This window comes from Acinonyx jubatus, chromosome A1 (assembly GCF_027475565.1).
Source record: "Acinonyx jubatus isolate Ajub_Pintada_27869175 chromosome A1, VMU_Ajub_asm_v1.0, whole genome shotgun sequence".
Taxonomy (NCBI): Eukaryota; Metazoa; Chordata; class Mammalia; order Carnivora; family Felidae; genus Acinonyx; species Acinonyx jubatus.
In genome coordinates this window covers 191,611,134-191,683,222 of record NC_069380.1, presented here as the reverse complement: position 1 = coordinate 191,683,222, position 72,089 = coordinate 191,611,134, and positions in this window count along the sequence as shown.

Below are 72,089 nucleotides of genomic sequence, written 5' to 3'. Positions count from 1 at the left end.
GTGTGTGTATATATGTGTGTGTATATATGTGTGTGTATATATATGTGTGGAGAGAGAGAGAGAGAGAGAGAGAGAGAGAGAGAGATTGAATGTTTTCAAATATTTTCTTCTGATATAATGATATATATCTCTAATTCTTTTAAAAATGTGATTTTTGGGGCGCCTGCGTGGCGCAGTCGGTTAAGCGTCCGATTTCAGCCAGGTCACGATCTCGCGGTCCGTGAGTTCGAGCCCCGCGTCCGGCTCTGGGCTGATGGCTCAGAGCCTGGAGACTGTTTCCGATTCTGTGTCTCCCTCTCTCTCTGCTCCTCCCCCGTTCATGCTCTGTCTCTCTCTGTCCCAAAAATAAATAAATGTTGAAAAAAAAAAATAAAAATAAAAATGTGATTTTCAATGGTTTTCAAAAGTTAAATCTTTAATTCTTGGAACATACCTATTGTATTACCAGCTATATTATCCTTTATCTTTATTGCTGGATTCAAATTTCTAGTGTTTTATTTAGGAAATTTTATGCCTATGTTCATAGGCATGGTTGGTCTATAATTTTCCATTTTTGTAATGGTCTCTTCTAGTACTGATATCAAGGTTGCTCTGGTCTTTTAAAATAAATAAGAAGTATTTCCTTTTCTTTGGATAAGTATATATATATATTGGTCTTGCTTCTCTATATTATTTAGATGTATTCACCAGTGAGTCCATTTGAGAGAGAAATATTCCTTGGAGAAGGCTTTTAATAATAGTTTCAATGTTTAATAGCATTAGAATGGTCTAGTTACTCCATTCTGATATCAGTTTTGATAAATCATGTTTTACTGGGAATTTGTCTATTTAACTTGAATTTTCTAATTCGTGTCCATAAAATATTTTAAAATTCTGTGGGATTAGTATTTACATTCCATTATTTATTTCTGATTTTGGTAATGTGTACTTTTCTTTTTCCTTGATCAGTATTGCTAGGTTGTTATTTATTTATTTATTTTTTCCATTAACCAACTTTTGGTTTATGTAAGTTTCCCCCTACATTTATTTTCTACTTGACCTCTTTCACTCTCAGTTTTGTTATTTCTTTGCTTCTACATGTTTTGGGGGGATTGAGTTGCTGCTCTTTTTTTGTCTAATTTATTATAAAGGATACTTTGCTGATTTTTCAGCCCTTCTTTTTCATTTTTGAGCAACATAAAATCTACCATTTTATATTCTGTAATTCAGTGGTTTTTGTTCATTATGCTGTGTAATCATCCTATCTAAATCCAGAACACTTCTGTAACAGACCTAATAGCAATTACTTCCCATTCCCACCTCCATGTCATTGCCTGGCAACCAGGAATCAACTTTCTGTCTATGGGTTTGCCTTTTCTGGGTATTTCAAACAAATGCAGTCATACAATATGTAGCTTTTTGTGTCTGGCTTCTATCACTTTAGCAATATTTTTTTTGTGTTTATTTAATTTTGAGAGAGAGAGAGACAAAGTGTGAGTGGGGGAGGGGCAGAGAGCTAGGGAGATACAGAATCTGAAGCAGGCTCCAGGCTCTGAGCTGTCAGCATAGAGCCCGACCAGGGGCTTGAACCCAAAGACCGCGAGATCATGACCTGAGCTGAAGTCGGACACTTAGCTGACTGAGACACCCAGTGGTAATAATGTTTTCAAAAGCTCTTCCATGTTGTGCCATGCAACAGGACTTGATTCCCTTTTATACCTGGATAATGTTCCATTATATCCCAAATTTGTTGATCCATTCATCAGCTGATGGGAATGTAGGTGGTTTCTACTTTTTGTCTCTTATGAACAATGCTGCTATGAACATTTATGCACAAGTTCTTGTGTGACTACATTTTTACCTGCCTTGGGTTTGTAGCTAGGAGTGGAATTTCTGGGTCATATGGTAATTCTACATACAACTTTTTGAGTAACTGCCAACTTATTTATAACAGTCATGGCATCACCATTTTATATTCCCATTAGCTACCCATGTATGAGAACTCCAATTTTTCCCATGTCCTCATCAACACTGTTATCATCTGTCTTGTTGGTGATAGTCTTCCCACTGGGTGTGAAGTGATATTTCATTGTGGTTTTGATTTGCATTTTGCTGATGACTCATACCGGTGAAAATACTTTGTGTGCGAATTGACCATTTGTATATCTTCACTGGAGAAATGGCTCTTCAAATTCTTTGCCCACTTTTTAACTAGGCTATTGGTATTTTTATTATTGACCTGGAAGAGTTCTTTATATATTTTAAATGAGAGACCTAAATGTGAGACAGGAAACCTTCAAAACCATAGAGGGGAACATAGGCAGTAACTCTTTGGACTCACTGTAGCAATTTCTTACTAGACACATCTCTGGAGGCAAGAGAAACAAAAGCAAAAATGCACTATTGGGACTTCATCAAAATAAAAAGGTTCTGCACAACAAAGGAAACAATCAGCAAAACTAAAAGGCAACTGATGGAATGGGAGAAGATATTTGCCAATGACATATCAGATAAAGGGCTAGTATCCAAAATCTATAAAGAGCTTATAAAACTCAACACCGAAAAAATAAATAATCCAGTTAAGAAATGGACAGAAGGCATGAACAGACATTTTTCTAAAGATGACATCCAGATGGCCAACCGACACATGAAAAAGGATGCTCAACATCATTCCTCATCAGGGAAATACAAATCAAAACCATAGTGAGATACCATCTCACACCTGTCAGAATGGCTAAAACTAACAACACAGGAAATAACAGATGATGGAGAGGATGCAGAGAACGGAGAACCCTCTTGCCCTGTTGGTGGGAATGTAAAATGGTGCAGCAACTGTGGAAAGCAGTATGGAGTATCCTCAAAAAGTTAAAAATAGAACTACCCTATGATCCAACAATTGCACTACTAGGTGTTTACTCAAAGGATAGAAAAATGCTGTGTTGACGGGGTACATGTACCCTAATGTTTAGAGCAGCAATATCAACTATAGCCAAATTATGGAAATAGCTTAAATGTCCACTAACTGATGAATGGATACAGAAGATGTGGTACACACACACACACACACACACACACACACACACACACACTGGGAATATTACTCAGTAATCAAAAATAATGAAATCTTGCCATTTTGCAATGACATGGATAGAACTGCACTGTATTAAACTAAGCAAAATAAGTCAGAGAAAGATGAATACAATATGATTTCACTCACATGTGGAATTTAAGAAACAAAACCGATGGACATAGGGGAAGGGGCAATAAAAGAGAGGGAAGCAAACCATAAGTGACTCTTAACTACAGAGAACTGAGGATTGATGGAGGGGAGGTAGGTGGGGGAATGGCTAAATGGGTGATGGGCATTAAAGAGGGCACTTGTGATGAGCACTGGGTGTTATATGTAAGTGATGAATCACTGAATTCTACTCCTGAAACTAATATTACACTGTATGTTAACTATAATTTAATTAAATTTAAATAAAACTTGAAATAAAAAGTTTCTGATCAGATGCATAATTTCCAAGTATATTTTCCCATTCTGTATGTTGTATTTACTCTTTCCCTTGACAATGGCCTTTCATGTCCCCATGTTTTTAATTTTGATGAAGTTCCTTGTATCTATTTTATATGCGGTTGTTAATGCTCTTGGGGGTATACCTAAGAAACTGTTGCCTAATGCACAGTCCTATAGATTTACATCTGTACTTCCCTCTAAGACTTTCATAGTTATAGCTCTTAATTTAGATCTTTGAGCCATTTGGAGCTATTTTTTAAAATTATTTTTTAATGTTTATTTATTTTTGACAGAGAGAGACAGAGCATTATGGGGGAGGGGCAGAGAGAGAGGGAGACACAGAATCTGAAGCAGGCTCCAAGCTCGGAGCTGTCAGCGCAGAGCCCGATGCGGGGCTCAAACTCACAGATCACGAGATCATGACCTGAGCTGAAGTCAGACACTCAACTGACTGAGCCACCCATGCACACCTGTTTTGAGCTATTTTTTAATGGTGTGAGGTAGTGGTCCAAATTCCTTCTTTTGCACATGGATATCCAGTTGTTCTCGCACCATTAGGTGAAAAGACTATTCTTTCTTTGCTGAATAGTCTTGGCACCTTTATCAAAAGTCAGTGGAGCATGGATGTTTATTTCTGGATTCTCAATTCTAAAGCAGAAGTCTACATGCCTATCCCCTTGTCAATACCACACTATCTTGATACTGTAACTTTGTTGTAAGTTTTGAAATTAGTAAGTTTAAGTTCACCAATTTTGTTCTTCTTTCTCAGTATTAGTTTGGTTGTTCAGGGGCCTTGCATTGCCAAATAAAGTTTAGGATGAGCTTATTTATTTATTTAAAAAAAAAGGCACTTAGAAATTTGATAGGAATTACATTGAGTCTGAAGATCAATTTGCAGATGATTGCTATCTAAACAATCTTCACTCCTCCAATGATCATGGAGTATTTTCCATTTATTTAGATCTGCCTCAGTTTCCTTTAACAATAGGTTTCAGTGTACAAGTATTACACTTACTTGTAAAATACTATTTCTCAAGTAATTTATCCTAAATGGAATTATTCTCTTAATTTCCTTTTCAGTTTATTAGTGCATAGAAATACAACTGATTTCTTATCTTGTATCGTGCATTTTTGCTTAATCATTTATTAACATTAATATTTTTTGTGGGTTCTCCAGGATTTTCTATATATAAGATCATGTTATCTCCAAATAAAAAAGACTTTTACTTCTACCTTTCCAATTTGAATCACTTTTTCTTTTTCTTGCTAATTGACCTACCTAGGACCTCTAGTACAATGTTTAATAGAAATAAAATAAATACATGACCTGTTCCTGATCTGAAAAGGAAAGCTTTAGTCTTTCACCATTAAGTCTGATGAGAGCATTGGGCCTTTCACAGATGTTCATCTTCAGGTTTAGGAAATTCCATTTTCCTAATATTTTGATGTTGTTATCATGAAAGCATTTTTTGTAAAATGCTTTTTCTTAATTTATTGAGATGGTTATGTAGGATTTTTTCCTTTATTTTTTTAATATGGTATATTGCACTGATTAATTTTCATATGTTGAACCAATCCTGCATTCCAGGTATAAATCTCAATGGATCATTATGTAAGGTTTTTTTGTTTTTGTTTTCTTTTTTAATGTTAATCCTTCCTTTACTAATTTATGAATTTAAGGCTGTTATTTTCCTGTTAAGGAGTCTTTTAACCGCATCCCACAAGATTTGACAAGTACTGTCATCATCAAGTATTTTCAACAATTTCATAATTTTTATTTTTATTTCTTCTCAGAAATTTGGCTTATTCAGATGTCTGACAATTTTTAAACTTTTAAGGAGTTTTCTTTTTAATTATATGTTGTCCAGTTCCTCCATACTTAAAAAAACAACTACAAACTCAAACTTGAAATTGGTTGAAATTGATTAAATGGCCTCACAATTGTTAAATATTGGTAAATATTCCATATGTAGAGTTAAAATTTTTTTCAGTTGTCTGTTGAATATATATATGTATAATTTTCTTAACTGTGTTATGAAAACCTTTCATATCATTACTGACTTTTTGTTCTATCCATTGCTGAGATATTAAAAATATCTTAACAATGATTATTGATTTGGCTAATTCTTTTTTTTTTTTCCTGTATGCCAGATTCGTTTGTATGTTCTATAGTTTGAGGCTATGTTTACTTTGAGTGGGAATGTGTAGGGCTTGCCATTTATCACAATGAAATGCTCCACTTAATCTCTAGTAACTCTTCTTTTAAATTTTACATTAGCATAATTATACTAGTTCTCATTTGGTTAGGGTTTGCATAGTACATTTTCTTTCATGCTTTTAATTTTGTTTTTTCTGTGTTTCTATTATTTAAAGTGTGTTTCTTGTAAGCAGCATATAGTGTTTTTAAATCTGGTTTCACAAACTTAATCTTTTAATAGGATATTTAGCCCATTAAGATGCAATGTAACCATTCAAATATTTGGTCTTAAATGTATCATTTTACTGGTTTCTGTCTTATCCTGCCATCTTAAAATTAATCTAGGATTGCTTTGTTCTCTGATTTTTCCATTTTCCTTTTTATTCTATCCCTTGTTACACATTTGAAATTTCTCTAGGCATGCTAATATGCATTATTATCATAAATGTGTGCTTTTTCCATTTTCTGAACAATTAAAGTACATACATCATTTAGCTGCCTCATGGCTTTGTGATGTTGCTATCATATATTTAAATTATATATTTAAAACCCCAGAATACATTATCATTGTGGTTTGTCAATATTTATTGAGTGTTGTCTATTTATTTACTTTTTCCTGTGTTCTTCACTCTTCCTGTATTTCCATACTTCTGAGATTATTTTTGTTCTGCCCAAAGATATCCCTTTTATTGAATGCCAGCATTCCATATTAAAAGTTTCAGATGGGGCACCTGGGTGACTCAGTCAGTTAAGCGTTTGACTTCGGCTCAGATCATGATCTCACAATACGTGGGTTTGAGCCCCGTGTCAGGCTCTGTGCTGACAGCTCAGAGCTTGGAGCCTCTTCGGATTCTGTGTTTCCCTCTCTCTCTCTCTCTCTCTTTCTGCGCCTCCCCCACTTGTGTTCTCTCTCTCTCAAAAATAAATAAATGTTAAAAAAAAAGTTTCAGAGATTCAGGATGATAGTGTGCTTTTCCAGAGATGACTTAGTTCTCTTACTGACAGGCAGTTAGACAAAGGACAGGGACACAAGTACCTGGATTGAGCTAGGAATGGCAACTTGTCATGGCTGTTTTAGCCTTTGTAGGTCCTGGTCTATTTTGTTTCGACTACTCATATGGCTTAGTTCTTCCATGCCCTCACCTGAAAGCCAGGGTATTTACACCACCTCTTTGGGAAAACTCAACTCGAATTACTAGGCTGACAGCTCTGCCTCTCTTCCCAGTTTCTCCTTTGTGCTTGGTTTATCATACTGTTGTTCTGTACAGTTTTGGAAGAGGCAAATTCATTGAGGGGACATATCCTGTACAGTGACTGCATTGTAGTTTTACTTTCTCTGAAAACCAGACATCTGAGGTCCTAGATGCATTGGTTGATCTTTGATGCCTTCAAATGCCTTTTTTAATTCTATTCAATGTCTATAACTGTCCTCAGCATAAAGGCTGTGAAGCTGCTCTATCATAATCAAAAGTGGAATTCTTTCTTTCATTATTTAGTAAAATATCCTACAACATGTTTATTATTACTACCATTTGACAGATGAAGAAATTAGGTCTAAATAATGTGATATATCTTACTTAATGTTTTATTTTAACATAAATAAAGGAGGTGAAGCTATTCTTATTTTTCTTATTCTAATATTTGTGCTATGTACAAAGCAATATTATGAGATGAGATATAAAGAGATTTTGGAGCAGAGTGAGAATGTGATAAACCTTCAGAACAAAAAGAAAATGGTAGAGAAACTCAATGTCCCTGAGCCACCTGGTATATGTGCTGCCAAAGTGAGAATGAGCCACTTAGTAATTGAAACTCTGGGGCCACCATGATTTGGTGGCAATGTTAGTAGGGAGAGACAGCTTCTTTGTTTTTTAATTTTTTTGAAAAATTATTTTAGAGAGAGGGCAGAGAAAGAAACAGAGAGAGAACCTTAAGCAGGCTCCATGCCCAGCACAGAGCCCAGTATGGGGCTCAATCCCACAATGGTGAGATCATGACTACAGCCTAAATCAAGAGTTGGACACTCAATGGACGGAAAAACCCAGGAAACGCAGGGAGAGACACCTTCTAAGCATTCATCACAAGATGCTTCCAAATCAGATAATCACAATTTAGGCAATGCTTATATGACTTATTCACTTAGATACATTGTAAATTTTTTTTCAAATGCAAATTATTTTCTCTATCTGTCAGTGTCACTGCTAATTGGGCCAAACACAGCATCGTGTGAGTGCAAATAATTATTGAATGACAATATATGTAACTGAACTATAATGATAGCCTTGCCCCTAGGCATTCTTCACTTTAAAACCTAAGTTTATACTGGCAATTACTATTTCTAATCATGCATGTTGTGTGTAAATACAATATCATAATGCCAGGCACAGAAAGACTCCTAATGTTTTTGTTTGTTTGTTTGTTTACAGAAAATGCAAGTAAATTTTCTGGACTTTAAATTCTATGATAGCAATAGCTCAATGTCACCTTACTTTACCTACCCACAGTGAACTTCAAGTGTCATTGGCTTATTGACAGTTGATGGCCACACAACAATCTCATGTATATACAACTGTTAGAGGAAGAAGAGATACAGCCTTGAGTAAGGATGGAGTGCCCACGAAGTGGTGAGACATCAGTGACTCTTGAAAGAAGTGATCCTGTTCCTCCAAATATCTCCTATTTGCCAAGTTTTACTAAGTAAATCATCATCAAAGAAGACAAAATTCTTCCTCTTCAAAAGTTGTCATAGTTCCTCAAAAAGTTAATATCTTATTGGTTAAATGCATTTTGCCAAGAGTGGGCTTATGAGCTCATGCATGCATTTAATATATACTTATTTAGTAATTATACCATGAAATGAGTAGAGTTTATAAGTTGAGTATAATATAGTTCCTGCCTTCATGAAGCTTGCAGCTCATGATTAGGTACAATAGAAACAGTTGCATCACATTAAAAAAAAGAGTTTAAGCTTTAGTAATAAGATGTTTTTAAACTTCTTTTAATGTTTATTTATTTTTGACAGAGAGTGAGCAAGCAAGGGAGGGGCAGAAAGAGGGAGATACAGAATCCGAAGCAGGCTCCAGGCTCTGAGCTGTCAGCATACAACCTGACGTGGGGCTCGAACTCACAAACTGTGAGATCATGACCTGAGCTGAAGTCGGATGCTCAAATGACTGAGCCACCCAGGAGCCCCCACAATAAAATAGTTTGGAATAAAATTCTAGTTTCATTCCTCGATAGTAGTTTGAGTTTCGCTAATTCCATGAACTTCTTTAAACTTAAGTTTCCTTTTCTGATAATTATTTTGTCACTTGGGGTTGCTTTCAGATTTTATTTTGAGATAAAGTATTTAGCACTCTACCTAACAGCTGACACTATATCTATATGTCTATATATAGCACTTAAAAATTATTTGAATTAAAACTTAAACATTTTAAAAATAATTAAATTTGCTATTTATATATATAAGAAAATAATTTCAATGCTATTGGTAATATGAGATATATAGTAATTTAAATTTCCATCCATACAAGATAATTAAATTTTGAAGTTGAATTAAAAATTTAGATACAATAAAAATTAAAAAATAGGTAAAATAAAAAATGGCACAGTTCAAAGGAGAGCAACCAACTTGGAGAAAAAACAAGACCCAAGTGTATGCTACCTAAAATAGACTCACTTTAGCTTTAAGGACAGACATAGGCTCAAAGTGAAGGGCTGGAGAAAGATACTCCATGCAAATGGAAATTAAAAGGCAGCAGGGATAGCTGTACTTACATCAGACAAAATAAGCTTCAAATCAAAAACTCTAACAAGAAACAAAGAAGGTCATTTTATAATGATAAAGGGGTCAACTCATCAAGAATAGAAAACAATTAAAAATATATATATATGATCTAAATATATTATGCAAATACTAACAGAGCTGAAGGGAGTAATAGACACTATTACAGTAATAGGAGAGGATTTCAATATCTCATTTTTAACAATGAATACAACATTTACACAGAAAATCAATAAGGAACCATTGGTCTTAAATTATACTTTAGATGAAATGGACCTAACAAACATATACAGAATATTCTATCCAATAGGAGCAGAATGCATGTTCTTCTCAAGTGCACATGAAGCATTCTCCAGGATAGAACATATGTTAGCTATCAAAACAAGTCTAAATATATTTCAAAAGGTTGAAATCATATTATCTTTGTGACCACAATGGCATGAGAGTAGAAATCATCAACAAGAAAAAAACTTGAAAATTCAAAAACTGGAAAATTCAAATGTGGAAGTTAAACAACATACACCAGATTAACCACTGTGTCAAAGCCAAAGCCAAAAGGGAAACAAAAAATATCTTGCAACAAATGAAAATGGAAACACAACATACCAAAATTTATGAAATGCAGCAAAAGTAGTGCTATGAGGGAAGTTTATATTGATAAATGCCTCAATTAGAAAAAAAAAGTGGGGGATGGCACCTGGGTGGCTCAGTCGGTTAAGGGTCTGACTTCAGCCAGGTTATGATCTCCCGGTTCGTGAGTTAGAGCCCCACGTCAGATTCTGTGCTGACAGCTCAGAGCCTGGAGCCTGCTTCAAATTCAGTGTCTCCCTCTCTTTCTTCCCCTCCCCCACTCACACTCTGTCTCTCTCTGTCTCTCAAAAATGAATAAATGTTAAAAAAATAATAAATAAATAAAAAGAAGATTCTCAGACAACCTAACTATACCTCAAGGACCTACTAAAAGAACAAAATGTGCCCAAAGTTAGGATAAGAAAGGAGATAGCAAAGATCAGAGCACAAATAAATTAGATAATAGAAAAACAGTAGAAAAGATCAGTGAAACTAAGAGTTGGATTTTGAATAAACAAAACAAAAAACTTGAGTTAGATTTACAAAGAAAAAAAGCCCAAATAAAATTATAAGTGAAAGTTGAGACATTACAACTGGTACCACAGAAATCATGAAAACCGCATGAAGAATTTTAACAAATTGTACAACCTAGAAGAAATGGATAAATTCTTAGAAAAATATGCCCAAAGAAGTCTAAATCAGGAAGAAATAGATAATCTGAACAAACCAGTAACAAGGATACTGAATCAGTGATCAGAAACCTCTCAATAAATAACACAAGACCATATGGTTTCACAGGTGAAATACACCAAAAATTTGAAAAAATTAATGCCAATTTTTCTCAAACTCTTCCAAAAAACTGAAGTGGAGGGAGCACTCCCAAATTCATTTTACAAGACCAGCATTACCCTGATACGAAAGCCAGACAATACTGCAAAAAAAGACAGCTGTAGGTCATAACCCTGATGAATATAGATGTAGAAATTCTTAAAAAATGATAGTAAACCAAATTCAACAACATATTAAAAGTATTATAGACCATAATCAAATAGAATTTATCCCCAGGAAAGAAGGATAATTCAACATAAGTAAATCAATAACTGTGATACATACACATTAATAGCATTAAAGACAAAAGTTTTCTGATCATTTCAACAGATGCAAAAAAAAAAAGCATTTGACAAAAGTCAACATCCATTCACTGTAAAAACTCCCAATGAAGTGGGTTTAGAGGGAACATACCTTAACATAATCAAGTTCATATATGACAAACCCATTGCTAACATTACACTCAACAGTGAAAGGTTGAAAGCTTTCCCTCTAAGATTAGGATCAAGACAGGGCTGCTAAATCCCACTGCTTCTATTCCACATAGTACTGGAAATCCTAGCTAGAGCAATTAGGCAAGAAAAAAGGGGGCATCCAAAGTGGAAAGAAACAAACAAAACTGGTACTATTTTTAGGTGACATGATTTTATATAAAGAAAATCCTAAAGACTCCACGGGGTAAGGGGAAACTGTTAGAACTAATTAATAAATTCAATAAAGTTGTAGGATAAAAAAATCAATATACAGAAATCAGTCACATTTATGTATACTAATAATGAACTATCCAAGAGAGAGATGAAGAAAATAATCCCATTTACAATTTCATCAAAAAGAATAAAGTAGAGGGGTGCTTGGGTGGCTCAGTTGGTTAAGCAGCCGACTTCGGCTCAGGTCATGATCTCACAGTTCATGGGTTTGAGCCCCTCATCAGGCTCTGTGCTGACAGCTCAGAGCCTGGAGCCTGCTTCGGATTCTGTGTCTCCCTCTCTGTCTCTGCTCCTCCCTTACTCCTGCTCTGTCTTTTGCTCTCTCTCTCTCAAAAAGTTAAATAAACATTTAGAAAAAAATAAAATAGAAGCAAATTTAACCAAGGAAGTGAAAGATCTGTACACTGAAAACTCTAAGACATTAATGAAAGACATTGAAGATGACACAATAAATGAGAAAAAAAATCCCATATATTCATGGATCAGAAGAGTTAACATTGTCATAATGTAGATACTACCCAAGGACATCTACAGATTGAATGCAATTCCTATCAATATTCCAATGGCATTTTTCACAGAAATAGAACAAAAAAAGCTATCCCAAAATACATACGGAACCACAAAATACTCCAAATATCCAAAGGGATCCTGAGAAAGAACAAAGCTCAAGGAATCACACTCTCTGATTTCAAACTCTATTACAAAGATATGGTAATTAAAACAGTATGTAATTAACATAAATATAGATGCACAGACCAATGGAACAGAATCAAGAGCTCACATGTAAGATCAACCGATATTTGATAAAGAGTTAAAAATACTGACCAGGGAATAGTTTGGTAGTAGATGGTATTAGGAAAATTGAATACATGCAAAAGGATGAAATTGGACTCTTACATTACCTCATAAAAATGAACTCAAAATGAATTAAAGACTTAAACATAAAAAAAAAAAAGAAGAAAAGTTTTTCCCTAGCTTCTTGGCACTGGTCTTGACAATGATTTTTTTTTTTTTGTAATGTGATACCAATAACACAAACAGCAAAAGCAAAGGAAAGTGGGATTATATCAAACTAAAAATTATTTGCAGAGCAAAAGAAGCAATAAACAAAATGAAAAGGCAGGCGATGAAATAGGAGAGAATCATTTCAAATGGATATATCTGATAAGTGATTAAGAGCCAAAATACATAAATGATTCATACAACCAATACGCAAAATAAACAATCCAATAAAAAAATGGGCAGAGGACTTGAGTCGACATTTTTCCAAAAAAGCTATAGAAATGGAAAACAAGTACATCAAAAGATGCTCCACATTACTAGTCATCAGGGAAACGCAAATTAAAATCACAAGAGATATTACCTCACGCCTGTCAATATGGCTATTATCAAAAAGACAATAATTATGTGTTGATGAGGATGTGGAGAAATGGGAACCCTGTGCGTTATTAACGGGAATGTGAGTTGGTACTTCCACTATGGAAAACAATATGGAGTTTTCTCAAAAATTAAAAATAGAGCTACCGTATGATCCAGGGATCCTACTTCTGGGTGTATATCTAAAATAAATGAAATTAGGATCACAAAGAGACATCTATACTCTCAAATTTATTGCAGCATTATTCATTATCACAAATATGTGGAAACTAAGTTTCAGTCTGTGGATGAATATATAGAGACATGTGGGATATATATACACTCACTTACATATACACACCATATATATATATATATATATATATATCACATATATGTATACACACCATATATATATATCACATATAAGTATACCACATATATAGTGTATATACATACCATGGTATATACATACCATATATATCAGATTTATATATATAACATTCATTTATACCAGATATATATCAGATTTATATACATACACACACACATACACATACCATACACAGTGGAATATTATTCAGCCATGAGAAAGAAGGAAGTCCTGCCACTTGGGACAGAATTGAGGGAGCTTGAGGGCATTATGCTAAGTGGAAAAAAATACTCTATGATATCATATACATGTGGAATCTAACAACATCAAACACAGAAACAGTAAAGTGGTAGTTGCGAGGAGCTGAAGGAGAAATAGGAAGATGTAGGTCAAAAGGTACAAAGTTTCAGTTATATGATAAATAAGTTCAGGGGGTTTAAGGTACAGTGTGGTATCTGTAGTTAACAGTACTGTATTGTATACTTGAATGTTGCTATGAGAGATCTTTAATTTTCTCATTATAACAACAACAAAATGGTAATTATAGGAGGCGAAGGATGTGTTAACTAACATTATTGTGGTAAACATTTTTCAATACATACATATATCAAATCATTGTATTGTATACGTTAAATGTACACAATGTGATATGTCAACTTTATCTCAAGAGAGTTGGGAAAACAAGGTAAGCTGGAGAAAAAAATATAACATTGTACATACATTCACGGGACTTACTGTGTAAATAAAAAGCTGCTGATGCTTAAGTGAGATAAGACTAGGAATATATAAATGCGATCCTCACCAGAGCTGTTTTAGTGTTAAAATGGGAGTAAACATCTCACTGAAGAGGTTTCAAAAAATAGTCATGGAGTAGGCACAGTAAATTTTGTTGTAAGGTTATCAGAGAAGTGGGGTAATATCTATTAGAATATCTAGGAGAATTTTTTGTTTTATTTATTAAATATATTCCTATGTTTCAAAATCAAAATAATATTAAAGGTATATATTGTGAAGTATTTCTGCTTGATTTTTTTCTTGCTATTCTTTATAAATACTCAAAAAGTTGTTTTGTATTCTTCAATTTCTATTCAAATGTAAATATAAAATTTCAGTTTTCCTACCCCCTTTTCATACTCATAAGTAATGTAAATGGTTTTTTTTTATTTAACAGTATATAAAGAAAATAATGTGATATCAGTGTTTGAAAGCCTTTCTCATTTTTTACAACTACATAGTGTCCCATGTACCATATCCTCCTCCTTGAAGCATGTACTTGCTTACTTCCAGGAAACTCTAGTTCCCAAGATTAACCTTCTGGTTTTTTTTTTTTTTTAGATTCTTTATTCTCTCTTTATGATCTCTTCTCATATCCCTGGATTTACATATCATCTACATGCCAGTGGCTTTTAAATATGTATCTAAGGTCTGGATGTATGTGCAGAACTTCAAATTACTGCATCCATCTGTCTACTCACTATCTTTACTTACATAACTAACATGCACTTTGATTTGGATCATTTAAAAACAAAATTCCTAATCTCTATCATACTTCTGCCCAAATTGCTCCTCCTACAGAATTACCTATTGTGATTATTAAATTTTCATGAGTCAACTTGACAGGGCCAAGGAATGCCCAGCTAGCTGATAGAACATGATTTTTAAATATGTCTGTGAAGGTGTTTCTGAAAGAAATGAGCATTTGAATCAGTAGACTGAGTAAAGATTTGCCCTCACAATGCGATCAGGCATCATCCAATCCATTGAGGGCTGGAAAAGACAAAACGGTGAAGAGCAAATTCCCTTTTTGGCCTGGACGTCCAATTTTCTTGCCTTTGGACACACAGCTCCTGGTTCTTGGGCCTTTGGATTTTGAAAATTATACCAGTAATCCCCTGGTACTCAGGCTTTGGGATTTGGACTGATTATACTACTGGCTTTCCAGGTTCCTTAGCTTGAAGATGGCAGATTGTACGACTTCTCAGCCTTCATAAACCAATTTCTATTATCTCTCTCTCTGTTGCTATCAGTGTATCGAGAGAGATGATAGATAGATAGATAGATAGATAGATAGATAGATAGATAGAAGGAAGGAAGGAAGGAAGGAAGGAAGGAAGGAAGGAAGGAAGGAGGGAAATTTTCCGTCTCTCTGGAGAACCCATCTCATTTAACTACAACTCCATCTTTTCCATTGTTCAGGTCACACACCTTGCTGGTATCACTCTAATTGCTCTTTTTCACCCATACTCTAAATCCAATTCCTCAGCAAATCATGTGACCTCTACTTTAAAATACATCAAGGATAAAAAAAAAAAAAATTAGAATCCTCTCCTTACTTTCTCTTTGATGGTCTATTCTTAAAACATTTAACAGAGTGATTCTTTTGGAGGACAGGGCAAATCATACCCCTTCTCTGCCCAAAACTCTCCAAGCATCCCAATCCCAATCCCTGAAAGTAAATGCTGACGTCATTATGACGTCATTATGACCCCTTGGATCCCTCTCCAAGTACTCTCAGCTGCCCACTACTGTCCCTCCAGTCATTCAGGTAGAGTTCTTTTTCTGTTTGGTGTAGATCTCACCTTTTCAGTTATTCTCTGTTTAAAATGGCCATTTTAAACCTTTATTCCCTGCTTTGTTTTTTTAACAGTGTTTATCACCTATAGAACCCATTATATATGTTAGTTACTTACTTGCTTCCATCTCTATACAGGCAAGAGGTTTTTTTGGTCTGTTTTTGTTTGTTGTTATATTTCCACTGCCTAGAACATAGAGGGGACTGAATAAATATTTGGTGACTAAGTGATTGGTAGACAACTTAGGCCTTTGTAAATTTTGGTGATTTTTCTTGTGTTAGTTCATGTAAAGAAGAAATGAACCATTTCAACACAAAGTCGCTGGTGAGCAGAGAGTGGTCCATTTTTACCTCATCTGCAATGATAAAGAAGGAAGCAAATATATTTGAGAGTGATACACAGCTACCTTCCACAAGAAAGCTCTTTGAGTAATGGGAACAGCCTTCAAGGGCTCTCCACCAGACGTTTCCTCACTCTCCATTGAAGACAAACCGTTTCATAACACTCCTCCTACCTGAGCTGATGCAGACTGTGTTAGTGTTGTTCATGAGATTTAGGAACATTTTGTTCCTAAATGCACATTACAGTGGATATTTATGGATCTCTGGGCACCTAGGAACAACAAGGTTGAGAAAAATACATCACAATTTATTTTAATCCATGTGGCCATATGTTAAACATAGAAAACAAATTTAATATTTTAAATTAAAAAATAAATATTTTTTGCATCTAATTTGGACCTTTAATCTGTCATATGAGCATGTTAATTTTTTTTCAATATATGAAGTTTATTGTCAAATTGGTTTCCATACAACACCCACACTTCTCTAAAAAAATAAATATTAAGACTAAAAGCAAATCAAAGAAATTGGGAGGAAAGCTTTTTTTTTATTTTAACCAAATCTCTGATTTGCTTAGAATAATAAAAATATATTGGACTGATACTTCTGCTCTATGTAATACTTTGTTTTAACTTGCTCATTCTACTCCAAACATATGGCAATAATTCATGAAATAGTTATGAACAAAGATATAGCAGGGTTCCCAAACCAAGATAAAAAGAAATGGATTAGAAACAGAAACCAAGAGAAGAAGGAGAGTCATGGTCTGCTCTGGACCTGCCATACCCAGTGGTCTCTGGATTTCAGCTCTTGTATAAAAATAACAGGGACTAAAATGTCTCCATGCAAGAAGGGACACATGAAATTAATCTTATGGAATGATCTGAAATCAACTTTAAAATATATATCAGTGTATATTTATGATACTAAAAATGTATGTATGTCTATGTGTATACACACACACACACACACACACACACATGGAATTTTTATTAATATATTATAGTAAATAATTAACCCTAGACTGAAAAAAATTAAACAAGAAGAGGTAGGTATTGAGGGGAGCAAAATTTGCCACCCCAAAGTGGTTGGTTCTCTTTGGCACATAGATTATTTTAGGCTGAGTATTTTTAAGAAACAAAATACTGAAGAAGTTCTTTTTTGGTCTCCTGTCTAACTGCCTAAAGGAATTTAGATAGAAGATCTGTTCCAGGAAGGGAGCTATCACCATAGAAAACTATGGTATAATATGAACTATGTATGGTAGACAAGGAGGAACCTAGCAAGGCCTGTTGGATCAAAGTCCTTTCTGTGCCCCATTGTTTCTGGATGGCCCAGCAAACACTTTTGCTTTCTATCTATCAATCAATCAATCAATCAATCAACCACCATTTACTCTTTCTGTTCCCTCTTATGAATTGCCCTCCTTCCTTTTGAAGCCCCAGACTTCTACCCTGTTCTCTTTAATCCAGAATGACTTATATATCTCATTTTGCCTGTCTTTTGAACCTGTCATGTTTATGTGGATTCCCTGCATGTATATAATTAAATTTGATTTTCTCCTGTTAATCTGTCTCATGTCAATTTAACTTTTACAGCAACCACAAGAATCCTAAAGGAAGGAGGAAAATGTTTCCTCCCTAACAGTATAAAAGAGAAGCAATCAGAAGCTATGATGAGTTTATGATGAAAGTAGTCCCCTTCCTCTGTGGACCAGACTCAGAATAGGCTGAAGGCACAGATTCTCTGGGTCAGGAAGTAAAGCGGGTAGTGGAAAAAGGGAAGACAACTCCTTGAGGTTAGTGGCTTGGAGGAAGTCTCAGAGCTTATAGTCAGAGCCTGGTATAAGTCACCTCTAATCCTAAAAGGGAGCCTCATTCCAATAAAGGTGGTCAGTCTTTAATCTTTACCTTCATCACAGCTATGGGCCCAGGGAAGCAGGGCACAAAGATATAGACTCATTCTCAGAAGCTGTGCCATTCTATCCACTAGCACTGCTCGGATCTGACATAGCCCTCATGTGATGACAGAGACAGTGATTCCAAACTACAATTGTGAATCTAATAGGTGTGGTGACCTCTTGCAAGATGTAAGCTTAAACATCTCCAAGTTGGAGTTCAGAATGGAGCTGGCCCACCTGAACTCTGCATGGAAGGAAATAAAAACAAACATTTGTTTTGTTATGTCACTGAGGTTTTAGAACTCATTTTTCTGTTTCAACAAGTGGTGTTAATAATCTAATTAATGCTAAGTATTTTTGTTTGGTAAAATAATAGATGCAATGCACAGTTAAATTAGGCCAAAAGTCCTTTCTTGGTCTGGAAAAGGATAGAAATTCTGAACAGCTACAGAATTTTTACATAATAAACTATTAACTTTTCTATCAAAGCAACAAAATACAGAGGAGAGGAAAAGAAATACAGAAAAAAAAAAGATGGTAATCATGGTAGAAATAAGTCTAATTATATCAATACTAAGTGTAATCATATTGAACTCACTGGTTAAAAGATAGCTATTATCAGGTTAGGTTAAAAAAATGGTAATCTGCATATAAGAAATACTGTTAAAACACTCCTGAAATGACACTGAAATAATGAGCTAGGTAGCAATATTTTTTTAAATTTGTATTTAAGTTCCTGTTAGTTAACATATGGTATAATATTAGTTTCAGGTGTAAAATACAGTGATTTCAATAATTCCATATATCACCCAGTGCTTAGAGAATCTGTTTCTTGGTTTGCCTCTTTTTTTCCCCCTTTTCTTGTTTGTTTCTTAAATTCCACATATGAGTGAAATCATATGATATTTTTCTTTCTCTGTCTGACTCATTTCACTTAGCATAATACACTAGCTCCATCTACGTTATTGCAAATGGCAAGATTTCATTCTTTTTTATGGCTGAATAATATTCCATTGTATATATATATATATATATATATATATATATATATATATACACACCACATCTTCTTTATTCATCAATCAATGGACACTTGGGCTGTTTCCATAGTTTGGCCATTGTAGATAATGTTGCTATAAACATTGGAGTGCATGTATCCCTGCAAATTAGTGTTTTTGTATCCTTTGGGTTAATACCAAGTAGTGCAATTACTGGATTATAGGGTAGTTCTGTTTGCAACATTTTGAGAAATTGCCACCTGTTTTCCACAGTGGCTGCAACCAGTTTGCATTCCCACCAACAGTGCGAGAGGGCTCCCATTTCTCCACATGCTCATCAACACTTGTTATTTCTTGTGTTGTTGATTCTAGCCATTCTGACAGGTGTAAGGTAATATCTCATCATAGTTTTGACTTGTATTTCCCTGATGACGAATTATGTTAAGCAACTTTTTATGTGTCTGTTGGCTATACGGATGTCTTCTTTGGAAAAGTATCTATTCATGTCTTTGCTCATTTTTTAAAAAAATATTTTTAATTTTTATTTATTTTTGAGAGACAGAGAGAGACAGAGCATGAGCCAGGGAGGGGCAGAGAGAGAGATACAGAATCCAAAGCAAGCTCCAAGGCTCTGAGCTGTCAGCACAGAGCCAGACGTGGGGCTTGAACTCACAGACTGCGAGATCATGACCTGAGCTGAAGTCTGACACTCAACTGACTAAGTCACCCAGGTGCCCCTATCTTTGCTCATTTTTAAGTTGGATATTTTGAGGGTGTTGAATTTTATATATTTAATTTTCTTGATTGTTTCCTTATCTGTGCAGAAGCTTTTTATTCTGATGAAGTCCCAATAATTTATTTTTGCTTCTGTTTTCCTTGTCTCAGGAGACATTATCTAGTAAGAAGTTGCTATGGCTGATGTCAAAAAGATTACTGTCTGTGTTCTCCTGTAGGATTTTAATGGTTTCAAATAGCCAAAACAACCTTAAGAAAGCAAAGCAAAGCTGGAAGCATCAAAATTCTGGACTTCAAGTTATATTACAAAGCTGTAGTGATCAAAACAGTATGGTACTGGCACAAAAACAGATAACTAGATCAATAGAACAGAAGAGAAGACCCATAAATTAACCCACAACTCTATGGTCAATTAGACTTTGACAAAGCAGGAAAGAATATGAAAGGGGAAAAAGAGAGTTTTTCAGTAAATGGTAACAGGAAAACTGGACAGCAATAAGCACTATTAAAAAGGGAAACAACTTAGATTATACAGCAAATCCCTTTAAACAGGAATAGAGAGGAATATTACATTGTAATAAAAAGGATAATTCATCAAAAAGACATAAAACCCACGAATTTGATGTTTATGCCATACTAAGTATTAAAGTATGTGAAGTAAAAACTGAAAAGCGTGAAAACAAATAGGCAAACCTACAATCGTACTGGGAGATTTAAAAACATCTCTATGAGAAAGCAATGAATAAAACAGACTAGAAAAAATTACTAGGGCTATAAGATATTAGGCAAACAAAAAATACTCATTTAATATGTTTGTACATATTTATCTCTATATCTGATAAGGTAAAAGTCTAAGATAGTCTGTTAAGATTACAAGAATTCATCCTTTAAAAGAAATTCCATTTAATGTTCTAGTTCATCTTACTGAGATGAATTTGAATTTTGAGTATCTTCTGAGTGGCACCAAATGAGAACTACCATACAATCACCTTTGCATTTGTATTACTGGTTTGTTAGTTGGTAGCAGTGATAACACAATGTATCATTTGAATTGTTTTCATTGCCTTTAGTGTTTCTTTTTTCATTAAAGTTCAATTATACAAACAATGAATAGCATGTTTGCTTTGCTAATTCTAAGTGATAATTATTTAAAAATTAAAAGAATGCTAAATGGCAGATTATGAAAGACAGACATATAATGGAGTAGTTTACTTGAAGATACTGTTCTATAGCTTTTTGATAATTACATTTAATTCTTTAACAAATTGTGTTTATTGAAATGTGCATGAATGGTTGTTTGGTATTTAGGTATGCATGAGCCACTGAACACAAACGCACAAAAATTTGGCTTCAGATTTCAAAGAAACCATATCATGTATGACCTCCATGCGAATTAGGAACCATTCATGAAAAGGAAGCCCCTATCTCTCAAGAAGCAAACACATTTGAGACACCTGAGGTGAAACATACTATAAATTACTAAATGCGTATAATTGAAGTAGAGTACCAAATGAAAATGTGTGTCATGCAGCTAAAACATTACTTAAAAATGTATACCTTTAAATGCCTTGTTACTAAAACAAGAGTGAAAATACATGCTTTTGGATCAGTTGAAGTTTAAAAGAAAACCTTAAGGACACAAAATAAAAGTTATCTTTAAGATAGCTGAAAATGATAAGAAAGAAATTATCTTAAAGTAGTCTAATAAAATTAATTATCTTAAAGTAGTCAAATAAAATATAAAAACTTTTAATGGAAATGATTTGCAAATGAGACAGGAAGAGGAAGGGAAAGTCACAAAATCAGAAAGGAGAATAGGAAAAGTTTAGCTGGCAGGTATGTTGGAGCTGTGCATAGCAGAGAGCCGATTATGTGCCAGTTTCCTGTTCATTTATGCCATACTGATAGCTTGAAATCTATCATGGTACTTACACCAAAAATTGGTAAAAGCTACAAGCTGGTATTAATTTTAGAGATGTAGTTTACCATCATACTACTAGCTAAAGCAGAATCTTTAAAAAATTGCTAATAACTTTTTCAATAATTTTGAAAAAAAGTTATCAAAGAAATTGAAAACCTAGATTGTTTTCTAGAAAACTAGATAACCAAAGCCTATATGAACAAGTAAGCAAATAGAAACTGAGTGTGTATAGTCATGTCCTTCCACAGCAGATCACAAACCTGCACAGATGTCCTGTCAACTCTTACTAACATTTCAGGAATAGAATAAAGTAAGCTACCCAACTGATTTTATGTGACTTATATAACCTTGATGCCAAACAAGAAAAGAACAGTATAGTAAAAGAACATTAATGATCAATATCTTCTAGGAACCCAGGTCACAAAAGCTAAAGAAATAATAACAAATTGAATTTAGCAGCATTTAAATATATATATGTATATATACCATACTCATATATATGTATATATACCATTCTCTCTCTCTCTCTCTCTCTATATATATATATATATATATATACATATATATATATGTATATATATATATATATATACACACACACATATATGCATACATAATATATCCCTACATAAATAGGGATTATCTCAGGAATGGAAAGATTGTTAAAAATCAGAAAGTCTACTAAGACACATACCACTTTAAAAGATAAGGAGAACAAGGCATGTGATCATTTCAATAGATGCAGAATAAGCATTCAATAGAGTCTAACATATTTTATGAAGAAAATTAACATTTAAATATAGATGGTAATTTTTTTAACCTGACAAAGGATATCTATGAGAAAACTAGGACATATATTTAATGACTATTCTTTGGAAACATTCCATAAAAGTTAATAAAAAGACAAGGATGGCCTCTATTTCTACTTCTCAACATTGCACTAAATCATTCAGCCAAAGAAAATAAAGAAAACAAAAAGAATCAGCACAAGAATTATACAAAAAGAGCTTTTTGAACTTAGACTAAAATTTATTTATCATAAAGTGGTCTCTAAGACCCTGTGTGACCTGACCCTACTTACCTCTCCAAGTGCCTTCCCTAATGCTCTCCATCCTCCTCTGCCTTCTGGCTACATTTGCTTATTATTAGGTTTTTATTTAAGGTCTTTAAACTGGCTGTTTTTTTCCCCTTGTTTCCTAGAATATTTTCCCCCAGCTCTATTCATGACTGGCTCCTTAAGCCTTTAGTCCCACCTTAATTGCATCTTTTATAGCCCTGTTTATTTCCCTCTTTGCACTTGTCATATTCTGTAATTAATGGTTTAGTTGTACATTGATTTATTGATTGCCTCTCCTATTAAGTTGTCAGCTTGGTAAAGATATAAAAAAGTTTTTTTTTATTGTTTATTGCCATGTCTTAAGAGCTCAGCACAGTGCATGGCACAAAACATACTGTCCTATCAGTATTTGCTAAGGGAATGAATGAATAAATCAACAAATACCTTTATATCCATACCGCATGGTCCTCATAGTATACATCATCTTATTTTCTGGGTATTTTTGAGACACATTATCAAATTTTTCTGCTTGCCACTTTTATAGAAATGCAGATTAATCTTGTTTGGGACAGCTCATTTGTTTTTCAGATTGAGTATGGTGTCATTATTTGGACATAATTTCTCTTCATTACAATCAGAGTCATAATACCGTTACAGCACATTGAAAGGATGAAGTTAAACCTAGGGCACCTAGGCTGCATCTGGGATACTCAGAGATCATCATTTCTTATTAATTGAGAAACATCTTTAGAAGCCAACTTCCTGTTAGCTCCATGTACTGACTACATCCTAGTGAAAAGAATGGAGAGGAAACATAAGTACCATATGTATGGATATATATGATTTAGACTTGGTTACTCTATGTTCTGTATTAGTTAAACTAGGATGTATCTTATCACTTATCTATCTCTGACTGATATATACACATTATCTAGAAAACTAATATTCAATATATAAAATGTATAATATACTTTAGCTATATAAAATATAAACATTGTAGAGGGAGAGAGCCAAAGCATAAGAGACTCTTAAAAACTGAGAACAAACTGAGGGTTGATGGGGAATGGGAGGGAAGGGGGTGGGTGATGGGTATTGAGGAGGGCACCTTTTGGGATGAGCACTGGGTGTTGTATGGAAGACAATTTGACAATAAATGTCATATTACAAAAATAAAGTATAAACATTGCAATGTATTATATAATATGTAAGTAATATTACATGTAATATGTAATATAATTATTACACATATTATATATTAATATGATTACATTATAATTATAATATTGCATATTATTTTTATAAGTCATACATATAATACTCCCTTTTCAAGCAAAATAGTTCTTGACTAGTTATTAAAATAATAGTTCCTTAGGGGCGCTTGGGTGGCTCAGTTGGTTAAGCATTGGATTTCAGCTCAGGTCGTGATCTCATGATTTGTGGGTTCGTGGGTTCGAGCCCTGTGTTGGGCTCTGTGCTGGCAGCTCAGAGCCTGGAACCTGCTTCAGATTCTGTGTCTCCCTGTCTCTGCTCCTCCCCGACTTGTGCTCTGTCTCTCTCAAAATAAATAAGCAATAAAAAAAAATATTTCCTAGATAACAGTTCCTTAAAATTAAGAAGATAAAGTAACTAAGCTGGAGTTAAATATTCATGCAATAAACTGGCCACTAGGATCTGTAGGACTTAGATATCCTCAAGAGTATGGCCTTCTCCAGTGACCCTTTGATAAAAATGGCAAATCATTAATACTTGTAAATCAATCATGCCACTTAGCACTAGTAAATCAAGAACCACTTTGTAAAGACAGTCTAATTCCTGGCTAATGAACTGATAGCTGACTTGACCAGGCCAGCTGAAGATGGCATTGTCAAATAGTAACTGAATCTGCATATTTTTCTGTCATCTTTAATAAGAACCAGCAGCAATGGATTTGGGGCAAATATAAGGAGAATCTACATGATGAGATGCTTTGTCCCATTATGTTTATTTTTTCTACCACTCCAGAATTTTAAATATAAAAAGGTCAAGGTCTTCCTTCTGTTTTCTCAGATTTGAAGAAGCAGAGATACCAGAGACCACAGGGAATAGCTGGTTGGGAAGCTGAGGGATCAGGTAAGACATGTCTGGGATGTCCAGAAAGGCACAGAGGCAGCTTGACTACACATGGGCCTACCAGGGCCACAAGAAAAAGTCAATGGATTTTCGCTTCCTCTTGTACATACCAGAGAAGCTGATGTGGAACATGTTGGGAAACTGCTTGGAAGCTCAAGAAATCTGCTCAAAGAGATGGAGATGAGAACAGGGAATAGAGGTGAACTCTGGTTTCAGGTTAGACTCTAACTATTTATTCCAATTATTCATGCCATGTTTTATAGAATCTGTGGTCATCACAGAGAAATCTAGATTTGCTTCAAGAAAGTCATCGCAAAAAAAGAAAGAATGAAAATCATAGCAAGATTGATGAAGAAACCACTTTAAATGATCTACTATGGTTAGTTCATGGTTTAGCGAAATTTGTATTGAACCTTGAGTGTGTCTACTCCTTCATTCCTATGAACAATCTCAGTTTCCCCTATGATTTGGCTACTATAGCTTGATTGATGATTCTCTTATTTCAATGTGTACCCCCCCCCCACACACACACTGCTCTCACATATATGTACCTAGCTAGTCCCCTGATTTGCTTTTATAGTCATCAGTGTAATAACCTACTCACAGAAGTGTGTGGTACCAGGTATTAGGACAGGGCCCTGTCTATGCCCTCTATTCTATGGAAGAGCCATTGCAAATCCAGACGCTCTGGCTTTTCAAATAAGATCATCTTCCTTCTGCAACATATAGACCCAAAAACAGCCTACCTTACTACCTCCAGGCAAGCAGTCCCCTTGTCTTTGGGTACCAGGGTCAGGTTGTGTCACATACTGATTTTAACTTCCATTACTGTGTTAAAATGAGAGCAGACAAAGCATCATGTTAAGAGGGGAGTGGTGCCAGATGGATGATAAAATTTCTTGCATCCATGAAATTCTAGGATTCTGTAAAACCCACTAGTGTCATACAGGGACAGGCTCACTGGCCATGTGGTTATATTATATCCCTCAACAAGCCACAAAAATTATTAACATCCATCTGAGCCCTCAAAGATAAAATAGTTAAGTGGCAAAAGGTGATTTTTTTTCTGACCTGAGCAAAATGGGGAAAAACACTTATGTTTCAAAACCTATGGAAAGAAATAAAACATATTGATGCAAGATATCACTGAACACAATAGAGTATGGTGATTTGAATGTTTGGGCTCTGGATTCAAAACAGAAACACTTGGGATTAAGACCATTCCTTTGTTGCTTAGTCACTTCTGGCAAGCCATTTAATTTCTGAGCCTTAATTCTTGTTTTTCCTTTTGTAAAATAGGAATAAAAGACACAGGTTATAGGATTCATTGTAAAATGAAATGAGGTAAAGCATATAATGATTCAGTATAGTCCCAAACATTGCACACGTGCTCACTTAATGGTAGCATTCATTATAATATAATTTATTCAGTTCTGATTATTTACATCTCTCATCTTTATGTTTTCTCAGATTCTCTGTGTTTAGTAACCCAATTGTGTTAAAGCTCTTCATCTCACATGAGCTAACAAAACAAGCTCTGATTCACTTCCTTTCCATGCAACATTGAACCTTTGCTTCCTCCAATGTGAAAGTAGCAGACTGGAAAATGATTCCTAATACCATGCATTATATGTGTAAAAACCAGAGTGAGAAAAAAATACTCAATCAGATCATCTTTAAATTGAGCATTCTGGGTTACTGGTTTTGGGTGTTTAACTCAGTCAGTAATTGACATTCCTGTAGCATTTCCAAGCAAATCCAAGGTATGACAGCTTTTACATTTCCTCTGTGCTATAGCCAGTCATTCACTAAACCATTTGATTACATAGTACAATCAAATAATTTTGACACTATGAGGGAGCTTAGAAATGATGTATTATAATGCCTTTTTGAAGAAATAGGTCCAAGGAGGTTAAGTGCCCTGTTTTTAATTCCATAGAGAGTAGAAAATAAACAAAGCAGAACAAAGCATCTGGCAAGGCAATGTGTAAGATAGAATGAGTACAAACATCTACTTAGTCTACAGGATCTTAAAGGTTACTAGAGAAATGATATGTGTGCAAGATAACTGTAATGCAGGATAGACCATTGTTGAGTGCTATAACAGTTTTAATAGGATAAGATATTACTTCCAGCTAGAAGAAATAGTTGAAGGAAAATCTCACATCTACGCATCCCAGCATGCATTCCCTTTTCTTCTGTTGGTGACATCCCTCTTCTTTTCAGAAGTCAAACATCATTCTCAGTCCCTATAGCGCAGGTGGAACTAAACCCAGCCCAAAGAACAAGGTCTGCATATGACCTTGCCCAATTGATTGGAGTACCACATTCCCTAGCCATATGTGTCCATACCTCAGAGATGGGTTCATGACCTAGTGGTAGGCATGAGAGCCCTACCCAAGACTTAAAACACACACACACACACACACACACACACACACACACACACGCACACGCACACACACACACACATGCACACACACACACACACACACACACGCACACGTAAATAGGTTTTTTTCATTTTAGTAGAGTTCTTAAGTTAGAAGAGCATATTCTTGGAGCTATTGGAAGCCACTGTAGCTACTTCAAAAGGGAATCTTAATTAAAAATCTATTCAGTACAAAAGAAATCAGAGTCAAGAGGTAGAAACATACAGATTCCTGATGGCATGATTTGAGCAGCCAGATACAGCTATACCTTAAGTGAATGCAATGCCTGCTCTTTTCAGTATTATAACTATTTATAAGTTTAAGGTGGATTTGCAACTCAGAACAGAGATATTTTAATTTGGACTTTTGTGGATTGCAGATATCCAACTGGTGTGTGCATGAGAAAGAATTATAAGCTGGAACTATAGGTAGAGGGTAGATATTGGAAAAGTATAGATTTATCTGGGAGACACAAAGCATTGTGTAGATGCAATTAGAGTGAGTGAAGAAATACCATGGGAGATTGAGTTTGGAAATACGAGATAAGAGTAGATTTGGAAGCCTTTAATCCTATACCAGAGGGTCTGAACTTGAAGGAGACACAGGAGACATCAAAGAAGAAGCATCTGGCAATAAGCAGAGGTGTGCTTTAGAAAGAGTGAGCAGGACACTATCCAGGGGGAATTTATAGGGAAACAATTTTCTCCCTTTGGTAGAGAAAGCCACATGATAGACATGCTATTAACGTTCTTGTAAAGTCTCTCTTCTTTTTCAGAAGCAGCACCATACTTCCATTTCCTGCTTGACATAAATTTGTGTTCTGTGAGTCGATTCGTTCCGCTGATGTTTTCAATTGCTTAAATGTCACTCTTGCTTCCTGGGAAATTCTGGGGGTGTCATTTCACATTCAGACACATACATTCACTTCCAGTGATTATTTATAACATCTAATCTCTGTGCCTTGAAATTGTCTTCAACTCAAAATTCCTCAAGCCCATCACCATTAGCTTAGACTAGAATGGGAAAAATTTTTACCTATCACAAGCATGGCTACAGACAATTGGTTTTTAATAATACCTTACATTCTTATGAATTCTTTTTAATTTCTTTATGGTACCTTAACAACGTTTCTCTCTTGTGATTATCCAAATGTCCTGTCAAATAACTAGGAAAGTTCTTATCCTGTTTTAACTAATTAGGTGACTATATCCCAAAGATGCTAAGCTAGTTGCTTACAGACAGAAGACATGCCAGTTACAGAGCCAGGGTTTTAACTCCAAACTTCAGACTGTATCCTAGAAGTCTGTCTAGGATTCCAAAATGATTTTCCTAAAAAAATTGTGGAGTTTAAAGAAGATTGTAACATCTCTCTAAAGAATAAATTCACCTAAGGATATTTACATGTTTGGGGATGAAATGAAATGACAGATTTTGTGACAGCAAACCTTTGTCCTAATATGTTGCCAGTGGTTCTTAAGGGTTAGGATTAACATAACCAAGTGCTTATATTAAATACAGAAAGGCAGCCTATACTGGTGTCACCGGTTTGATGATGACCTAAGAAAGTCTGATCATTCTTTCTGCAATAGGAGAATCTTGCTACTTTTTAACAGATGCCTCAGATCATTCCTTTTAAAACCATGGCTCCTTTTAAAACAAAGGCTCAAACTTTTCAATAGGCATCAAAGTCATCCAGAGTGCTTATGAAAAATGCAGATTCCTCAGGTCTACCTTCATAAATTTTGACTCACTGGATGTGGGTAGAGCCCTATAATCTGTATTGTAGTGCATAAACTACACTTTGAGAATACAAAGACCCATTGGATATGTTACCTAAGGATGTTCTGAAGGTCTGTCATGGTAGCAAGATACACACAAGAACCCTGTGAAGAGCTCTTTCAATCCAGACATAAATAATACTCTGCTGAGGAGGAAACAATGAAAAATAGGTGAGACTGGAGGCATGGAAAGTCACCTTAGAGTCCGCACTGAAAACCAGATGTGACCATACTATCAATAAACTTAAAGGGGTAATGATCAACCAGAAGACATCAGCCATAGACATACAGGAAAATGGTGCCCTACTGGCAAAGAATGGCAGCAGCCCTCCAAGAAATTAATTCTTTGGTTCATTCATGGGAGTACTCAGTGCCCATGGCAGGCTTATTCCTAATATGGAGATTAGCTACACAAGGCTCTGCTAAACCACACCATCTCACATTTGAAATCAGATAAGTGACTCTTCTTTTTTCTGATGCATGCTTTCCCATAAAACTTTTCATTGTTTTTGTGTTTCCTATGTAGCATTTTGTATGGAAAGAAGGCAATTCTAGATAAAGTAATATAGATATTCCTGTTTATAAGACATTACAAAAATTTACAATGAGAAACACTATACACATTCTGGAGTCCATCAGTTTATAAGATCTTGATTAGTTTTAACAGTACTTTTGAAAGCTGGGTCTAAACTGTTTACTAACAAAAATAAGTTTTTGGGTTTTTTTTCCCATATTTATTTAGTTTTATTGATCATTGAGAATTCTGGGGTTTCTTTGTGGGTTTTTTTTGTTTTTTTTTTTTTTTGTTTTTTTTTAGTAAGAGCAGGGGTTTATTTCTAAAGTCTGTTATTTTATTTATCTATCCATTTATTTATTTATTTATTTATTTATTTATTTATTTATTTATTTATTTATTTATTTTCAATATATGAAGTTTAAGGTCAAATTGGTTTCCATAACACACCCAGTGCTCATCCCAAAAGGTGCCCTCCTCAATACTCATCACCCACCCTCCCCTCCCTCCCACCCCCCATCAACCTTCAGTTTGTTCTCAGTTTTTAAGAGTCTCTTATGCTTTGGCTCTCTTCCACTCTAACCTCTTTTTTTTTTCCTTCCCCTCCCCCATGGGTTTCTGTTAAGTTTCTCAGGATCCACATAAGAGTGAAACCATATGGTATCTGTCTTTCTCTGTATGGCTTATTTCACTTAGCATCACACTCTCCAGTTCCATCCGTGTTGCTACAAAGGGCCACTTTTCATTCTTTCTCATTGCCACATAGTACTCCATTGTGTATATAAACCACAATTTTTTTAATCCATTCATCAGTTGATAGACATTTAGGCTTTTTCCATAATTTGGCTATTATTGAGAGTGCTGCTATAAACATTGGGGTACAAGTGCCCCTATGCATCAGCACTCCTGTATCCCTTGGGTAAATTCCTAGCAGTGCTACTGCTGGGTCATAGGGTAGGTCTATTTTTAATTTTTTGATGAACCTCCACACTGTTTTCCAGAGTGGCTGCACCAATTTGCATTCCCACCAAGAGTGCAAGAGGGTTCCTGTTTCTCCACATCCTCTCCAGCATCTATAGTCTCCTGATTTGCTCATTTTAGCCACTCTGACTGGCGTGAGGTGATATCTGAGTGTGGTTTTGATTTGTATTTCCCTGATGAGGAGCGACGTTGAGCATCTGCTCATGTGCCTGTTGGCCATCCGGATGTCTTCTTTAGAGAAGTGTCTATTCATGTTTTCTGCCCATTTCTTCACTGGGTTATTTGTTTTTTGGGTGTGGAGTTTGGTGAGCTCTTTATAGATTTTGAATACTAGCCCTTTTCCCGATATGTCATTTGCAAATATCTTTTCCCATTCCGTTGGTTGCCTTTTAGTTTGGATGGTTGTTTCCTTTGCTGTGCAGAAGCTTTTTATCTTCATTAGGTCCCAGTAGTCCATTTTTGCTTTTAATTCCCTTGCCTCTGGGGATGTGTCAAGTAAGAAATTGCTACGGCTGAGGTCAGAGAGGTCTTTTCCTGCTTTCTCCTCTAGGGTGTTGATGGTTTCCTGTCTCACATTCAGGTCCTTTATCCATTTTGAGTTTATTTTTGTGAATGGTGTGAAAAAGTGGTCTAGTTTTAATCTTCTGCATGTTGGTGGCCAGTTCTCCCAGCACCATTTGTTAAAGACACTGTCTTTTTTCCATTGGATATTCTTTCCTGCTTTGTCAAAGATTAGTTGGCCATACGTTTGTGGGTGTAGTTCTGGGGTTTCTATTCTATTCCATTGGTCTATGTGTCTGTTTTTGTGCCGATACCATGCTCTCTTGATGATTACAGCTTTGTAGTAGAGGCTAAAGTCTGGGATTGTGATGCCTCCTGCTTTGGTCTTCTTCTTCAAAATTACTTTGGCTATTCGGGGCCTTTTGTGGTTCCATATGGATTTTAGGATTGCTTGTTCTAATTTCGAGAAGAATGCTGGTGCAATTTTGATTGGGATTGCATTGAATGTGTAGATAGCTTGGGGTAGTATTGACATTTTGACAATATTTATTCTTCCAATCCATGAGCACGGAATGTTTTTCCATTTCTTTATATCTTCTTCAATTTCCTTCATAAGCTTCCTATAGTTTTCAGCATACAGATCTTTTACATCTTTGGTTAGATTTATTCCTAGGTATTTTATGCTTCTTGGTGCAATTGTGAAAGGGATCAGTTTCTTTATTTGTCTTTCTGTTGCTTCATTATTTGTGTATCAGAATGCAACTGATTTCTGTACATTGATTTTGTATCCTGCAACTTTGCTAAATTCATGTATCAGTTCTAGCAGACTTGTAGTGGTGTCTATCGGGTTTTCCATGTAGAGTATCATGTCATCTGCCAAAAGTGAAAGCTTGACTTCATCTTTGCCAATTTTGATGCCTTTGATTTCCTTTTGTGGTCTGATTGCTGATGCTAGCACTTCCAACACTATGTTAAACAGCAGCGGTGAGAGTGGACATCCCTGTCGTGTTCCTGATCTCAAGGAAAAAGCTCTCAGTTTTTCCCCATTGAGGATGATGTTAACTGTGGGCTTTTCATAAATGGCTTTTATGATGTTTAAGTATGTTCCTTCTATCCCGACTTTCTCAAGGGTTTTATTAAGAAAGGGTGCTGAATTTTGTCAAAGGCCTTTTCTGCATTAATTGACAGGATCATATGGTTCTTATTTTTTCTTTTATTAATGTGATGTATCACATTGATTGATTTGCGAATGTTGAACCAGCCCTGTATGCCAGGAGTGAATTCCACCTGATCATGGTGAATAATTCTTGTTATATGCTGTTGAATTTGATTTGCTAGTATCTTATTGAGACTTTTTGCATCCATATTCATCAGGGATATTGGCCTGTAGTTCTCTTTTTTACTGGGTCTCTGTCTGGTTTAGGAATCAAAGTAATACTGGCTTCATAGAATGAGTCTGGAAGTTTTCCTTCCCTTTCTATTTCTTGGAATACCTTGAGAAGGATAGGTATTATCTCTGCTTTAAACGTCTGGTAGAACTCCCCTGGGAAGCCATCTGGTCCTGGACTCTTATTTGTTGGGAGATTTTTGATGACTGATTCAATTTCTTCACTGGTTATGGGTCTGTTCAAGCTTTCTATTTCCTCCTGATTAAGTTTTGGAAGCGTGTGGGTGTTTAGGAATTTGTCCATTTCTTCCAGGGTGTCCAGTTTGTTGGCATATAGGTTTCCATAGTATTCCCTGATAATTGCTTGCATCTCTGAGGGATTGGTTGTAATAATTCCATTTTCATTCATGATTTTATCTATTTGGGACATCTCTCTTTTCTTTGTGAGAAGCCTGGCTAGAGATTTATCAATTTTGTTTATTTTTTCAAAAAACCAACTCTTGGTTTCGTTGATCTGCTCTACAGTTTTTTTAGATTCTATATTGTTTTTCTGCTCTGATCTTTGTTATTTCTCTTCTTCTGCTGGGTTTAGTCTGTCTTTGCTGTTCTGCTTCTATTTCCTTTAGGTGTGCTGTTAGATTTTGTATTTGGGATTTTTCTTGTTTCTTGAAATAGGCCTGGCTTGCAATGTATTTTCCTCTCAGGACTGCCTTCGCTGCATCCCAAAGCGTTTGGATTGTTGTATTTTCATTTTTGTTTATTCCATATATTTTTAAATTTCTTCTCTAATTGCCTGGTTGACCCATTCATTCTTTAGTAGGGTGTTCTTTAACCTCCATGCTTTAACCTCCATGTTCTTTAACTTCCAGACTTTTTCCTGTGGTTGATTTCAAGCTTCATAGCATTGTGGTCTGAAAGTATGCATGGTATGATTTCAATTCTGGTATACTTATGAAGGGCTGTTTTGTGACACAGTATGTGATTTATCTTGGAGAATGTTCCATGTGCACTTGAGAAGAAAGTATATTCTGTTGCTTTGGGATGCAGAGTTCTAAATATATCTGTCAAGTCCATCTGATCCAATGTGTCATTCAGGGCCCTTGTTTCTTTACTGACCGTGTGTCTAGATGATCTATCCATTTCTGTAAGTGGAGTGTTAAAGTCCCCTGCAATTACCACATTCTTATCAATAAGGTTGCTTATGTTTATGAGTAATTGTTTTATATATTTGGGGGCTCCCGTATTCGGCACATAGACATTTATAATTGTTAGCTCTTCCTGATGGATAGACCCTGTGATTATTATATAATGCCCTTCTTCATCTCTTGTTACAGCCTTACTTTAAAGTCTAGTTTGTCGGATATGACTACTCCAGCTTTCTTTTGACTTCCAGTAGCATGATAGTTCTACATCCCCTCACTTTCAATCTGAAGGTCCTAAGGTCTAAAATGAGTCTCTTGTAGACAGCAAATAGATGGGTCTTGTTTTTGTATCCATTCTGATATCCTATGTCTTTTGGCTGGCACATTTAGTCCATTTACATTCAGTGTTATTATAGAAAGATATGGGTTTAGAGTCATTGTGATGCCCATAGGTTTCATGCTTGTAGCGATGTCTCTGGTACTTTATCTCACAGGATCCCCCTTAGGATCTCTTGTAGGGCTGGTTTAGTGGTGACAAATTCCTTCAGTTTTTGTTTGTTTGGGAAGACCTTTATCTCTCCTTCTATTCTAAATGACAGACTTGCTGGATAAAGGATTCTCGGCTGCATATTTTTTTCTGTTCATCACATTGAAGATCTCCTGCCATTCCTTTCTGGCCTGCCAAGTTTCAGTAGAGAGATCGGTCACTAGTCTTGTAGGTCTCCCTTTATATGTTAGAGCACACTTATCTCTAGCTGCTTTCAGAATTTTCTCTTTATCCTTGTATTTTGCCAGTTTCACTATGATATGTCATGCAGAAGATCGATTCAAGTTCTGTCTGAAGGGAGTTCTCTGTGCCTCTTGGATTTCAATGCCTTTTTCCTTCCCCAGTTCAGGGAAGTTCTCAGCTATTACTTCTTCAAGTACACCTTCAGCACACTTCCCTCTCTCTTCCTCCTCTGGAATATCAATTATGTGTAGATTATTTCTCTTTAGTGCATCACTTAGTTCTCTAATTTTCCCCTCATACTCCTGGATTTTTTTGTCTCTCTTTTTCTCAGCGTCCTCTTTTTCCATAATTTTATCTTCTAGTTCACCTATTCTCTCCTCTGCCTCTTCAATCCGAGCCATAGTTGTCTCCATTTTGTTTTGCAGCTCATTGATAGCATTTTTTAGCTCCTCTTGGCTGTTCCTTAGTCCCTTGATCTCTGTAGCAAGAGATTCTCTACTGTCCTTTATACTGTTTTCAAGCCCAGCGATTAATTTTATGACTATTATTCTAAATTCACTTTGTTATATTGTTTAAATCATTTTTGATCAGTTCGTTAGCTTTTGTTATTTCCTGGACGTTTTTCTGAGGGGAATTCTTCCGTTTTGTCATTTTGGATAGTTCCTGGAGTGGTGTGGGACTTCAGGGCACTTCCCCTGTGCTGTCTTGAATAACTTGCATTGGTGGGCGGGGCCGCAGTCAGACCTGAAATCTGCCCCCAGCCCACAGCTGGGGCCACAGTCAGACTGGTGTGTGCCTTCTCTTCCCCTCTCCTAGGAGCGGGATTCACCGTGGGGTGGCGTGGCCCGTCTGGGCTACTTGCACACTGCCAGGCTTGTGTTGCCGGGGATCTGGCGTATTAGCTGTGGTGGATCGCAAGGTGCACAGGGGCGGGAGGGGCAGGGTCAGCTCACTTTTCCTTGGAGATCCACTTCGGGAGGGTCTCTGCGGCACCAGCACTGGGAGGGAGTCAGACCCGCCAGAGGGATAGATCCGCAGAAGCACAGCTTTGGGTTTTTGCGCAGTGCAAGCAAGTTCCCTGGCAGGAACTGGTTCCCTTTGGGATTTTGGCTGGGGGATGGGCGAGGGAGATGGCGCTGGCAAGTGCCTTTGTGCCCCGACAAGCTGTGCTCTGTCATCAGGGGTTCAACAACTCTCCCTCCTGTTGTCCTCCAGCCTCCTGTTCTCCGAGCAGAGCTGTTAGCTTATAACCTTCCAGATGTCAAGTCCCACTTGCTGTGGGAACACACTCTGTCCAGCCCCTCCACTTTTGCAAGCCAGACTCGGGGGCTCTGCTTGGCCAGCGGGCCGCCCTTCCGCCCCGGCTCCCTCCCGCCAGTCCGTGGAGCGCGCACCGCTTCGCCACCCTTCCTACCCTCTTCCGTGGGCCTCTCATCTGCGCTTGGCTCCGGAGACTCTGTTCTGCTAGTCTTCTGGTGGTTTTCTGGGTTATTTAGGCAGGTATAGGTGGAATCTAAGTGATCAGCAGGACGCGCGGTGAGCCTAGCGTCCTCCTATGCTGCCATCTTCCCCCAAAAATAAGTTTTCTAAACTTACAGGGCTGGGTTCTCTTCTGGTTGACCAGCTGGCCTTCCTTTAGCACTGTCAACCTTTGCTTCATTATCACTCCCCTAAAGAGTCTTTTAGAGATTTGTTTTTCCTAATTGCTGCTCCATGAAATTAATATCACAGATATATTGTGTGTATATAATACATATATATTTATTTTTACATATTGTATGTATATTTGTATTTTATACATAAAGAGTAAAATCTTTTGCCTCTCCCTCTAAGAACCATTAATTGCCCCCTTGGTGTCAACATTGCCCCTACTGAGAAAAATTCCAAATTTTCTCTGTCTTGTAATTAAACTCGAACATTATACAACATGTTTTTCAAAAATTCCAGCATTCTTTCATTTATATGAACAATTACTTTAGGGGATACTCTTACACTGGTGTTCTAAAAATAACCATGAAATTCTATTCATTTTCTTTGTACAGAATAAACTGTTTTCTCTACTTAAAAATGTGAACTTGCATATATTGGGTTGTTATTTAGCCAAATCAACTTATCTAAGTTTGGCCTTTGTTTCTCTTGCTTAAAGTCAATGGCCAAGTGAAAAGGACCTGTAAGTCTTAGTGCTTGTTCTTACAGTTACTAGAACTACACAGAAGTCTTTCTGAACTTCCTGACTTTACTTTGATATTACTGGTTATTATTAACTCTCTCCTTGTCCTTTTTCCCAGGACAATAGTCTGTTGATTTCATCTTTATCCTCAAATACAGTATAACTGTTTCTTTCTCTGTATTTTTGTTTCTGCTTCTCTTCCTACCTGGAATGTTATCCTTCTTTCTACCATCCATATTCAAGATGCATTTCTTTCATAAAGCATTCCCATCCTCTTTCTTCTGTGACCTCTTTCTGTTCTCCTCCAGCAGCATTTCCTATCTCTAGAACTCATTTGGTATGTATTCATGTACTCCCTGTCAGCCTAGAATAGAACCCCCAAACACATGCTCCAAAATGACGATGGAGGTCCTTTCTGCTACTTTATCTGTGGCGACATCAACAGCCACCTCAATCCCCCTGAACAAAACAGAAGTTCAAGAGAGGCACTTTTAATGATGCCAAGTTAATATACAGATAAAGGCATGCAGGCTGTGTTCAGAAATAACTATTTATTTGGTAAACAAATAGATGAATGCCTCTGTTTAATGTGGATGCCACCAGGAATGCCACAGCCCACATCCCAGAGCCCAGTGGAAACCAAATGAAAAGGTCAGAGAGAAAATGAAGACAATAGGTGGGAGATAAATATTAATCACATCTGGGTGACATTTGGCTGAGCTCTCATTGTCTCTGGATATGTATTTCCTTTAAAAAAAAAAGATGAGCATAATATTTCAGGACCAAATCCTTAAGTTTTCCTATATCTGAATTATTAGAATAAGTATTCCTCATAGCTCCCTTAGATATGGAAATGCTTGCCAAAAGAATAGAAGATTTAGGTGGGTCCCCATATCTGCTTTTGTATATGTGGAAGATACTTGAGCTTTCAGCTGAATATAAAGAAGTAATTTTTCACTGTAAATTCTGGTCAAGGTCAAAACACGCTTCCTTTGGACATGAGTGCCCTATCACTTTAGGTCTTGAAGAATACACCTGGCAGCTTAGAAATGAATCATTAGAAGGAATTCAAACTTCAGAAGAAGGCATGGGGGAATGGATTACCATCATGTTTTTTCTCCAGCCACAAAAGACCATCATTCAAATTATTCATTCCAGGGTTGCCTGGATAATTTACTGAGCATGTTGTGTTCAAACAGTATAGGCCATCCTCTGAAGGGTGTAATTCCTTTACCTTCATGAGGACACAAGCTACACTCTCAAACCTCACTACTTCCTGTGCTCAGTGACAATAAAACAAAGAATTCATCATGTTGGAGAAAAATAGCTTTTTAAAATTACTATTATTACTGCTGCTACAAAAAGTGTTTGCTAATTTCCACCCTCGTCCTACTCACAAAATTACCAAGTTGCTTTTCCCAGGTGTGGGGTAGTGGTTTTGATTACAAGCTATCTGAACATTGCATTTCTTCCCAGACAGAAACTTTCTGCTGTAGGCAAATCAAGCCGTTTTCATATAAATATAGCCAATGCTTCAACAATATTTTAATTACCAACTTTAATGGGTACTAGACTGTTTATTTTCCCCCACATCAAAATCCTCTGAATTACCTCTCTAATTCAGGAAGAGCCAAACAAAAATCATTAAACCCAAGTTGAAATATTTCCTAAAAGTCCTCTATTATAATACTTCCCATCATATACATTCCACATTAATTTCAAGTAACCCCATGCCTTTTCTTATTGGAGAAAGTTCCATAAAAACAGCTAATATCTAATGACCACATACTGAGTACTAGTTGTAATGCTTTCTATTTGTTATGTAATCTTAGCCACACAACTGATGAAATAGATATTATTATTCCCATTAATTAAATGAAGAGAGACTGAGGCTCTGAAAGATCAAATAAATGGCCCAAGAAGATACAGTTTATAGGCAGCATAGCTAGATTTAAACCTATGCCCCTCTGGTTCTAGAGCCTGAAATCTTCATAACATTATGCTTTCAACCAATTATTCTCAAAATGTGGCTCTTGGGTCAGCAGTAGCAGCATCACCTGAGAATTTTTAGAAATGCAAATTCTCAGACCTCACCCCAGACTTCTGATTCAGAAGCACTGCCTTCCAGGTGACTCTAATATACTTGAGAATCCCTGTTCCAAGCAAATGATAGGATTCTCTTCTGTTTCAATTATTGTGCTAAGCATAATATGAACTTTCAACGAATGGGAAAGCTTGGTTTCTGCCTGAAAGAGTTTGATTTAATAAAGAAAAATAAAGATTAAAAGCTGTAAGAATGAATAATATAGAGAAATACACATACTGAGTTTAATAGATATTTGTTCACTAACTGAAATAGGTTCAAATTCTAGGCTGCTTTTGTGTGTTTTAATCTTCCATAACCTCCTTTGTTCCTTTCTGCATATATATTCGAGTTTGGGTAATATTTTATAATGTTTAACAAAAATACTTCACCTTCAGATAAATTTACATATGTATTTCTCAGTCTTTCTTCATGTATTTCTAATGTTTAAATGGCACGAATAAGTGCCATGCATTTTATTTTGATTTTCAGAAGACTGTCCAGGAGAGGAAAACACTTCTTCAAGTGTGCTAATCACCAGGAGCTGAGCTCTGTCTGCCATTTACAGCCCACACAGGTTTTGTTGCACAGTGTCGGAGGCCACAATGGGAAAGAATGTGTCCATGGGTCATATCAAGCTTCATTCTGCAATCCGTCTAAAGTTCTGGATGTGATTTTGGCTCCGTTTCTCAAATGCTCTAGCATTATTATCAACATCATAAACTCATCATCTTAAAATATGACTTTTTTAAAGCATGGTTAGCACCCTATAGGCTATCGACTGTATGTCCATTTAATTTGATTAGTGATTCTCAACAAGAGTGGCACCAACCCCAGGGTGGTATTTTTGGTTGTCACAGCAGCTGATTGGTGATACTAGTACTTATTAAGTGAGGTCAGAAACGTTAGAACTTCTGCAATGCATCAGACCCCTGCTAATAATTGTTTTTCCTACCACCCCCAAACTCTTGAACATTCTGTCAGGTCCTTAGGAAGTACAAAAACAGTTTCTATTCATTTGAGCCTAGAACCTAACTCCACTTTACATATTAAAAGGGAGTGGAATAGTCCACACCAAAATGTGCCATTTTGGCGTGTGGATTACTGTAAACTGAAGGCAATCAAAACCCAGCAGATTCAAGAAAAGCTTTTACCTCTCTCTTAATTAACTAAAAGAATTTAGATAAGGGGTTTGGCCCAGAAAGAAAGCTATTACCAGATACTCTTAAGACCGGTCTGTATGGTAGAGCAAACATCTATTTCCCAAACTTCTGTTTTTCTTATGTCCTGTGAATTACCTCCTCCCTTTGGAAGCCCCAGGCCTCCATCCCATTCTTTAGCTCAGGATGGTCTATAAGCCTCAACTGCCTGACTTGTATTTGGGTCTCATACTTTTTCCCTTACATATGAAATTAAAAATTTGCTTTTCTTTTGTTAATCTGTTTTATGTCAATTATTAGGCCAGCCAAACCTAGAAGGTTAGAAGGAAAATTTTTCTGCCCCTAGTATGAAAAGCAATCGTGCTTTTTTTCATGGCTTCCTGAATTTTCTAGGAATGTATACATAATATATAATTTTTATATATTTTATAATTTTATATATTATATATATCATATATAAGTTGATGTATAATATATAATTACATATTTTACTTATAATTTTTGAAATATTTTGTTATAATCAGAATTTTACTAAGAATCGTTCATCATCTCAGTAAACCATGTGATTAACAGCGTTGCTGTTTTTATTGTTGTGCTTGCTAATATGACATGCTTTACCAGTCTGCATTTGTATCTGTAACAGTCACTGTGACTCTAAATGTGAGTGTTTAGTCCCAATTTCAAAACAGCAACCATAAGAAAAAGTTGATTATACTGGGTTAGATATTGTCTTGCTTCTCTCAAATCCAAACACATTCATTACAAGTAGATATGTGTTCTAGTATAATTGTGTCCAAGTGCCAAATAACATCAGTTTATTATAAATTGATATTCTTATTTTCTTATGGAAATATGGATAAATATTTGGCAATGTTTGATATGTGTCTCCTTTTTTTCTCTGTCAGTCTTCCTAGATTATCAATGCCACAGGCCAGGGATCTGCTATGACCTTGATGCCTAGGACAGAGCCCATTTTTAGCAGGATCACTCACTCCACCAACATTTGCTGAGGGCTGATTTCGGTCGGACACAACAGGATATATGACTATAGATGAGACAAGTGACTGACAAGTGAACAGATAAAGATACCTACAGAAGGCAGTGAAATACCAGGAGGAAAATATAAGTGTGAGAAGAGTAACCCATGAAAGAGGTATTTTAGATAGACTTCAGGCCTCTCTGAGAAGGTAACTTTTATACTAAGGCTGAACCATGAGAAAGAACCAGCAAGAACCTTCTAGGTGGAGGGAACGGCAAATACAAAGACCTGAGGCAAGCTAGAGCTTAGTCTGATCTCAGGACATAATACTTGATGTGTGCCTAGAGGGTTGTGAAGGGGAGGATAATTTGTCACCCCAAAATAAGCCTCTTTGGCGTAAGGAATATTTGACGCTGATTATTTTTAAGCAACAGCAAGCATAGGAGAAGCTCTGAAAACCGAGCAGAAGTTACCCTTTTTAAAAAATGTTTTATTTATTTTTGAGAGAGGGCAAGTAGGGGAGGGGCAGACAGAGGGGGAAAGAGGATCTGAAGCAGGCTCTGTGTAGACAGCAGTAGCCCCATGTGGGGGTTGAACTCAAGAACCACAAGATCATGACCTGAGCTGAACTTGGACTCTCAACAAACCCGGTTGCCCAGAAGTTACTCTTTTGTAAGAGAGATCTTGACATTTATAAGAGAAATCACCATTTTTAAGAGTGTCTCCTTTGATGTACCAGGAAAAGGGAGATGATGAAACTCATCAACGGAGAGAGCAGAGGCTATATAAAACCTTACCTTTGTTCACTGTGTATGCTCTGCCTGAACACCTCCCAGGACTGGTCCCCCAACTCCCACACTTTGCCTTTAACTGGAGACAGTACCTAAGGTGGTAGCTGAGGCCATTCAGTTGAGTTGTTCAGTTTTCCTAGGTATCTCCTATGTATACAGAAGGTAGACATGCTGTTAAACCCGTTTGTTTTTCTTTCATTATATGTCTTTTACAAAAGGGGTCTCAGCCAAGAACGAAGAAGGGGAGAAAGGAAATGATCTTTCCCTTCCCACAGCAGTGATAAAGAAGCTGGGAGAGGTGAGTGATGGGAGGTAATTGACAGAGGCAAGCAAGAGTCCATTCTGTTTGACCTCATACATCTTGGTAAAGCACTGGGATTTTATTCCAAGAGTAATGTGAGGATATTGGAGTCTTTTAAGAAGAGAAATGATCTAGTTTCCATTTTTAAAAGATGACTCTGTTTGCAGTGAGGACAATGGACTACTGGCATTCAATAGATAATTTTTCTTAATAAATAAATGCCCCAATACATCCATCCATCCATGCATGAACGAATGCATCAATGGTTCAATGACACAGGAAAAGCCTAAGGCTCACACTATGCCCCCTTTCTCCTCCATTGTGCGGGGGTGCTGGGTACCTTCCCATTAGTCCCTTCCAGATCCCAGGTTCCTCACAAGAGAACAGTAAGCCTTGAAGATCCCCTCTAGCTCTGAAATAATTCAGTAATTCCTGCCAGCCCCGCCCTACTGCCAAGGCTCTCAGGCGGCTAGCAGCTGAAAAGAAAAGCTGCTAAATGCCTCTGCTCTGTTTATCATCCTCTGTTTGGCATTTTGTCTGCAGCTGGGGCCCTCTCTATAAGACCACTCAGCATCTATAAGCTGCCTAATTTCCATGTTGATTGCAAAGCTGGAAATGTATATACTTGTCATCCTTATTCTTGGCCAAATGCCGACAGCAGCTCTGACGATGGGGTGCTGACACCACTTGCTAGTTATTGTCTGATCTGCAATTGACACAAGAGGGTTTAGGAAGATGAACAATTTGATAATCAGACCCCATCTGCAAAGCAATCACGAGTCACATTATGTAGAAAATACAAGTAAAAGCTGGGGATGTCTTATTTTCAACTTCCCTTACCCTAGCAAAGATTGTGTAGAGATGTTGATGTGTGAAACAACTTCATATATATATTTTTTTAATATAAGGAGCATCTCTTAGTGCTCTGAATTTATAGAAGTACAGCAAGTGACAGGCTATAAAACAAAATGCTTTCATGTATATAATCTACTTTTGCAAAAGCATTGTTTTAGAGTTATAAAGTAATATGTGTTTGATGGAGATATATGAACCACACAGAAGCACAGAAAATTGAAAGAAAATGTTCCTGAAGTACACCCCCCAGCTCACCCCCATATAATGCTGCAGCCAAGGGAAGACTGTAGAGTCAGGCTACATGGATCCAAATCTTGTTTCTAGTTCTTACATGATATTCTGTTATAACCTTAGCCATGTTATTTCACTTCTCTGTAGCTCAGTTTTCTCATCTGTAAAGTAGAAATAATAGTAGTGCCTTCGTAACAGAGCTGTAATAGGAATTAGTTTATAAATGTAAAATTCAGAATAGTGACTGGCATATATAAAGAGTTCCACAAATATTAGCTATTCTTATTATCCATGTTATTAGTCCTCTCCAAAACCAACCACACTCCGTGGATATCCTAGAGCTGTCAAAGTAACCATTCTCTATTCCCAAACCATCATGTCTATTTTCTTCTGTTAAAACTGGGGCCACAAGCGATACCAGAGTTTTCAATTTTTTTTTCATTCAAAAATGTATCATGGAAATTCTTCTTATCAATATACAGATCTACATCATTAATGGTTGCATAGTATTTAATTTTATGGATGAGCTAGCATTTATTTAGCCATGGTTCACCTGAAGAATATTTAGGTTGCCTCTGACTTTTTGCTGCTACAGTGTTGCAGCCAACTTCATTGTCACCGTATCTTTGCACATTCCCAAGAGTTTGTCTACAGGATAGATTTTGATGTACGAGGTCCTCTTAGTTGGATCTTTTCAAAACTCTGAAGGAGAAACAGGGTGAGTGCTATTTTTACAAAGGAGGCCAATTCCAGGAATTTAGCAAGTTCCCTAATTCCTCACAGAAAGTACTAATAGTGCATAGTGGGGATGAAAGAAACACTCAGGTCTTCCAATTCCAAACCTAGTACTCTTCCTATTGGATGACCTAAAGGTGGATTAAGATTGGCTTGGTGTGTCTGCTTACCTCTGCAGACTTCAGAATCTTTCATATTAAAAAATGTAATAGATTTGTTAACTTCAGCTGCAGATGGGCCTGATGGTTCTATAAACCAACCACAAAGCCAGCCAACCCTGTTATTCATCCATGTCCATAGAAAGATCCCCTACCCTTAAACATGGATAATATTTATTTACTGAGGATTAAGTATGGTAAAGACACTGTATAGAAGATGAAAAAGAAACAAAGTTGAATCAGACATTATGGATATACCTTGCCCCATGCCAGCCCATAGTGTAGCAGACAAATAATAAATGTCCATAATTAATTAAAGTACAATGTAGATTACTCAAGGAATGACAACAAATGGGACAAAAAAAAAAAAAAAACCAACAACAGAGGATTTGCTATTTAACAACCACGAACCATGGCCTACCTGCTTTTAGCTTTATTATCCCCTTGAATTCCCACCAATGTATCCCTAAAGTAAATTAGATGTGGTATTAATTCTATAACCTCAGGCATCCTTGAGCCCCTAAATCCAATCACAGAACAATCACTAATGCATGAATGGACAGCAACCTGAAACTCATCTACCAATTCTTACTCTGTGACAGCCATTCTTACTGTTAATAAAGGTTATATATAAGGTATAAAAAACTATTAAGTATGTAGATGAGACAGTCTAACCCTCAGGTTGGATTTTGTTTTTAATGTGTATTTATTTTTGAGAGGGGTTGGTGGGCAGACAGAAGATCTAAAGCAGGCTCTCCGCTGACAGTAGAGAGCCTCATGTGGGGCTTGAACTCATCAACTATGAGATCACAGCCTGAGCCGAAGTCAGACACTTAACCAACTGGAACTCACAAACCATGAGACCATGACCTGAGCCAAAGTCAGACACTTAACTGACTGAGCCACCCAGGTGGCTTTTTAAATCAAGTTGAATTTTTAAAATCACCTTCATATCACCTTCTGGGAATACTAATCCATGTGAGTTACATGAAAATTTTCTATTTAGTTACTGTTATATTTTTGAAAAAAAAAAACAAAAGTAATACTGATGTGTGTGTCACAGGTCAATGTCAAGCTATAACAACGTGTTTTCACAGCATTTATTAGTCCTTATTCTGGGGCTTTTACACTGTGGTTTGAATCCACCATAATGGTACAAATGGAATTCTATTTCTTTCTGTTGTTTGTGGTTATTTAAAAATCGACAATCAAGCAAAGGGACAGATGGAGTGCTCCTTACCACTTTGATACCTAGAATAAATTGGATCTCTGTGTTTGCTACAGGCATCAAACTAGATACTAAAAGCTTCAGCTATCTTTGCTATAAATCAATGTTAGTAATTAAAGGGCTGAACTTGTTGGGTACCTTACTCATAGCAGTTTCAGATATGAACTTGATTACTCATGCTCTTTGAAATTTGTATTTTCCAAAAGACTGATGCTATTAACATTCATTCAATTTTCCGGACAGAACAAATCCAGCTCAGAGGGCTGCCACTTTATAATTCTACCTCCTGCTTGATCAGTAATTAAACTGTAGAAAAGGAGGAGGTGGAGGAATTAATACCAGTACCTCCGTTAATAACAACTCTAGAACATCAAAATAAAATATTTCCTGAAACCCTGCAAGCATCTAAGAGTTTAGAAAGAAAAAAAGAAAAAAAAAACAATTTGATCGGTTCAGTGTAAATGAATCAGAAACATATGTCTTCGGTTCCTCAATATGGGAACATGGCTGGCAAAATTCATTTAAGCTGTGCAGAACCCATAGCATTTGAGAAAGAGCTTGACAGACTGAAAATATATCTGTGCTGTCCTATAAGCAATGCAAATAACTCTTAAATTAAGCACAGTATTTTTTCCAATGGGCCAGGAAACCTAACTGCATAATAACAGCTTGCATTTCCATAACTGTTTTTCCCCCTCGACAATCCTGAAATGCTGCGAGCAATGAATCAATTTTCCCTATCCTTACTAACAGCAGGATGGCTCTGTGAGGCAGAACACACATAAACACACACACACTAGAGACAGACAGACAGATAGATACATAGATAGATAGATGATAAATAGATAATCTCTCTCTATAAAAAGAGGATACATGACAGTCAAGTCTAAATTTTGGATAACAAATAACATTTTAATGTAAGTATACCCATGCAATAATATTTATCCTAAAAATAGTGTTTCAAATAAGTTTTTAGTATGTGCCATACAATATTTGGGACATGCTTATACTAAAGAGTATTCATTGTTTATCTATAATTCAAATTTACATTTTAACAAGTTGCAAAGGAGGCAATAATATTGTATTGCATGTTTGAACCTAGCTAAGTGAGTAGATCTTAAAAGTGCTCATCACAAGAAAAAAAATGTTAGCTATATATGGTGACAGATGTTACCTGGACTTATTGTGGGGATCCTTTTGTAATGTAAACAAATACTGAAATGTTATGTTGTACACCTGAAATTAATGTTAAATGTCAATTATACCTCAATCTTAAAAAAAAATGTAACTGGGTATTCTGTATTTTTTGCTCAATCTGACAGCCCTAGTTCTATTGTTCTCCCAAACTATATACATGAGACAAGCAATATAGTTTGTGGATTAGAGAAGCTCTTCTTTCTTCAAAGGAAAAAACAACTGGAATAAGAGAAAGCTGGAGAGAGCAGAAACTCTTTATCAATTGTTGGGCTCAGAAAACAAAGGCACACCCATGCACCTGTGTGAAGAAAATAGTCATGGTTTTAAAACTCATGCTGTTCTGGAATACCTTCCTCCTTTCAGTACTAATATGGGACAACTAAGTTTTCTTAGAAGGAATATGGTGTGTATATTTTAATTTGGGGACTTACTGGGAAAGCAGAGAACAGGAGGTCACTGCCTACCTCAGGGGGACAGGGAAGGGCAAAAATTTAGCAGAAGCAGAAGCCTCATGTGTGTATGGCTATTAAAGGGTGTGTGGTGTTCTAGAGAGGGTTGCAGACTAAGTATCAAGAGTCCTCATGAGTCCCTTACCCTGTGTTTTGTTATTCTCAGCTCTTACACAGTGATTAACAGTGTGGGTACTCAATAAATATTTGTGGGACAAATGAATGAATGGACTTTCTCATCTGTGAAATCAAAGAATGGAGCCAAGTCGCATAGAACTATAAGGTTGCCAATCAGACCTAAATTTCTGAAGATGTCTGGGGTTCCCTTAATAGAAGAAGTTGTCAGAGGCAGGCAGACATCCAGGCCCATGGCTCGTTTCAGTCAGAGCACTTATCTATTTTCTGCATTGATGTTCAAATAGGTTTCATTTAAAAAGGGTTCACTACAAAGATTGAATGGTTATAAAAATGCATTTAAGATTTAGAAGAAATCTCAGTTCTAAGTCCTTTGACTCCACCCACAGCTTAGTCTCCAAAACAAAAGGATCCATACTTAGCTCAAAGCCAGCAGGAGGTGACTGAGACATAGTCTAAAGGATAGGAGAGTAAAAGGGAACCTGAAAAAGGACTTCTCACTCTGGGCTCCAGTTTCCCCAAACGGTTCTTCGCAGGAACAATACACCTTGCCTTGAGTGATAATTACTTGTCAAATTACAATACAAAAATGAAGAAGAAAAAAAATCATGTGCAATCTCTCCAGTAGTCTGTCATATTGAAAATATGGCATAATTGATTCTGCAAATGCACCAAGGGAATACAAAACCGCAATCAAGTTTTCTGCAGTGTTTATATCTATAGTGATGGAAGTCTAATTACATAATTTATCACTATGAAATAAACTGTAGAGATCACAGGTACACATGATAATCAGCAGGATGGTGTTACTAGCTTTTGTGTAAATCACTGTGGCATTTTTTTTTGTCCAGTACACAAACCAATCCTGGACAACCTCTATTTCGACCATGTACAACCATATTACAATGGTTAAGTGTTTCAATGACCCATGTAATCTATTACATGAGATATTTCTGTCCCTTCCTGCCCCTCCAGAAAATCTCTACCTGTCTCTAGCTCATCTACCCCAGGTGAGGACGTTAAGGGGTGCTACCCTGAAAGTGCCCTTGAGTCGTGCTCTGCTCTTAGCAATAGACTTCAATGGCTTTCCAATGGCACGGAAGAAATCCAAACTGCTCAAGGTCGTTATCTCCAGCCACTTCTCCTTAGTCCTTACCATGCACCCATTACGTCACAGCTACATCAGATTTTTTTGCCAGTCACTGAAAACTGGATTATCTTTTTCTTCTCTGGTCCTTTACTCATTTCTCCAAAACCCCAGGTTTCCTATACATATTAAAAAAAAAGTCTCTCTATATAAACCACTTGACATCAGGCATGCTTCTAATTATGTGTCTATCATTAAAAGTAGGACATCATATTCCTGCTTTTGGAAGGATAGAACAGATGTACTTTCCCCTATTTCTCCTACTAAGTACAAACAAAACCCCTGGACATTAAGTATAAAACAAACATAAGACAACTCTGAATGTGAGAAGAAGATGGCAGACTAGTAGGCAATTGTGACCTGAACAATGAATTCTCTTGGTTTCTTGTTGCCTCATATATCCTGACTAGGTACTGGAGATGCCAGTAGCTTAGAAATGCCAGTGGGCATAATAAAGACACAAGAAAAGTCTGCTAAATGAAAAGGGACTGCCTGATACAATAGAAAACTTTTAGGTAATAATTCCTCTACTGCAGCCAAATACCACAGAAAAAAATATGACCTCATCCACACTCACACCAGCAAAAACTAAGTCAGAAGACTAAACTTCCATCCTCATGAAGCTGCAGTAAGGAGCCCAACCTTACCCAACTCTGCCAGCATGATATCTGAGAAGGCCAAATGAAGATTTGGGACTTTCATCTCTACTGGGCAGTAACAAGTCCCCACTCTCTGACAATGTCAAAGCAAAGTACATGGGGAACCTGGACTGCCATCCTAACACAGCAGTAAAGAGGCCCACCATATAAGAGGAGGCCTAATGGTGAGTCAGGACTTCCCTGTTACCCAATGGTAAAAAGGTTACTCCTTCTCCATGCTTTAAGTGGGGCCACTGAGGAGCAGCAAGGAGGATTCTTACTTTTCCCAGACTGTGAGGCAATAGTGGAAGTCTAGTGGGAATGAGAAGTCCCAAAAATGCCAGCAGTAATGAAGAGTTCACTCCCACTAAGGTGTAAATGAAAGTATATGTGAAGACCAAGTGGGAAACCAGGACTTCTACTAGCAACTGGTAGTAATGAAGTAGAATGCTCCCTCATGTGCACCACCAGACTGTTGTCAGAAGAACCAACAAAAATAGGTGTAAATAAGATCTTAAGATCTACAACATAATACCCCAAATATCCACGTTTCAATTAAAAATCGTTCATCATGGGGCGCCTGGGTGGCTCAGTCAGTTGGGCGGCCAACTTCGGCTCAGGTCATGATCTCGCAGTCCGTGAGTTCGAGCCCCGCGTTGGGCTCTGCGCTGACGGCTCGGAGCCTGGAGCCTGTTTCTGATTCTGTGTCTCCCTCTTTCTGACCCTCCCCCGTTCATGCTCTGTCTCTCTCTGTCTCAAAAATAAATAAACGTTAAAAAACATTGAAAAAAAATCGTTCATCATACCAAGAACCAGGAAGATTTAAAATTGCATACAAGAGACAATTAATAGATGCCGACAATGAGAGGACAGAGAGGCTAAACTCAGCTGACAAGGGTTTTGTTTTATTTCTTCATGAAAAGTTTGAGCAGAACCTCTTGCAGTGGGAGTATGTCTGCCCCTCCTTTTGTTTTTATGGTGAAGTTTTGCCTGACAGAGGTTTTACAGTAGCCATCATAATGCTTTACCAAATAATTAAGAACACACTTGAAACAAATGAAAAAATAGAATCACAAAAAAGACATTTTATAAAGAATATCCAATGTAAAGAGCAGAACTTCACATACAGTAACTAAAAGAAAGCAATTGAGTGGGCTCAAAAGAAAATGTAGGGGAAGGAAGGAAGAAGCAGTGAGCTGGAAGAAAGAATGATAGAAATTACCCAATCTGAAAAACAGAAAAAATAGACAAAATAAATGCAGCCCCAGAGACTTTTATGTCTATAACAAAAGATCTAACATTCATGTCACCAGAATCCTAAAAAGAATGGCAATTAGTGCTTTCTCTGACTACAATGAAATCAAACTATAAATCAATAGCAAAATAGAACAGTGACATCTTTGAACATGTTAAAACTAAAGAATATACTTCTAATTGAACCATTCTAATTGAACCATGAGTAAAAAAGGAAGTCACAAGAGAAACAAAAATCACTGAAATGAATGAAAATAAAAATACAAAACATTTTATCAAAGAAGATATACAGATGTCTAATGAGCATATGAAAATATGTTCCATTTCTACGTACTATAATGAAGCAGCAGAAAAAGAAATCAAGGAATCAATCCCATTTATAATTGCACCAAAAAACCATAAAATACCTAGGAATAAACCTAACCAAAGAGGTAAAAAATCTATATGCTGAAAAGTACAGAAAGCTTGTGAAATAAATTGAAGAACACACAAAGAAATGGAAAAATATTCCATGATCATGGATTGAAAGAACAAGTATTGTTAAAATGTCCATACTACCCAAAGGAATCTACCCATTCAATGCAATCCCTATCAAAATAATACCAGTATTCTTCACAGAGCTAGAACAAACTATACTAAAATCTGTATGGGACTGAAAGACCCTGAGTAACCAAAGCCTTGTTGAAAAAGAAATCCAAAGCCAGAGCCATCACAATTTTGGACTTCAAGCTCTATTACAAAGCTATAATCATCAAGAAAGTATGGTACTGGCATAAAAAAGTCACATAGATCGATGAAACAGAATAGAAAACCCAGAAATGGACTTACAAATGAATAACCAACTAACTTTAGCAAAGCAGCAAAGAATATCCAATGGAAAAAAGACAGACAGTGTCTTCAGCAAATGATGTTGGGAAAACTAGACCGCAACATTCAGAAGAATGAATCTGGACCACTTTTCTAACACCATCCACAAAAATAAACTCAAAATGGATGAAAGACCTAAATATAAGACAGGAAGCCATCAAAATCCTAGTGGAGAAAACAGGTAACAATCTCTTTGACCTCAGACACAGCAAGTTTTTACTAGACATGTCTCCAGAGGCAAGAGAAACAAATAGCAAAAATGAACTACTGGGACCTCATCAAGATAAAAAGCTTCTGTAAAGTGAAGGAAATAATCAACAAAACTAAAAGGCAACTGATGGAATGGGAGAAGCTATTTTCAAATGATATATTGGATAAAGGATTAGTATCCAAGATCTATAAAGAACTTAGCCAACTCAACACCCAAAAAACAAACAATCCAGTGAAGAAATGGGCAGAAGACATGAATAGACATTTTTCCAAAGAAGACATCCACATGCCTAACAGACACATGAAAAGATGCTCAACATCACTCATAATCAGGGAAATACAAATTAAAATCACAATGAGATACCATGTCACATCTGTCAAACTGGCTAACCTAAACAACTCTGGAAACAACAGATGTTGGTGAGGATGCAGAGAAAGGGGAACACTTTTGCACTGCTGGTCAGAATGTAAACTGGTGCAGCCACTCTGGAAAACAATATGAAGGTTCCTCAAAAAGTTAAAAATAGAACTACCTTACTATCCAGCAATTGAACTTCTAAGTATTTATCCAAAGGATACAAAAATGCTGAGTCGAAGGGGGCACATGCACTCCAATGTTTATAGCAGCATTATCGACAATAGCCAAATTATGGAAAGAGCCCAAATGTCCATTGCTGATGAATGGATAAAGAAGATGTAGTGTGTATACACATATGTGTGTGCACACGCGCACGTGCACACACACACACATACACACACACACAATGGAATATTACTCAGTGATGAAAAAGAATAAACTGTGCCTTTGCAACAATGTGGATGGAATGAGAATGTATTATGCCAAGCAAAATAAGTCAGAGAAAGACAAATGATTCACTCATGTGGAATTCAAGAAACAAAGGAGATTAATGTATGGAAAGGGAAGGAAAAATATGATAAAAAAAAAAGAGAGAGGAAGTAAACCATAAGAGACTCTTAAATACAGAGAACAAACATAAGGGTTGCTGGAGGGGAGGTAAGATAGGCTAAATCAGGGATGGGTGCTAAGGAGGACACCTGTTGGGATGAGAATTGGGTGTTATACGTAAGTGATGAATCACTAAATTCTACTGAAACCATTATTACACTGTATATTAACTAACCTGGATTTGAATAAACGTATAAACAAAAACATGTTCCACATGATATGTCATCAGGAAAATACAAGTTAAGACAACAATGAGATAATATTGACACCTATTAGAGTGCTCAACATCCAAAACACTGAGTAAACTGCCAGAGAGATTGAGGAGCGGGAAAAAGTCTAATTCATGAGAGTGGGAATGCAAAACAGTATAGCCACTTTGGAAGACAGTTTGGTGGTTTCTTACAAAACTAAACATACTCTTACCATACAATATAGTAATCATACTCTTTGGTATTTACCCAAAGGAGTTGAAAATTTATCTCCAAATACCTGTACAGAGATGTTTATAGCAGCTTTACATTCATAAGGGCCAGGGCTTAGAAGCAACCAAGATGTCCTTCAATAGGTGAATAAATAAACTCTGGTACATCCAGACAATGAAACAGTATTCAGCACTAAAAGTAAATGAGCTATCAAACCATGGAAAAAACATGGAGGAAGTTTAAATGCATATTACTGAGCTAAAGAAGCCAATATTAAAATGCTACATACTGTGTAATTCCACCTATAGGACATTCTGAGAAAGGGAAAATCATGAAGACAGTAAAAAGACCAGTGGTTTCCAGTGACTGGGGAGAGATAGGGATGAATGAGCAGAACATGTAGGATTTTTAGGGTAGTGTAATTACATCATACTGCAATGGTGGGTACCTATCATGCATTTGTCAAAATGCATAGAATTTAAAATGGCACAATGAGCTGTAATACAAACTATGAACTTTTAGTGACTGTAACACGTCAGAGCAGGTTCATCAATTCTAATAAATGTACCACTCTGGTAGGGGATGCTGATAATGAGGGAGGCTATATAGGAAGTCTCTGTACCCTCCCCTCAATTTTCCTATGAACCTAAAGCTGGTCTTTAAAAAAGTAAAGTTTTAAATAAAACACACACAACATATCAAAATCCCTGTGACACAACTAAAGCAGTGCAGCAAGGAAAACTTGTGGCATTAAGTTTACATTAGAAAAGAGGAAAATTTTCACATCAATAAAGTTCCTACCTCAAAAACTTAGAAAAAGAAGCACAAAATAAAGCATAAATAAGCAAAAAGAAGGCAATAATAAATATTAGGGAAGAAATCAATGAAAAATAAAATAAAAAATAGAGAAAAATCAATGATATAAATATCTAGCTCTTTGAAAAGACCAGCAAAATTGACTAAACTCTAGCAAGATTGATAAACACAAAAAGGGAGAACTCACAAATTCTTATTATCAGTCATGACACAGAAGATGTTATTATAGGCCATGCAGACATAAAAAAGATAATAATGCAATACTATGAACAACTCTAGACATACAAATTTGAAAACTTAGATGAACTGGATCAATTCCGTGAAGCTACCATAACACTTTCAATATGAAATAAAAAATCTCCAGGCCCAGATGATCTTGGAGAATTCTACCAAATTAAAAAAAAAAATTCTACACAATCTCTTCTAGAAGCAGAGGAAACACCTTCAACAACTTTATGAAGCTAGTATCAGACTGATGCCAAACAGGACTAGGACAGTACAAAGAAAGACCAATATCTTTCATGAGTATGGGCACAAAAATTCTTATCATAATTAGCAAAAAATTCAATAGTACATAAAAAAAAGTATACACCATGGTCAAGTAAAGTGTATCTCAGGGATGCAATGCTGGCCCAGTGTTAAAAAATCTATCACTGTGAGTTTAGAGGAAGATGGCAGCACAGTAGGAGAATCATAGTCTTGCCTTGTCTCACAAATACAGCTAGGTAACTATCAAATAATCCTAAATACTCCAGAAATCAACCTGAAGACTGGAAGAACAAACTGTACAACTAAAGGTGGAGAAGGGGCTGCAGTAAAGAAGGTAGGAAGTACCGAGAGGGAGTTTAGGGGAGAAACAGATCACAGTTCCATGGTAGGGGAGGGAGCTATGGTTGTGGAGAAGGAGGAGAGAAACAGAGAGACAGACACACACACACACACACACACACACACACACACAGAGAGAGAGAGAGAGAGAGAGAGAGAGAGAGAGAGAGAGAGTGAGAGAGAGAGGAGCACACAGGGGAACACACAAGGAAAATGTTTCCTCATAGTCATTGGCTTAGAAGATACTAAAGCAAGAATAGAAAATTTGAACGGACCAATAACCAGCAAAGAAACGGAACGAGGAATCAAAAACAAAACAAAACAAAACAAAACAAAACAAAAAAACCCCACAACAAACAAAAGTCCAGGACTAGATGGCTTCACAGGAAAATTCTACCAAATATTTAAAGAAAAGTTAATACCTATTCTTCTCAAACTATTCCAAAAAAGTGTAAGAGGCCACCATTCTATGAGGCCACCATTAACCTAATACCAAAACCTAATACCACCAATACCAGGTAGACATTACTAAAAAAGGCAACTACAGGCCAGTATTTCTGGTAAACATAGATGTAAAAACCCTCAACAAAATATTGGCAAACTTAATCCAACAATACATTTAAATATCATTCACCACAATCAAGTAAGACTTATTCCTATGCTGCAACAGTGGTTCAATATTCATAAGTCAGTCAATGTGATAAATCACATTAATAAAACAAAGGATAAGAACCACATGATCATTTCAAAAGATGCAGAAAAAGAATTTAACAAAGTACAACATCCATTCATGATAAAAATCCTCAACAAAGTACATTTAGATGGAACATAGCTCAGCATAATAAAGGCCATATATGAAAAACGCACAACTAATATCATCCTAAATGGGAAAAAAAACTGAAAGCTTTTCCTCTGCAGTCGTGAACAAGACAGGGATGTCCACTCTTACCACTTTTATTCAATATAGTTCTGGAAGTCCTAGCCACAGCAACAAGATGAGAAAAAGAAATAAAAGGCATCCAAATCTGCAAGGAAGTTGTAAAACTTTCACTCTTTGCAGATGACATGATACTATATATAGAAACCCTAAAAGACCACCAAAAACCTACTAAAACTGATACACAAACTCAGTAAAGTTGCAGGATACAAAATCAACATACATAAATCTGTTGCATTTATATATACCAATAATGAAGTAGCAGAAAGAGAAATTAAAAATCCCATTTACAATTTTAACAAAAATAATAAAATACCTAGAAATAAAGCTAACCAAAGAAGTGAAAGACATGTACTCTAAAAGCTATTAAACACTAATGAAAGCATTGATGATGACACAAAGAAATGGCAAGATACTCCATGCTCATAGATTGGTAGAATAAATATTGTTAAGATGTCTTTACTACCGAAAGCAATATACAGATTTAATGAAATCTCTCTCAAAATGCTAAAAACACTTTTTAATAGGGCTAGAACACCAGAAAAGACCTCAAATAGCCAAAGCAACTTGAAAAATCAAAACAAAGTTGGAAGCGTCACACTTTCAGTCTTCAAGTTATATTACAAAGCTGTAGTAATCAAAGCAGTATGGTACTGGCATAAAAATAGACACATTAATTGATAGAACAGAATAGAAAACCCAGAAATGAACCCACAACCATACGGTCAATTAATCTTCAGCAAAGTAGGAAAGAATATCCAATGGCTAAAAGACAGTGTCTTCAACAAATGGTGCTGGGAAAACTGAACAGCAACATACAAAATAATGAAAAGGGACCCCTTTCTTATATCATATACAAAAGTGAGCTCAAAATGGATTAAAGACCTAAATGTGAGACCTGAAACCATAAAAATCCTGGAGAATATAGGCACTAACTTATTTGACATCAGCTGTAGCAACTTCTTTCTAAATATGTCTTCAGAGGCAGGGGAAACAAAAGCACAAATAAACTATTGTGACTTCATCAAAATAAAAACCATCCACACAGAGAAGAAAACTTTCAACAAAAGTAAAAAGCATCTTAAGGAATGAGAAAAGATATTTGCAGATGACAAATCTGATAAAGGGTAGTATCCAAAATATAAAAAGGATTTATAAAATTCAACACCCCCAAAATGAATAATACTATTAAAAATTAGACATTTTTTCCAAAGAAGACATGCAGATGACCAACAGATACACTAAAAAATGCTCATTACCACTAATCGTCAGGGAACTACAAATCAAAACTACAAGGACATATCACCTCACATCTGTCAAAATGGCTAAACTCAACAACACAGGGAACAATAGGTGTTGGCAAGGATGTGAGAAAGGTGAACCCTCTTCCACTGTTGGTGGGGATGCAAACTAGTTGCAGCCACTCTGGAAAACAATATGGAGGTTCCTTAAAAAGTTAACAATAGAATTACCTTATGATATGGTAATTGCACTATTAAGTATTTATCCAAAGAATACAAAAACATGAATTCAAAGGGATACACACATCCCGATGTTTATAGCAGCATTATCAACAATAGTAATTTATGGAAACAGACCCAGTGTCCATCAATGGATGAATGGATAAAGATGTGGTGTACACACACACACACACGCACACACACACACACACACACATACACACTGGAATATTACTCAGCCATAAAAAATGAAATCTTGCCATTTGCAACAACATGGATGGAACTACAGAATATTATGCTAAATGAATTAAGTCATCAAAAGCAAAATACCATATGATTTCACTCATGTGGAATTTAAGAAACAAAACAAAGGAGGAAAGGGGAAAAAAGAGAGAGAGAAGAAAACAAGAAACAGATTCTTAACTATAGAGAATTGATGATTAGAAGAAGGGAGGTGGGTATAAGAATGAGTTACATTGGTGATGAGGATTAAGGAGTACTTCTGTTGTGATGAGCACAGGGTGATGTATGGAATTGTTGAATCATTATATTGTACACCTGAAATTAATATTACACTATATGCTAACTAACTGGAATTTAAATAAAGACAAAAAAATCTATCAATGTAACCTACCATATTAACAGGTTAAAGATGGAAAATACACAATCATATCAATCCAGAAAAAGCACTTGACAAAATTCAATATCCATTCAGGATTTACCAAAAAACCACAAACCTTTCAGAAACACAGGAATAGAAGGGATTTTCCTCACTTGAAAAAGATCTCCACAAAAAAAAGCAAAACAATACCTATAACTAGTGCATCTCTTACCAACAAAAGACTGAATGCTTTTGATGTCCAGCACATGGACATTAAAACTTATAAAAAAGAATGATCTGTAATAACTCAAAACAAAACACTTAGATGCATATTTTACATGTAGAAAAACGTGCATGCTGAAAAAGAAAAACTGCTTATGAAAGAAATCAGGGTATTCCTAATAAATACACATATTATGTTCATGGATTAAAAGACTCAATACAGTAAAAGATGGCAATTCTCTTAAAATTCTCTTAATATATATATATATATAGTGTATATATATGTGTATATATATATATATGTGTGTGTGTGTGTGTGTATATATATATGTCTATATACATATACACACACACACACACACACACACACATATATATATGTATTCCTTTCAAAATCCCAGCAAGATTTTTTATAGATATAGGCAATTGTTTTCTAAAATAATTATAAGGAAATGCAAAGGAATTAGAAGAGATAACACAATTTTGAAAAGAAGAATAATGTGGGAGGGATCAGTCTACTTTCAAGATTTAATATATAGCCTCAGTAATTAAAGCTGTGGATGTACAGATGCAAAGATTAACGGAACAGAATAAAGAACCCAGAAATAAATGTATACAAATATGCCTGACTCATTTTTGATAATGGTACAAAGCAAAGTGACAGAAGCAATAGTCATTTGATTTTGAAAATGTTTACTTATTTTTAAGGGAGAGAGAAAAAGAGTATGTGAGTGAGGGAGGAGCAGAGAGAGAGGGAGACAGAGGATCTGAAGCAGGCTCCACACTGAGAGTAGAAAGCTCAATGTGGGACTCTAACTCATAGACTGAGAGATCATGACCTGTTCTGGTCCAATGCTTAACTGACTGAACCACCCAGGTGTCGCAATAATACTCATTTTAAAGAATAGTTCTAGAAAAACTGAACATATGTGAGACAAAATTATATATATATATATGTATGTATATATATATGTATGTATATGTATGTATGTATATATATGTATGTATGTATATATATGTATGTATGTATATATATGTATGTATGTATGTATGTATATGTATATATCAACCTAAATCTCATACCTTATACTGAGAGTAAACTTAAAATGAATCACAGACTAATGATTTCAGCTCAGGTCATGATCTCAAGGTTTATGGCATGGAGCCTCCTATCAGGCTCTGTACCGAGAGCAAGGAGCCTGCTTGGGATTTCCACCCCCACTGCTTCTCTGCCCCTCCCCCACACTTGCTCACACTCTCTCAAAATAAATAAATAAATTTAGAAAACGAATCACATAATTTCTTAATTCTACATATGCATCATTATTTTGTTTTTTACTGTTGCTTTTCTTTTTGGTTTATTTTGGGGGAAATGGTTTGTTTTTGCTGTAATAAGAGAAGCTGCCATAAAAAATGAATCACAGACTTAAATATAAAATGTAAAAGCTATAAACATTTGTGAGAAAAATGCAAGATGAAATCTTTAGGATCTAGGTCTAGCCAAAGACTTTTGATTTGACACTAAAAGCACGATCCATAAAAAAATAAGAAATTGGATTTCATTAATATTAAAAATGTTTGTTCTATGAAAGACTGTGTTAAGAGATGAAAAGACAAGATACAGAAGAGGAAAAGGATTTACAAAACTTACATCTGACAAATGACTACTATCTATAAAATATGAAGAACTCTTAAAATGTAACATTAAAAAATCATATAATAAAACCAGAAAATGGGCAAAAGATATGAATTTACATTCTATAGAAGAGAATAAACAGATGACAAGCATTTGAAAAAAATGTTCAGTGTCATTAGCCTTTTAGGAAATGCAAATTAAAGCCACAATGGAAGATCACTACACATCCAGCAGAATATCTAAGATTAAAAAAATGAAAAAGTGAAACCGAATGCTTGTGATAATCCAAAAAACTTTGATTATTTGACCACATTACCAGTGAGAACATAAAATGGTACAGTGTCTCAGAAAACAGTTTGTCAGTTTCTTGACAAATAAAACCTGCAGCCATGTTACTACCTAACAATTACAACCCTGTAATTGGTCCCAGAGAAGGGAAAATTTATGTTCACACAAAGACCTGGACATGAATGTTTATGGAGGCTTTATTCATAATTGTACCAAACTGTAAACAACCCAAACACCCTTCAACAGGTGAGTGGTTAAAGTGTGGTATACCCATTCTTTGGAATACTGCTCAGTAAAAAAAAAAAAAAAAAAAAAAAAAAGGAAAAGGAACTAGTGAGTTATGAGTTATGTGACCTTGTGACAATGTAAATTAATCTTAAGAGATTCATTCTGAGTAAGAAAAAGGCATCTGCAAAGTGCTACATACTGTGTGATTCCACTCATATAAAATTCTTTTCTATTTATTTTGAGAAAGAGAAAGTACATGGGTAGGCGAGTGGGGGAGGAGCATAGAGAGAGAGAGGGAGAGAGAGAACTCCAAGCAGGCTCCACACTGTCAGTGTAGAGTCCGACATGGGGATCAATCCCACCAACCATGAAATCATGACCTAAGCTGAAATCAAGAGTTAGACACTTAACCAACTGGGCCACCCAGGTGCCCCTGATATAGAATTGTTGTAATGAAAATGTACAGAAATGGACAACAAATTGGTGGGTTCAGGATGGGCATCAAGTGGGAAGTGGGCTATAAAAGGACAACATGATCCTTGAAGTGCCAAACATATCTTGAATGTATCAATGCCAATATAAAGGTTGTGAAATTGTACTATAGTTTACCAAAGTGTTACCTTCGGGGTAAATTGAGTAAATAGTACATAAAAGCTTCCTGTATTATTTTTTTTGAAACTTCTTGTGAATCTGATTATCTCAAAATAAAATGTTTAATTTAAAAAATTTTGGTAGTGTAGAGTAGAGAGAAGCATGTATTTCTAGACAGAAGTAGATGAGTTCCACATCCAACAATGGACTGTTGGTATGTTTCAAGGAACCTACAGCAGGGCTCCTGCCCTTCTAATTATGAGATGCTAAATGTTATCTGGCATCTCACAGGAACATCAGGCCTTATCATGGGATTTATTTCCTGTATTCCTTTGATTCACTTGGGTGCCCCTATCTCTTTTCTATCATCTATCTTTCCCACATCTCCATTAGGCCCTCAATATTTCTTTCCTTTTCAAAAGATACACATAATTGATCTGATCCACCCCTAAAAGTGAGAACGTCAAAGATATCATGTGTACACCATTTCATGTAGAAGGAAAAATCACTAGAAATAGGTGATCTGGGATCTAATTTCAGCCTGATAATTCCTTGGGGAAAAGATCCTGGGTCAATAAATGGACAGAAGTAAGCCTCAGTTTCCCTTTCTGTAACATGATTAGACTTTTTGCCTTTTCTACTTCATAATACATCGATTATAAGAATAGATTAAATAATAGAAGTCAAAAGGCTTTGTAAATGATGGGCTACTGCCTATCCACTGACATTGTTGTTATTCCATCTTCAGAACATGTGCTTTTACCGGGAGGTAGAGGTGTGAGCGAATCTCTAATGGCTTAATTTTCACAGATGGCAAGGAGGATGGTTTTGTATAATAGCCACCCAATTTATATACTTTTAAGACCATTTGTGATAAGGAATTCAATGGTTTCATTGCTGCCACAGGCACGGGAATGATCAGAAATGGCAATTTGAAAGAACAGAACACCATTGCCCTCAAGAGATAGCACAGTATCCTGCACTTAGAAGATCTTCAAAATATGGTTATTTGAATTGAATAATGCTTACCAGAACTAGACCTTGCCAGTCAATCATATCAACAGAACTTTGGTGGGAGATCACAATCATAAGTATGGCACTCAGCTTGTCATGCAAAAATTCAAAGCAAATGGTATTACTAAGAACTCTCTTATTATCCAGGTAGTAAACAGAGTAGCCTCTGCTTCATACCTAAGATGTTGGCTATTTGTTTTGTTCCTTCCCTCTCATCTGGGAAAACCTTGTAATTCAAACATAGTGGATTCAAAGCATATATACTGCAACTCTTTTCTCCCACACCCAGGGAAGGCATTACTAATTGAAAATAAATCCTTTCTTTCAAATCAATGATAGCTAGTCATTCAAGAAACATTTGTGACAACATGGATGGATGTAGAACATGTTATGCTAAGTGAAATAAGTCAAGCAGAGGAAGACAAATGATTTAACTTATATGTGGAATGCAAAAGAACAAAACAAATGAGCAACAACAACAACAAAAAGCCTCCAAAAACTAGACTCTTAAATACAGAGAACAATTGGTGATTACAGCAGGGGAGGTGGGTGAAGGGATGGGTATAATAAAGGAGATTTTAGAGGTACAAACTTCCAGTTATAAAATAAGTCATAAGAGTAAAATTACAGCTTGGGTATATTGTCAATAATACTATAATAACATTGTATGGTGACAAATGGTGACTATACTTCTCATGGTAAGTACTGAGTAACTTACAGGGATTGTCAAATCAATATATTATACACCCGAAATTAATATAACATTGCATGTCAACTGTACTTCAATAATAATAAAAAAAGATAACAGACAAAACCTCTTGGCCAATCCTTGTTAATTTGCTCTTTTCCAACAAGTCTTACAACAAAAATCTCCATTTGTATATTGTGATTTGGTGTCTGTTATGTGTAAGGCAATAGAGAAGGTGATGGATGATTTTAAGGGGGCTCAGAGTCCATTATAACAGAAAACATCAGCCCAAATAATTCTGCTTTGGGGTAGGCATGCTGAAAGTGCTGGAAGAAAGGCACAAGTATCAAGGGAAGTCTAAAAAGTAAGAGGTTACTTGTTACTGGTAAGATCTTGGACGCCTTCCTGGTGTTGTGAAAAAGTATTTCATCATCCCCAGGGTAGAGAAGACTTGTATTTCTGGAGATGAGAGAAAAAGTATTCTATTCAGAAAGCAAAGGCAATACATTCAAGGAAGTGTTTGCTATGTACAGGAAACAAGGCTTTAGTTTGGTGCACAGGGTATGTTGAGGGAAATGGCAGGAAAATAAATTTAATAGGTAAACTGGAGCCAAATCATGGAAGACTACAGATCAAATACAGTCAAAATACCAGGATTGCCAACACACCCAGCTTACAGATATGGCAGAATCATACCACAGCAAAGTCAGAAAAAATGTCAAAGAAATAATATTCTCTTTCCTTTTTGGACAAAGACAACATTTTACAGGTGAAGAAACAGAGTCATAGAGGCTAAGTATCTGGGTCAAGTTCTAGAACTGAATGGAATCCAGGAGTCTTGCTACCTATTGAATAGCATGTTTTGCCCCTCCTCCCACCCCCCAGCTTCTAGTTGTCTGTCTCTGGGCATAGGAATGGATAATAAACCTCTGCTCCTTCTGGTTGAATTACCCTTTTTCTAGACTCTTCACCAATAGTGACTTTTCCCTCATAATTCAATCTCAGCTCTAAAGTTACTTCCTTGGGGAGGTCTTCCCTGACCATACTGTCTGAAGAAGCCCTCTTATCATGGTCCATCCCATCAGCCTGATTTTCTTCACAGAATGAACCACGCTTTGAAGTTATTTTATTTATCGATTTATTTTTGTCTTCTCCTTTAGAAGTCAAGATCTGTTCTTTTTTTCTTTCTGCTTCTGCTAAAATTATATCTTTTACTATAGCAATATTCTAAACCTAGGGAAAAAAGAGACAGAGAGAGAGAGAGAGCGCACGTCAAGAAGGTTAAGAAGAACAGAAGTGGAGAGAGGAAATTTATAAGTTAATACAGGTTGACTAGTTCATTGAGCAGACTATGAGCACCCACTGTGAAGCACTGTGTTAGACAGTATTAAGAGAGCTACAAGAGTGAGTAAACAAACATGTATGATATAATCTCTATTCTCAGAGCTTACAGCCCAGAGGTAAAGCCAAAATGAATCCAATTCATTAACTAGATAAAATTACAACTGTGAATAATGCAAAGAATGAGAAATACAAGTTGTTATGAGAACAAAAGATAGCAAGATTTGACCTTATCAGAGAAGACTGATGATGACTGAATGCATATCACAAGATAGGTACGGGTAAATGAGGTAAAGAGAAGGAAGAGTATTCTAGGAGCAGGGAAAAGCATTTCAACAGTCAAGTGTCTCATGCCTGGTTTTGTTACTGACGGTGATGGTGGTCTCCAGGCAGCTTACGCGCTCCTGCCACTCTGGGATGTTGTCATTCTAGTAGGGCCCCTGGACACAGGAGGAGAAGGTGGTGTGACAGGATCAGCAGTACCAATTAATTACCATTCTTTGCACTAGAGTCATTATTAGTCTCAGAATAAACACTGAATGGGTAATGCAATGTTATCTGTCTACAGCAGAATTTTAATTTGCATGCTTTGTGACACTAATACTTTTACACTATCCAGGAGATAGCTTTTAGAGTCAGTCTTTCTCTCCAATCTTTTCATACAGTGTGTGAACAAATTAGTTTTTTTCCCCTCACTCCGCCTAGAATTCTTTCCTCTGGGCATTGCTGTCTTTCTTTTCACATTTCCATTAATTGACTTGCGTATTAATTTAACTAACATTTGTTGAGTTGACTATGGGCAAAGTCTGTGGCAGGAACTATCAGAGGTTCTAGCTCTCAGAAAGCAGGCAGGCTCACAGACTGAAGAGTTTCTTTTCTTCTACATTGAAGAATCAACCTCTATTTGCAGCTGTTCAAACACATGATGCTGTTATATGTCTTTGTGTGTTGGACCTATTTTCCCTTTGCCCGGACTTCATTCCTTTTTAAACATTTGACAATCTCTAAGATTTGTCTTAAGTTCCATCTTTTCTTTGAAGCCATGAGTCTCTCAGAATTACTTTCATTACAAATGACAGACCCAATTATTACTACATTCTTTTTCAAAAGGAAAATGTATTGTTTTTTGTAGCTTTTGTAGCTGAACAATCCTGGGGGATATGTGGCTTTAAGAATAGCTTGTTTCAAAACACACCAAGTCACCAAGAATCAGGTCTCTTTTTTCATATTTTGGTTCTTCTTCTATACATAAACTCTAGACCCTATAAACTGTTGACTTCATACCTTTTGGGAAAATCAAGAGTACATTTCTATAAATCTCAGGGAAAGGTTTCATTCTCATTGGCCTGCATTGCATCTCACAACCATCCTTAAACTTATCACTATTTTCAGGGGAATGCAGGGAGTTAATCGTACTACAGGCAGGACCAGTCACATGATACTCTTGTTGACCTACTGGTATTCCGTGAGTACCTCCTTCACTCCTACCATGAATGTATGCCTTTCTTTAGTGCCATATATACTTATAAAACTGTATTTTAATATGCTTGGAAATTCACTGTAGCAGGTAAGATGGAAAAAGGGATTAAGCATGGTGATGGCAATGGCAGAATCTGTAAGTGACTTACTTGTAAAAATATTGGTAAATAAGCATTCCTTTCTGGTGGTTTTCTCTGCTCAAAGTATCACAGGCACCATACAAAATTACATTTGAAAAGGAGAAATATGGCCTGCATCTATGAAATAAAATGGCAGGTTTTTCAAACATGATTTAATTAAAATAGTATCACTAATGTATATTATGTGCTGGATATTATGCTGAGGGCTTTATTAACATTTTGCATTTAAACCATAAACAACATATTAATTTATAAATAGGAAAAGAGAGATCTGAAACTAGTAATTTTCTGAAGTCCATCAGCCAGTATATGATTCTATCAAATTTGAATCCACTGTGTTAAGAGATGAGAATACAAGAGTATACAAAACCCAGAAAGGCATTGCCTTCATAAAGTGATATAGCCACAGTACAAGAGATCAAAATTTTTCAAATAATTATACATGTAAATGTAAAACTACACAGTGAATGGTTTACAGCAAAAAAGCACAGGATGCTATGAAAATATACAGCAGGGCATCTCTGGAACCTCAAAAAAATACTCCTGGAGAATTTATGCTTGAGTTGAGACTCTGGGGATGGGCCTACGGTTAACAAGATGGAGAAAAGAGAGATATTCCAGATAAAGGGTACTGTGTGGTCAAATTCTCTGAAGGTCAAGGAAAAATGGTATGTTTCAAGAAATGAAAGAAGGATAGCGTGGCCAGGGTATCAAGAAATAGCATGACCTTTGGATAGGCTGGTACAGAATACAAAACTGTGGATATAATGTCTAAACTTGCAGGGCTTTGGTAGGCTACAGTATATATTTTGATTTTAGAGTAGACAGAAATAACTGCAGGGTCTTGAGCATACAAGTGACTTGTTTAGATTGAATTGCAGAAAGAGAAAGCTACTGGGAGAGGGACACCACCTAAGAATGTATTATATAGTTCAGGAGACAGATTGCTATGGCATTAACAAAAGAGGTGAAGCAATTGACCAATTCAAGACATGATCAGAAGGTAAAATCAGAGGTACTTCGTCATGACAGGTGTGGGAGGATAGGGTGAGAAAGAGGGAAGTATCAGAATGAAGCTCAAGTGTACACAGTTATCTTAGTATGAACCAAAGATGAAATAGGATGGCAGCAAAGTAAGGTGAATATATCAACAGGGGAATTGGAGAATATAAAAAGGATCGGAGAGGCAGTAGTACAATCAAAAGGAAAGGGGGTGGTTTTGATAGGCAGAAAATTGGTAGGAACCATTTGGTGAGGATAAATAGAAGAAAATAAGGTGGGAAAATAGGATGGGAACACATCAAACGGAGTGTTAGGAACCAAGCTAAGATGTTCATTCATGATGCAGTAGGCAAGGAAGAATCATCACAATTTTCAAAGAAAAGGAATGACATGACCATGAAAGCATATCAGGAAGATTTGTAGCCACTTGTTGAAGAAGACTGGGAGGGCATAGTTAACAGAACAGAGGAGACTAAAAGAGTTGGGGGAGGGGGCAGTAAGTTCAGAGAAATATAGACAGGGTTTGAAAGAGGATAGTGGAGACAGGGCCAAAAATCAGATCCAAATTCTAAAGTATTTGGAGTGGGCCAACATGCTAGATACTAAGAGCTTTGTAAAGGATTAATAGCTTATCCTCTGCCTCAAGGATTTACAATGTAGGGAGGAGTAATATTTGGTTTCATTTCTCTAAGTGCAAATAAATAATATAAGATGAGAAAAATCTACAGAATTTCAGAGGACGGAATGGTTCTCTTTGAAGTCATCAAGGAAGACCTCATAGAGAAACTGGAAGAATTCAGAATGTGGTTTAAATACTGTAGACAGAAGGAAAAGGTGTTGTTGGTGGTCAAAATCTCAAATGTCCAGGTCCCCAGAAGAATCTGAAGTCTTCCTACAATTGCATTGTAACATGTCTGATTCCTCATTGTGATTTAGCATGTCTTTGTTTTCAACCCCTCCCAACTAAGCACACTGTGCAAATTACTCTAAGGAGACCTACAGCCCCTTTCTGGAGTAGTTAATGAAGATAGTAATAAGATTGAGCTGAACTATGATCTCAGAAAGCCCTCCTGTAGACACTTTGAACTCTGTGAGGCCTCTGATGCCACTCACTGCCACACTTTTTCAGTTTTGCCATTATATTCTCTGACAGTTTTCAATCCTGACGACAGTGTTCATATATAAGCCAATTTACAATTAATCTTGCAGACAGGCTTTCATCAAACTCTATCACACAATTTCCGGAGATGCCAACATATAATGCACAATGCAGTTCTTTCATGTATTGTAATTATAATTTTATCAGAAAACCAGTCAAGGATTTCTAACATTTTTATCTTTATAACTCTAAATAGCATATCCATTTATATTCACAGCTATGGGGCTGATGGCTTTGTTAGGAAATGGAAGTTATAATTACCAATGGTTTTTCTAGAATCATAGAAACAAAATATTTCACAGTAGGAAGTGAACTAAGAGGTCATCTGATAATAACTCTAATATTTGTGCAGTAGTTTTACAGTTTTTAACCATTCTTCTCATTTGCTCAATGGGATGCACTGGGCAGAAATTACCATCACCATTCTGTAGTTGAAGCATCTGTGTTGTAGAGAAACAATGGGACACAGCCTGGTAATCCAAGCTTAGAACCCAGGTCTTCGGATTCTTAGATTACTACTCTTTGTACTTTAGTATGTTGACCTAGGAAGTGTAAATACTCCCAGAGGACTGTCAAAGTCAAGTTACATCAGGGGACTGGAAAGCAAAAACATTTGAACTATTATCAAATTTAGGAATGATGAAGTTATAGCCAACAAGAAGAGTGCATGCCCAGTATAAAGGCAATTACATAAAATAATTCAAAACACTGTTCTGGGCACACATACCACATGTGTAGACTGAATTTGGCTTATGGACTGCCAGATTATGGCCCTTACTTCAACATCTGAGAAAAAGAAATAGTCACGCCATTCCCCATTTCCTCAACCCCTAGATTATTGATAAGTATTATCTTTGTGAGAATGATTGATGTTTTATTTCCCTTATTTCTTTGTCAAGTACTCAAATCCTCAGGTTTTTACAGGTACTTTTTAATATGTGCTTTTGAGGAATACGTTTATATCAGGAACCATATTAGACATACAGTTATCACTATCATTTGGATGGTATATGTATAAAATTAAGAGGCACAGTCAGAATTACTATAGGCATTCAGAGAAGAGAGCTTTCCCTGGGGACTGATGTGATCAGCAAGAGCTTATGGTACTTCAGCTGAGCTTTAAGAAATAGGCCTTAGTCAGTGATGATGTTCCATCAGTGGTTTCCAAACTGAAGGGCCCAAGACAAACCATTGAAAAAGAATGAACAAATCATATCGCCTATTAATTGTATCTATTTTTATGTGTTTAAATTTTTGTTCATTCTTAGCATGTACAGGGCAAACTTGTAGAAAAATATCTGTATATAGTTTATAAACAATAAATATTCATATTTTTGAGTACCTTCTCAGAAGTATTTTCGAAATGAAGGTGGGACAAAAGACTATAGCCTTGGATAGACAATGATGATATAATTACTATTTTTTAGTGGTTATTATGAAGTAGGTACTTTGTTTTCAATTTCATTCATTTTTGCTCTTTATCGTTTCCATCTTTCTCCTTGTTTTGGCTTTATTTTGTGATTCTTTTTTAGGATCCTGAGGTGAGAGCTTAGATTACCGATATGTGAGTTTTCCTTTCTTCTCATTTGTATATTTAATGCTTTAATTCTGCCCTACATTAGCTATGTCTCCCACATTTCGATATATTTTTTCATTTATCTCTATGTATTTTTAAATTTCTCGAGACTTCCTCTTTGACCCATGACTTATTTTGATATGAAATATTTAGATAAATTCTATTTAGTTTCCAGGTATTTGAAGATGATGCTCTTATCTTTTTGTTAAAATTTCTGGTTTGATTTCACTGCCATTATTTCAATTCATTAAAACTTAACTGAGGTTTTATGGCCCAGTATATGTTCTTAGTATATGTTCTAAGACACTTGAAAATAGTTTGTATTCTGTTTTTTTTTGGGGGGGGGGGTGAAGTGTTCAATAAATATCGATTAGATCATGCTGATGGTATTGGATCCTTCTAAATCCTTACTGATTTTCTGTCTAGTTATTTTATCAATTGCTGAAAAAGGGATGTTAAAGTCTTCAGCTATAATTGTAGATTTGTCTATTTTTCTTTTAGTTCTGTTTTTGCTTTATGTATTTGCAGTTTTGTTGTTCAGTGCATATACATTTGGATTGCAGTATCTTCTTGATATATTAACAGTTTTATGGTATATAACATCCCTTTCGATCTCTGATAATTTTCTCTGTGATAAAATCTACTTTATTGGATATTAACATAATATAGTAACTCCTTCCTTGTTTTGATTATTTGAATAATATCTTTTTCACTCTTTCTATGAACCTGCCTATATCATACTTAAAGTGATTTCTTGTAGTTAACATACTGATGGGTCATGTTTTCTAATCCACTCTGTCAGTCTCTATCTTTTAATTGGTGTATTTAGATCATTTTCATTTAATGTAATTACTGATGTAAGAGGACTTAATTTTCCATTTTATTTTTTGGTGTGTAATTGGTCTTTTTTTCTACATTTTTGTGGGTGAATTGAATATTTTTGGAATTACAGTTTCATTTATCCCTACTGTTTTTTAGCTTATTTCTTTGTATAGAGTTTTTAATGGTTACAATGGGTATTATACATAAATAACTTAATAGTCTACTTACATTATCATTCTACTAGCTTAAATGGGGTATATAAATCTTGCCTCTTTTTATGTCCTTTTCTCTCCTCCATTTGTGTCTTAGTCAGCTAGGGCTGCCATAACAAAATAACTTAGACAGGGTGGCTTAAACTATAGAAATGTATTTCTCAAAGTTATTGAGACTAGCTCTCTGAGATTAGGGTCCCAGCATGGTCTGGTTCTGGTAAGGGCTGCCTTCCTGATTTGTAGAAAGCCACCTTTACATTATGTCTTCACATGGCGGGGAGAGAAAAAAAAGAGGGTGAGGAGAAGTGGGAGAGTGGGGAGGAGAGAGAGGACTCTGAAGAGATTAGAGACTGAGATCAGGGACAGAGAGAGCTCACACACTCTGGTGTCTCTTTTCATAAGGGCACTGATTTCATCATGAGGGCCCCATCCTTATGACTTCATCTAAACTAATAATCTCTCAAAGGCTTATCTCTAAATATATTCACGTTGGGAGAGGGCTTAAACATATTAATTGGGGGGAGGGGAGCAGCACAATTCAATCCATAGTAATTCTTTTTACATATAAATGTCTTAAATATTTTCTTTAATACATTTAAAACCACATCAAACAGTGTTATAATTTTTGCTTCAACTGTCAAACAACATAGAAAGTCCAAGAAGAAGAAAACAATCATTGTATTTATCCACATTTCTGGCTTAACTTGTTCTTTCTTCCTTTATGATATTCCATAAGTCCTTCTTTTATCATTTCCTTTCTATTTAAAGAAATTTCCTTTCTTTTAGGGTAAGTTTTCTTGGAACAAGTTCTATTAATTCTATTTCATCTGAAAATATCTTGATTTTCCCTTTTTTTTTCTTGGGGAAAAATGATATTTTTACTGGATGTAGAATTTTTGGTTGGCTTTTCTTTCAGGACTTGAAAATATGATGATAATTCCTTTGGCCTTCATAGACTATGATGAGAAATCTGCTTTCATTTAGCCTCTGCAATCAGACAACACAAAGAAATAAAAGGCATCCAAATCGGCCAGGAGGAGGTCAAACTTTCACTCTTCACCGATGACATGATACTCTGTATGGAAAACCCAAAAGATCCCACCAAAAAACTGCTAGAATTGATTCATGAATTCAGCAAAGTTGCAGGATATAAAGTCAATGCACAGAAATCGGTTGCATTCCTATACACCAACAATGAAGTGACAGAGAAATCAAGGAATTGATCCCATTTACAGCTGCACAAAAAAATAATAAATAAAATGCCTAGGAATACATCTAACCAAAGAGGTGAAAAATCTATACTCTGAAAACTATAGAAAGCTTATGAAAGAAATTGAAGAAGACACAAAAAAAATGGAAAAAGATTCCATGCTCCTGGATGGGAAGAACAAATATTGTTAAAATGTCTATACTACTCAAAGCAATCTACACATTCAATGCAATCCCTATCAAAATAACACCAGCATTCTTCAGAGCTAGAACAAATAATTCTAAAATTTGTATGGAACCAGAAAAGACCCTGAATAGCCAAAGCGATCTTGAGAAAGAAAACCAAAGCGGGAGGCATCACAATCCCAGACTTCAAGCTATACTACAAAGCTGTAATCATCAAGACAGTATGGTACTGGCACAAGAACAGACATTCAGATCAATGGAACAGAATAGAGAACCCAGAAATGGACCCACAAACATATGGCCAACTATACTTTGACAAAGCAGGAAAGAATATCCAATGGAATAAAGACAGTCTCTTTAGCAAGTGGTGCTGGGAAAACTGGACAGCGACATGCAGAAGAATGAACTGGACCACTTTCTTACACGGTAAACAAAAATAAACTCACAATGGATGAGAGACCTCAATGTAATACAGGAAGCCATCAAAATCCTTGAAGAGAAAGCAGGCAAAAACCTCTTTGACATTGGCCGCAGCAAAGTCTTACTCAACATGTTTCCAGAGGCGAGGGAAACAAAAGCAAAAATGAACTACTGGGACCTCATCAAAATAAAAAGCTTCTGCACAGCAAAGGAAACAATCAGTAAAACTAAAAGGCAACCAACAGAATGGGAGGAGATATTTGGAAATGACATATCAGATAAAGGGTTAGTATCTAAAATCTATAAAGAACTTATCAAACTCAACACCCAAAAAACAAATAATCCAGTGAAGAAATGGGCAAAATACATGAATAGACACTTCTCCAAAGAAGACATCCAGATGGCCAACTGACCCATGAAAAAATGCTCAACATCATTCATCATCAGGGAAATACAAATCAAAACCACAATGAGATACCACCTTACACCTGTCAGAATGGCTAACATTAACAATTCAGGCAACAACAGATGTTGGCAAGGATGCAGAGAAAGAGGATCTCTTTTGCATTGCTGGTGGGAATGCAAGCTGGTGCAGCCACTCTGGAAAACAGTATGAAGGTTCCTCAAAAAACTAAAAATAGAACTACCCTATGACCCAGCAATTATACTACTAGGCATTTACTACAAGGGATACAGGTGTGCTGTTTCGAAGGTACATATGCACCACCATGTCTAACAATAGCCAAAGTACGGAAAGAGCCTAAACATCCACCGATGGATGAATGGATAAAGAAGATGTGGTATATATATACAATGGAGTATTACTCGGCAATCAAAAAAGAATGAA